The sequence below is a fragment of the Plectropomus leopardus genome, chromosome 8, assembly GCF_026936395.1.
Source record: "Plectropomus leopardus strain MGB_pleo_1.0 chromosome 8, ASM2693639v1, whole genome shotgun sequence".
In the NCBI taxonomy this organism is placed as follows: Eukaryota; Metazoa; Chordata; class Actinopteri; order Perciformes; family Serranidae; genus Plectropomus; species Plectropomus leopardus.
Genome location: NC_142183.1, coordinates 17,643,765 through 17,715,853, shown reverse-complemented (window position 1 = coordinate 17,715,853; position 72,089 = coordinate 17,643,765). Strand labels below are relative to the sequence as shown.

General features: G+C 39.0%; 1 long non-coding RNA gene across 1 annotated transcript; it reads right to left on the bottom strand.

Annotated features, from left to right (window-relative positions):
- Nucleotides 1–33,025: 33,025 nt before the first annotated feature.
- On the bottom strand, nucleotides 33,026–59,033 carry LOC148188886 (uncharacterized). Its single transcript, XR_015777256.1, has 2 exons — nucleotides 58,945–59,033; nucleotides 33,026–33,811 (listed from the first exon to the last, which is right to left on the bottom strand). It is a non-coding gene; the product is annotated as an uncharacterized LOC148188886 (long non-coding RNA).
- Nucleotides 59,034–72,089: the final 13,056 nt, after the last annotated feature.

Below are 72,089 nucleotides of genomic sequence, written 5' to 3'. Positions count from 1 at the left end.
ATGTGTCTGTGTTGGAATAAAAAAAGAATAAATAAATAAACTCCTCATGAGTAATAATCCAGACAGCGGATGGCTCGAATTGAAATATCAAGCAGGAGGAATATCTTTGCGTGGGTTAGGCTATGTAAAGGGAGAAGAAACACCTACGTGCCATGGTCAAAATAAGGAAATCATTAGAGATGATGAGACAGAGCGTGGGCAAGGCAGGGTGCATTTTTTTAAAGGTCTGTAAAATTTACTGTTGTTTGAAAGGTCACTGTCTGGTGCTGGCAAGCAGCTGGGAGTTGTAAACGACCCTTCTTATCAAATGTTAATGCTGGCAGACCTCACGTCATCCATGCCGGCAGCGGGAATATGTCTTTGAGGTCCTGCAGGTTCCATGGAAACAAGTCATTTCATTTACATGCGGAAATGTGACCAGCTAATTGGTTTTCGTGGAACATCAAATAGCAGGATGGCTTTTAGTGGTGGGGGCCAAACGGGGGCTCATGGGAGGGAAGGAAACATAAGACCTCCCTAGGGTCTGTTGATTCAGCCTGTTTTTGTCACCATATGTGTCACTGGTTATGTGGGCAGTAGATTCAAGGCCAGAGAGACAGGGAGGGAGGAAATTTTGTGTCCCTGCGGGATGTTTGTTGTTTAGAAAAAGTGCTCTGTTGGCTGTGGGGCAACACAGGGGTCACTTTAGGTATTAATTTTCACAAGCCAAACTCCTCACCGTTTCCTAACGAGGGTTTATAAATTAATGAAGGAAACATAATGGATATTAAGCCAAGGAATAAACTAGAATTAAAAAAATTAATTAAAATGATAAAACTCATACATTCCAAACTTTTATCCTTTTATGGGTGGATTGGTACTTTTTTGTATTACCTGTCTATAGAAGTTGCATGTATGTAAAACATTTTAGCTCAGATTTACAGATGCACTGTAACGACCTCTTTCCCTATGTGTGTGGTCATATAGAGATGATGCTATTTGCTGTCATCAGATGATCTTTTAATTCTCATCCGGCAGCTCCTAACGGCTGAATTAGGATGTGTGCCCACACTGACTCCTCAATAAATTCATCCAATGTGAATATTGATGTACAGCATGTCTCTGTTGTAAACATTATCGTGTCGAGGGGGCCCATTATAGCGTGTGTTTGAATGCCTCTGGACCATGAGGAAGATGGCACTTACAGTGTGTTTACCATCTCAAGGCTGATAACGTGATGTGACGGAAGCAGAGAAATTGATTTGATCTTCGACTGCGTGGCAATGAATGTTAATTTTCCTCGAAGATGCAATCTTTGCCATGAATGCTTTGTTATAGACATTAGTGTAAACCCTTCTGTCGGAGGAAATATGGCTGTTATCATTTCCCTTTTGTCCCAGCTGAATGGGAGATCAAATGATTTGTGATTACAGTGATATGGTGTTATTTTCAATCCAAAAATGCCGGAACCAGGAAATGTAGACAGCAAATCCCTCAGAATTATTCATAAATCTAATGATGTGCCCACCACTGGCAATTTAAGAGAGAGAAAATAAGACTTGCATATGAATCCCCCTTTGTCCTTGAGAGCTATTAATAAGAGTAAGTTCACATTAATGGGGACAGAGAGAAAAAGAGAAACAAAACAAATATATGGCTAACACACTGAGGGCCCTCGGTTTTTGTATTTACGAGTGCCCCGGAGACACAAAGCATACTAATCACCCAGGCGAGGCCTGAACTTGTGTCTGGAAAAAGTAACAGTGTCAGTGGTAATTACACATGTAGAGTGGGGCTTGTCCAAACACAATTGAGATGTAAAACAAGGGGAGAAACGTAAATCCACCCAGCATCCTGCCCCCCCCCTCCCACTTTAATACACTATTGTGTGTTGTGCAATGCAGTAGCCCCCCCACTCCTCTTCTCTCTCTCTCTCTCTCTCCCCTTCTCTCTATCCCATTTCTCCCCCTTCTTACTTCAGACAAGACTGCAGCAGCCCCATCAGTCTAAGAGGACAAAAAGTCATCAGTGAAAGAGATACCTCATTTAACACTGCCCCCTGTTGTTATGAAACAGGAAGGGCAACTCAGAGAGTGAGAAGGAGAGATTGCAGCCGCGCACTTGCTTCCATCCAAACACCCAACTTATTCATGAAATGAGTCATGAATACATATAATGCATGCTTTTAAAATGCCAGTCGTTCTACATGAAAAACACAATCCCTGTAACTGCGCTGCATGATAAACTGTTAAATCCATTAGTTCACCTGACAAAATTTAAATTGTTGGTCTTGAGCGGTTTATAGATTGATGTTTTAAAAATTATATTCATGTCTTTTCAAATTTTTTGTGTGCATGGGCTTTGAAATGTTGTAAAAATGGGGTTACATTGACCACGGTGCAGCAGACACCGAAAGAACACAAGACGAGTGCACAGATGTGTGAGAGAAAAAGACAGAAAGAAGCAACTGAATCACTAAGGCAGACAAATATAGATTTCCTGTCTTACTTCATTGTAATTGTACAGACTTGGACCATGTCTTTGGTCTATGGGATGTAAATGAGCCCATGTGCAGGATGCGTGTTGAGACTATGTTTGACTGCATCCAGGTTGCCTCCTTAAACAACCTTTACAGGACGACTGATAAAACGTGACGAGGTGAGAGTGGAGGGAGAGCAAGAGTCGGGGAGTCAAAAGAAGGAGAAAAAAACAAGTGAATTTGCTGGCACAACATGTTGAAATTGGTGCTCTCCTCTTACATCCCCACCCACCATCACCCCACCTTACTGCTCTTCTCACCTCCGTCCCAATCCCAGCCCTTCTTCCCCTCCACTCCCTCAATTGGTACTGTCCAGGAAAATAAACGATCTGCAAGTGCAGCCACAGCATGGTGCCAGAGTTAACTTAGCCAGAGTCGGAGAGATGTTTTAAATTGTATTCTCCAAAGGTCACGCTCCCCTTTCTCACAGTCTCTGCCTGTCACCTCGGCTTTGTGTGCGGAATCCTGCGCCTATTGATCCGGCCTCCGACGAGCACGTCCTCGACGGCAAGCTGCTCAAATCACAGCATGCTGGCGTTGGGGAGGCTCCCACACTGAGCCCAGATCACAAAGCGTTTGATAACGGAAGGGAGGGTGAGAGGGCCGAGAGATAGGAGGGCTGGAGAACGGGGGATGAAATGTTATGGGATGACAGAGAGGAAATGGGGAAGTGGGCATTATCTTTAGTATGAACTACAAATTATTTGCAGACGGCGAGAGAAGCCTCCCCCAGATGGGTGAATCTCTTTTTTTAGAGCTTTGAAAATCCAAATGCTCTATCCTCCCCTCCCTCTTCTCCCTTGTTAAACCAAGGCCAAATCACAAGCCCCCATGTGTAATTTCTCAACAATGCTTCTGGCCGTCTGGCTTGATGGCTCAATGTTCCCTGTATGACATGTACTGCCTCAAAGGGAGGTCTGTGCTTTTATTCAGCTCAAACTTGATACCAAAGCTGTTCAAACACCAAGGCTTTTCTTCTAAATACAGAATAAAGAGTGTGTGTGTGTGTGTGTGTCTGTATGTGAGAGAGAGAGACAGAGGTAAAACGGTGGGTGGATTCAGAATACACTGTATACACAGCAACGTTCAGTCTGGTAAAGTTCTCTCTTCTCTTTTCTTTCTTGCTATTATGTATGTCTTTTCCCCTTTTTTTCCCTTGGTGTCTCTCTTGGGGTGTCCCTTACTTTTCACATGCCCCTTACATGACCTTTTGAAGGTGTGCCATTGCTGAGAATGAATTACATTTTCGCTTAGCATGACAAATTAAAAGATCTATTAAAGCAAGCAAATGTCATCTTTATTCGGCAGAACGGATCAATAAAGTTGCCAAGGATCCACATCTCTTTATTCGCAACTCCAGCCCTGCGTATGGGGCACATTAATCACGTTGCCCAGGATTTGTGTGGTCACTGTGGATCTTTACAAACAGCCGCTTGGGATACAAATAGGCTGAGCGCTCGCTGAATTAGTGCCTTTGAGTTGCTGGCCTGACTGAGGACTCCTGTCCACTTGTGTGTGAATTAGCAATTGATTGCCGCCTTATGTCGAACTCGCAGACAGTGTGTGCCAAAGGATTGAATTCCTGAGTGTGCAGGAATGAAAATAAAAATCACAAATGGATGTTTGATTGTTTAAAGAAACAAAGTTTCCTTAAAAAGCCTTGGGGCAGGAGCACATTTTAATTCAGGTCACACGGGGAGCAGCAACACGCTTTTAATGGAACATTTGTTTAATTAGTTAAATTCGTCCGTAACCAGTGGACTGCTTCTTACAAGGCTCTGACACAATATCCTCCCACGCTCATCTCTTCCATGAGTGGCTGCTATCAGACGCAGGATAATGAACTACCTCAACAACAATAGAACTCAACATTTAGACTCATTGTCATGCTGAATCGCTGCTTAGACAGCCCCATATAATGGTCACATCTAGGATTAACTTTTGACCTCTTTCTGTATCAAACATGTTGAGGACTTTCTGCTCATGTATGTACATTTTTTTACTTTAACAAAGAAAGCATGACGAGTAGGCAGTATCATCAAGGTCAGTTCAAGGTTTTCTCTTTATGTCTGGCATTTTTCTGTTGAAATCCAGAGTCAATAAATTATGTAAAATTCTGATGATTTATCTTAAGCTTTTATTCTCGCACATTAAGTTCAAATAAATTAGTGTCTATTTTTACCAGCACAGATCCTTGAAACTAAGTCAAAATTCTCCTTTTGTTTGAACATGACATTAAAATTACATTTCAAAATGGTAATAATTCAATATTAAATGTGTGTAACAGCAGCATTGTGACAAAATCAGTGCTTTTATCATCACACACTTCTAATCTTTTATTCACAATGCTGGTCAGATTAGTTCCTTTTCACACAGCACAACTCCAGCGACTGCAGTCAGTCGCCAACCAGCACAACTGAGCTGACTTCAGTTTGGTTTCCTCGGAGGTGGACATGGCCCTGATGACTGGAGGGATGAAATCATAGACACGAAGCATAAACACTGCTCTCTAGTGCCACCATGTGGCGATATATAATACAACCTCTGCTCACTGCACCGAGGACATGATTGAAAACACCCTTTACTCTAATTCATTCATTTTAATTCCCCACTAAATCTCTCTGAGGATCACAGGCTGTGCAGCCAAGTCCTGCATCAGTTTGGGCACAAGGTTAGACTAAGAGGTCCCGTCTATAACAGGGGGAACAATCACTCACATTCACATTGATGGACGCTATAAAGCCTGACTTGCATGCCTTTCAAATAGGGTTCAAGCCAGTACAAGAACATGCTAAATCTCCTCAGGGGGGTTGTTCACAACCACAATTATTCAATTCCCTTTTTAACCCCTTAAAACAAAAGCAAATTGGCTTGATTTCTTTCAAAAACATTGGAAGAAGGCGATTAGCGAGAAAAGAAGAAATGACCCAAAAATTAGCAAGAAATAAATAAAACGTACATGATAATTATCTGAAAATTAGTATCTAAAAAAGCAATTGAACAAAAAAGAAACTGTCTGGAAAAAGTGCTTATTAAATTATAATAATTGTGTAACATGATTTAAAATATGTAATTACAATAATTACAAATTCTTTTCCCTCTTTTTCTTTTTCCCTTGGCATTTTCCCTATCTTAAAAAAAAAATAATCAAAATTTACAAATTACCTACCATTTGTTAAACATTTGTTTGTTGTTGATCATTGCCCTTTGATTTTTATTTTATTTTTAGATTACACCAATTTACTCAGGGTTCAAAGGTTTAAATACTTGTGAAAGGCAAATCTGAATGCAAATCTAAAACTTTAGGTTTCAAAGGGTTAATATTGATTCATTTGGTCATTTATTTAATCAAAAGACATATGTTATTGCAGATTTAATACAATTCTGACAATTAAATCTAATCTGTGTTTCTCAAGTATTAAACTGCATAGTCTCATGCATGCTAGTACTGTTTTCACAGGTATTCACTGTAACTTCATTATTCCCTGTAACTCACTGTAATCTGATTGCCCCAAAAGTTTGAGTAAAATTGAATAATGGCCTTTGATCCTTCGTCATGCAGGAGTGTAATCTATGTAATCTTTATAAGCCAATCATGTGGAATCATGAGTTAAGTCATGCTCCTTTTCTTATTGTTTATATAGCAAATCCTTTAAGTCATATTGAACCGGCGTGAAGGATGATCACTGAGCTGGCCGGAGAAAGTGACTTGCGTACAAAAGGACACAGCTCTGCAAAGCTCACTCGACCACATATTACAATATCTGACTCATTTAGAGATAACCTCTGCACTGTAGTAAGCAGGAAATCACAGAAATATAGATATTTCAAGCCTTAAGCTGCAAAACAGATAGCTCAACAACCTACACCGTCACCGTCTTCCTCCTAAACCCGCACAGAGTGCAGTGAGATAATCACTCTCGTAATGAGTCCCCAAATTAGGAGGGGAACAGCATGCCAGATTAGAGCAGAGCAGCGAGCCAACAAAGGGCTCTGGGAGAGGGGAAGTAGAGTTGATGGAGGAGCGGCAGTGGAGGGTTGGGAGGGAAAAGTCGGAGGGAGAAAGAAAGAGAGAAAGAAAGTGCTGGCAGATAGTTTTATTCCTTAATTACTCCCCTTGTTAACCCCTCTCAGCAACTCTGTGTCTGGTTCGTGTGCAGGTCAGCACTACAAAGTGTCTGGATGAAGAGGCCAGGGACAGTTTAATCCCACTTCCCTGTGTATCTCTGCCTCTGCGATAGATTCTTTCCACTGTCAGTTTCTCCTCCTGCTGTCTCTTCCCCCAGATGAAAACGTTCCCCGGAACCACACACAGCCCTTCCCTTCTTGAAGATAATGATCGCCAGAGAAAGACTACAGGTTATTTGAATAGCGGTTGCCATCAAAGATTCCCATTCTCCCGTGTGCAGTCGTGGTATTTTGGGCTTTCAAATATTGTAGATATAGTGGAGCACACATTTTTGTTAAGCTAATGCGCAACCTGTATTTATTTTCACCTTCTGATAGCTGAAAATGAAACAAAATATCTGCTGTACATTGTAGCATCATACACATCTTTTATATTTCTAACTTTACATACTTGTTTATACATTGCATTGTAGCATAAGCATAAAACTATACAAATAGTTTTATATTTTCACACACTTTACAGACTAAGTACATTATACATATTTACACTTTTAGATATTCACTTACTTGTGCCAAGTGTCTTATTATTACTGTATTTCTTTTTACTATTTTACATTTTTACACACTTTACATGCTCAGCACATTGTACATAATTGTATATATTTTTTAAAACTATTTTCAAACCACTGCTTATTGTTTTTAGTATTACTGTATTTCTATTATATTATATTATATTATATTATTTTATTATATATTATATATATATTTTTTAAAAATACATTGTGCTGGTACTTATTTCTACTTTCTATAATTCTCTATATTTGTCACAAGAGCAATTGTGAAAAAACGCAATTTCCCCACGTGGATCAATGAAATATTTCTGATTCTGGTTCTGATTATGAAAATGTAGAGCAGCACTAAAATTGTGAATATGTTTATTTGGCAGATTTCCTTTGTTGCCTGTATTGTGTTGTCTACATTTTGTCTGTGTTATACTCTAACCAGGCTGCATGAGCCTGACTCAACAACCTCGTGTTGCCTCTCGGTGTCAATGGGATGAAAAATGTACTTGGTTCCTAACCTCACCATATTGCATTCAGTTTGTATTTCATGTTGAAATCTGAGCGGAAAGCTCAGAAAAAATTTTTTGTTGTTGTCATGGAACAAAAGTACACTGTGTCCGAGTCTTTTTCTGATGGATGATGTGATCAGAGATAAAAGTGTTGTTATCAATAAGATAAGGCCTACACATACACATACACACACTGGCCTTCCCACGTTGAAGGACATGGTTTCCAAACACATCTAGTAGAAGGAAGATAAGGTGTTGTGCAGTATTTATATGGCTGTGAATGAGACTCGGGTCGAAAGGTAACCTTTCAGATGTTGCAGTGCAAAAATATTGTAGTTGCAGTCTTTACATTGAGCTTTCACAGTGGTGGTTTGGTAAATTTCATAATGTTACTTTTTCCTTATGCATATAACGGTAAGCATTACATGCTGGTGCTTGTGGAGACATAAGGATAACCATCCATGTTTAGAAAACAGCATTATTGATCTCATTACCTCAACTAAATAGAAAATGGCATTGTTATTAATGAGGATACATGTTGAGGTACAGCTGTTCAGACAGATACATTTTGTAACTAATAACCATGTATCTACAACTGCCAGATAAACAATGATGTGCAGCTGAGTACTGTCTCCCATCACGTCTCACAAATGTCATACAGAGTGTCAGACTCATACAGTATGTACATACCAAGAGGGGTCCAGAGGTTTACTGGTTGTTGGACTTGACTTTAAAATGAGCAAACTAAATGATCCAAGGAAGCTCAAATATGGTGTAATGGTTGGTGCCAGACATGTCAATAGCCTTTCACCAGGGAATTTGTTTGCATGCATTGTTTTAAGCAATACACATTCAGACCAGGCAGAAACCAATAGCTTTAACAGATGAAACATGTCAATAGCATAACTGTGAGACTTCAGCACAACGGCCTGTGCAGAGAGGTGTCTAAGGTTTAGCAAATATAGTCCCAAGATATATATAAAAAAAATCTTAGGATTTAGTATGTACAGTACACTGTATATGAATTTGGAAGCAGGAAAGTTCTAACTACTTAACAAGTGTATTATTTCAGTGATTCAAATTATACTTGAGATACATTATATTGAAATTATGTTTTCATCTATTTCTACGCACCAAGAGAGAAGCATACGTATGAGACTAGATCTGTTTTCAGATCAGCATCTTATTTATTTCTGCTCACTCCAAACACCAATCATTGTTTTGCAGCTTAACAATATAAAAGTATCCCTCGACAACACTGATCTTCGAGAATACAGGGTTCCGTGTGGTCCATAGAGTCTCCTAAAGTAAAATGAGAGCCAGAGCGCTCAGCCATCAGCCTCCCCTTCTGTGGAACCATCTTCCATTTTCAGTCCAGGAGGCAGACACTGTGTCTTCATTTAACAGACTTAAGACTTCCCTTTTTGATAAAGCTCATAGTTAGGGATGGCTCAGGCCATCCATGACCGGCCCCTAGTCAGGCTGATATAGGCCTAGTCTGACAGAAGACTTCGTATGATACAATAATCTCCTCTCCATCTCCATGTCTCTTCTCTCCATCTCCTCATTTTAACTTATTTATGTTCGATTAATACATGAGTAACAGTTTAAACTCAGATGCAGAGAAAAGCACCAACCTCCAAGGGCAGGTGTTACTTCAGCAAATCTTTACTGAAGGAAGCAGGGCTCATACATCTGTAGGCTGTCAAGGAAGACAGAAAAATCCATTCAGGGAAATCACAAAAGTACCAACGTCCATAAAGCATGAGCAGTGTCAAAAACCAGGTAAGCAAACATGAGGAAAAGGCTGAAAAGCATGAACACACAGGGGCAACATTGACAATCTGGCAACTTAATGGAGGAAAAGCTGGGCTTCAAATACACAAGGGCTGATTACCAACTACACACAGGTGAGTGAAACAAGACACATGTGAAAGGCATTCAAAAAAGGTAGGAAAACTCAGGAAGTAGAAGTAACACTAAACACAATGAAAACACATTTCAAAATAATACAGAAAGTGGACACAAACACGAGCTGAAACAGAATATCACAACGTATCACAAACTGATATGTACGACTACTATTCTTGTTTTTTTATTCTATTCTATTCAATTGTTTTTTATTCTGTTGTTTTTTGTGCACCTTTCTCTCTCTTTTGCTCTCTGTCTCTATCATTTTGTCACACAGATTGTCTGTAATTTTATTATGTTAATCTGTTTGGTACACACATCTATTGCACTTCTGTCCTCCTTGGAAGCAGGATACCTCCTCAGTTGTTCTTTGTGAGGTTTCTTCCTTTTTTTTATCCCCATCAAAGGGTCTTTTTGGGGGGCAGGGGTTTTTCATTATCTGCTGCAAGGGTCCAAGGACAGAGGGATATTTTATGTTATTAAGCCCTTTGAGGCAAATTCTGATTTGTGATAATGGGTTGTATAAATAAAACTGAATTGAATGTTTTGGAAAAGATTCCAACAGTTTCAGGGTGCATTTGGTAATAGAAGAGTTGACTGTTGTGATACCATTTCTCTACCCATCATGGCCACCTTCACTATATATAACGACCAGTAGGAGGAAGCACACACTTTGCCTACAGACTTCCTGACCTAGTTTCAACTCTGAGCGTCTAGGACATTTTGTTCTAGTCTCATCCATCGTTCCCCATTTTCTCACATGAGGTCAATCGTTTTAAGTAGCTCAAAGAGTGATAACTCAGGCAACCGAGGCCAAAGGAAAAAAGAACATATTAACATGCATCCCACCAAGGTTTTGAAAGGAATGTCCTCTTCCATGTAAACATTGGATCTGTGTCAACTGTTACAGAGCAAAAAGCTGAACAATTGTTGAAGCTGAGAGAAAAAGTCTGTCCAGCAAGCAAATCCATGAGTTGAGCAGTGTTGCTGCTGTTAATGTTTGAGACACATTTTAAATGTAAAGATTCCATCATTTTCTATACCTAAAGGATCTCATGCTTATCTAGAAAAAGTAGGTTCAATCTAAATGTGTATATACAGGATTTGCATGTATATGGGTGTAGATGTGCATGGGTGTGTATGGTGTGTCTGAGAGAAACGGACTCATGACAACACTTATCTGTGGACTACGTGATGTCAAAGAGAAATAAACACTGTTTTGTGCAGACACACACAGCACTATTTGTTGTGCACACATTTGTTAAGGAAGCACATGTAGCCTATGTTTCGCCATGGGATAGGAAGCCGACACACTTGCATTGTATTGTGGTGCTTCAGCTCAGTGCAGTGAAAGTAAACGGAGTGAAAGTTTGCAAAAGTTCAGTGCTAAGAGGATTAGGTTATGTAAAAGCTTTTTGTTGTGTGTGTGCGCATAGGTATCTTTATCAGTGTTGCTGATCAAACAGCGATAACGTAGGAGTGGGATCATGTGGGCGTCTACGTGAAGAGGAGCTGGTGCGATGCGTACGTGATTTAAAAACTGTCACTCAGCAAGAGATTTAGATGTGCCTTGCTGCCCTGTACTCGGCTTGCAAGCGAAGCATCGCAAAGCTCCGTCTGAAGTGACGTATCATATGGTGCTGCATATCAAAATATTTCATGCTGGGTGTGTATCTGTGTGCGCATCTGTGTGTTGTGTATTGACAAATATACAGTACCTATGTAGGGGCATCATAATGGGACTGATTATCTGGGTCCCAATGGGACCCAGCCGGCATTTGTATGTAGGGCTCATGTTTGTGGTAAATGGGCTGGAAAATGGACCTTATATGGGACTGTCCATGAGTTCCATATTGGCCACATGCCATTTGCCCACATGGGTTATGCTAAGTCTCACTGGATACCAACTGGGTATGGGCCCAAAATGGGCATCTTATTTGGCGCCCTCTTGGGCAACTCACCTATGTGGGCAATGAGCAATATAGGACCTGTGGATAGTCCCATATAGGGCCCATTTTTTAAGCCCGTTTGTTACAGATGGGACCCACATACAAATGTTGTATGGGGAGGGGCATGAAAAATTTGGTTTTGTTTGCAGTTATTTATTTCTAATAATTCATGACATAATTAAATTAAATTTGGCAGGATGGATAGGTATAAAGTCCCCTCTCACTCCTAAAAGGTGCAAAATAGTTAAATCTACCCCTACACTAGGATTCATCTTTAAAAACCTCTAGAGGGGAATGAGTGAATTCTCTTGCTGCTGGAACACCAGCCAGAGACACTGTCATGTCTTTCCCTAAGAAAGAGAAAAAAGGTGTGTGAGAGAGACATTGATCAAGAGAGGAAGGCCAGGGAGCCTACAGAGACTACTTTAGCCCAGAATTTGGTGCTACAGCCCTGTACCTATGCACCTATGGAAGAAACTAAAATGATAGAAGATTGCCCTCAGGAAACTTTTGATCTCAAAGCACTTCTATTAGACATCTTATTCAATGATTTATAATTGCTATTTTTATTCATGCTCTAGTTTTTCTTCTCTTTCTCAGTTACTACTACTACTGCAACTAAATGGTTTAGAAACCAAACTTCCAGGTTGCTACCTGGAACTTACTTCTTTTTCAAAGAGCAAAAAATATCAGGGAAGAGTCCTTGATGTAGCTGATAGCAAGGAACAATAATGGCCAGCATTGTCCAGGGAATGTTCTTTTTTCAATATCAAGCAATCGCAGGTCATGTTTAATTCAGTAACAGTAAATGGTGATGAAGGAGAAGCTTTCAGCAGATGGCCATTTGGCAAAATTCCTCTCCAGGGAAGATATTTAGGCTTAGCAAATCTCCAGCAGTATGTCTGTGTGGCACTAAGAGAGTCTCGATGATACCTTGCAATAAGGCAGCCAAAGCTGTCGGTAGACATATCCCACAGCTGAACAAAAAGTACAGAGCAGCCACCACTAAACCCATGAAAGGCCTTGCCAGTCAGCCAAAACAGCAGCCTTTGTTCAGTGTTTTGCTAATCTTCCACAAACCGTTAGGATGAAGCACATTGTGCTTACCACCCTTGTGGTGACAATGCAGATTAGAAACATACAGGGAAATGAGCAGTAGAATGAAATACTGTGAAATTAACTAGTCTACATTTACAAAGCCAAATGACAAACCACATTTAGACAGCAAAGTCTATGTCTTTTTTTTGTCAACACTCCCCCCCCCGGTACGTGTGTACACGTGTTTCTCTGCTGATGTTTTCATTCTGCACACATCTCGCAGGACCACAAACCAATACAATTACGTAAAAAACAGCAGCTGCAGTAAATGGAGGGCACTGCACAGTGTTGTTTTAGATCACCTTGAGGCTCATTATTGAACATGCGCGCCTCTGTTTCACTCACAGAAAACATGTTTCTTGCACACTCGTCATCGACCTTTCTGTGGTAGCTCTGCAAAGTGAAAGCAGTCATTCTCAGAACATGCTGTCCTTGGTTGGTTTTTACAAAGGAAGTGGCTGAAAACCACCCACAGACACACACACTAACAATTGTATTTTGTGTATCTTTTGACAATAAATGCAATCTAATCTGAACATATTTTTTTTAAAAAAGATTTCTACAGTTCACTTAATACATGCCATGAGCCATAAAATATTTAATAAGTTTTGAAAAAAGGCAAAGTAGATCTTTATTCTTGAGACTAGTCAGTACACTGAAATACTGCAAGGATTTTTCATTTAGAAAGTTGACTCAAGGATATTGTGAGTGGTGTTTCGTTATTGGACTTTTGTGCTAGTCATGGATTGTCCATAACGAACACCATGTGGGGATGAGAGTCAGCACCTGCAAATCTGAGGCCATGGTTCTTTGCTGGAAAACAGTGGATTGTACCCTCTGGGTGGGGTGAAAGTTTCTGCCCCAAGCAACATAGTTGTATGTATCCCGTGCTCTTGTTCACGAGTGAGGGTAGAATGGAGTGTGAAATGGACAGGCGGTTTGGCGCTGCATCTGCAGTGATGTGAGCGCTCCACTGATCGTTGTGATGAAGAAGAAGCAGAGCGGCTAGACTCAGCCTTCGCGAAAGGATGAGGAGCTCGGACATCTGTGAGGAGCTCGGAGTAGAACCACTGTTCCTTCATGTTGAAAGAGGCCAGTTGGGGTGGTTCGAACATCTGATCAGGATGCCTCCTTTTCTGAGCCCTGTGGTCAACCCACAACACGCTGGAGAGATTACATATCTTGTCTGGCCTGGGAACACCTTGGGGTCCCCCAGGAAGAGCTGGAAAGCGTTGCTGGGGAGAGGGATGTCTGGAATGCTCTGCTCCGCCTGTTGCACCCTCGACCTGGCCCTGGATAAGCGGAAGAAATTGTATGGATGGATGGACTCAAGGATATGTCATGTCAATTTTATTTACATAACCTTAGCAAAATTTATCTGAGGACATAAGAGTTGTGGTTGATTGTGCTCTGGGCACGTGTTTGGTTTGATATGTTTGACTAAAGACTCAAGGTTGTTGATATTGTGTTTCTCACACTAGGGTTGCAGTGTTGCCAACTTGACCTTAAATCACCTTACCCCAATGGAAGAAAAGAATGCTGTGCCAATTGCACCGTCATCACACAACCACAGCTCTTTGAAAAGCTTCAGGACAAAAAAATATCAGTTTTGAACTGCAGGGGCTACTTCAGTCCACAGCACAAACAAGTACAATAAAATAAACCTGGTTACCTCAGGGTGAAAATGGCCACTTCTTTTTTAACTGTCCACCTGAATGGAACCTTTCAAGTCGAGGAGGTTGTGAAAATCTGGTTCAAGAGCTGCTACTGTATTCTTTGTTGAGAGCTCACCTTCACCACCTTTCTCAGGTTACAGAGAAGAATCCAGTCAACTTCCAAAATCACACAATTGATGTCTTTCTGTGCAAGTATTTGCAGCATATAGCTCAATAGACAATAGGCTGTCAGTTGAAAAGATGAGCAGAATTACCAAACTATTCCCACCATACATAAGCAGGTGACTACTGGGTTTCATAAGCTATGCTTCATGGCATATTGGCATATTGATTTGCCAATAATTTGCTTGTCTAATAGGCAGGTAGCATGACTTTAGATGTGTTTGGTCCCCCTCCAGCTCAAACAGGTTTACAGACGACGTTAGCTAATTAATATGGGGGCAGGTTTGATACAATGACAACTTGCAGAGCCTTAATGCTTAACACAAAATGCAAGATAACATCATTTTTGGCTTGTGCACCCTCGCAGCAGGGGCATTACTCGAAGCATACAAACCGAGCTCAGGAAAGTGGAGTGCTGTTGAGGCATTTTGAAAAACAACCAAGATAGCTGTAGTTGATGTAAAACCTTCTGTACTATTTTCAAAGTCTGATGGCAAAAATGCAACACTTGTTTACACACATATTGATGCTACACCATCACAGCTCGTCTCTGTACGCTGTAGTTGTGGCGTAGTCTGTCTGATGGTCAGTGTTAAATCAAATGTTTAGTTGCTCTGACTAGTCAGATGTCCATGCAATTGTGTCCAGAGGTATTTTGGAGTTGATAATGATCTTGGGAAATCAAAAATGAACTGAGAGGCACTACCAGGCAATTATTCATAAATCAAATAACTATATCAAAAATATCTATAAAATTTAAATATGACAGATAGTTCAGTTGTAGTATATTGTGAGCTGGTGTGAATGGACACAATACAGTGTAGCCTATGCTTTTAGCAGTGTACTAAAACGAAAAAGCAAAAGATTTATTGGTGATGTATGCATGTAGCAGGTGACTATGTTCTCTTTATTTAACTTAGAAACTAAGAGAAAGCCACATTTTTATAATTCTAATTCAGTCTTTTTAATTTTAGGTTTTGAAGACTGACACTTCAGTACACATCATTTTAAGGATGCAATATTTTTTAACACATCTGCTGATTCACAGGCTGTCAGGACAAATAGCACAGAATTTCATATTTCAAGATGGATTCACATGACGTGTCCTCCGTTGCTCTCTGTAAAAATTGATCAATCAATTGAGGACATTACCTTGTTGGTTTAAAGTTTTTCCAGGATTGTCTGGCTCTGACGTCATGTTTTACTGCCCTGAGATTTGCCTTGGCTTCAAAAAAGAAAAAAAGAGGTCATACAGGGACGACGAGAGATAGTGGAGAATAGGGGCGATGGTGTAACTTCAGTATATCAAATAATTGAGTGTCGTACCCAAATAACTGCAAGTAGTCAGATAATGAACACTAGAGGTTGTGTCCTCAACACAGTTCTCTTACTGCCTCTGATGCTTTGGTATATAATGAGGAAATTAAAAAAAGACATTAGGTCCAACCAAATTATATATCTAAAAAAAAAAAAGAAAAAAAATTCTCAATTGAGTCCTTACACTGTTGGACAGACACACACGTATCATTTGAATTGGAACTTGTTTTTTAAATAGAGCATCCATCAAATGTTTCAACAAATTTTTACCAGGGGGGTTATTAAGGTCATTGCAATAACAAGGCATCTAAATTACTTGCCTTGCACATCGTGCACTTTCTTGCACTAAGCAGTTAGTTACACTGTGTCACCTTTAGCTTTAAAGAAAGGTAAGAAAATTTCCTATAAGTTCAGATGTAATTATGTGTTCTGTGAAAAGCTGACATGGGCTGATGACTAAAACCTCCTGCAGGGACATTAACAAGTCCTATACTGCCAACTTCTTCATGCATCCACTGGCACTGTACACTCAGCACTTTACATAAAGCGCCTCGACATGTATTTGCCCTGATGATGAATGGGAGAGTTTTTGCAGGTGTTCAGGCCGTAATCCCAGGTGGACTCTCGCATAATAAAATAAATGAATTTGTCATGAAAGCCCCATGTCCCAAGTGTGTGGCAAAATGGCCAGCCTGTCTCCCCAAAAGCGTTTCGATTTTATTCTTTGCTCTTGTATTCTGGATATCCACCCTGTTGTCGAGATACAGTTTTCCTGTGTACTCCTCTTCTTACTGTACTGTTAATGTAAGGTTGCATGCGTGTGTAAGGTCACACACACACACACACATATACACTCATTCTGAGTTTAAGTTGCTATACTCACTGGTTGGTAGTAACCCCCCCATTTTATTGTTTATTGCTCTTGGGAGAATCATACAGAAATAGTTCCACTGAGAAGTAGCTGAGGTAGAGAGTACAGGCAGCACACTCAGCCAAGAACACACACACATACACACACACACACATACTCACACACACACACACACACACACACACTCACAAAATGACTGGTGAATCATCCCAGTTTTCTCTAGAGCCCAGATGCAAATCTACCCAAACAGTGGTGGCACGCAAGCAGCAGCCGTCTGGGCATTGTGCCAATCCACGAAAGGGAGACACAGTGTGCTAGGGACAGGCGAGGTCAGGCTGTTTTCCTACTCAGCAGGTTTAATAGGCCGGAGTAAGAAAAAAAAAACAAGAGGGTGCATGTGATTTGTGAAAAAATGGAAACAATAGCAAGACAGAGATATATTCCCATGGCATGTAGTCAGGAGTTTTAGTTCCGTGAAACTCTTTATACTGTGGCACAGAAAATGGAGGAAGCATTTTAAGTGTGTTGCTTGCTCTGATGGAAAAGTAATTATAGCTCTACCCACTTATATCCATTAATTTTAGCAGTTTGTTTCATTCAGCACAAAAAAAATCAGTAATTGCTGCAAAAAACTGATCAATTTGCAAAAAATGTATCATGTTAAATGCAAATCTGTGGACAACAAAAAGGTATTGCGGTATAACATGGTTACTACTACAGTGTAATAAGACAGCTGATACACTTAAACTTGACGTGCAGCGCACACTTATGTACTTAGATGCTTATTCTCAAAGGAATGTATTTAATGTGTCTGACTTTTTGTTCTAGGTGCCACATTTGAAAGCTCAGGCATATTGGTTGTATCCTTAGGTAACACATACACCCTCTGGGCATGAGCCAGGGTGCATTTCAAATATTTACCTCTAGGGGGCTCACCGGTCCAAGATTCCTCATTCATTCCTCTGCAGAAGAGGACAACAGAGCATCCATAAAGTGACTCTAATGATTATTTGACAAGTTTAACTGGCAATTAAGAACATAGTTTAGACAGCCATGAGACATTATTTTTTTTTTTTGAACATATATTTATTGTTTTTGCAATACAGCAACACTCAACAACATCCACAACCATAACACCCAATCAAATGGCAGTAAAAAAATAAATAAATAAATAAATAAATTAAATAAATTAAATAAAAATAAATTTGCACACATTGTACAAACAAACAATCAATTAGTTCAGAAGAGGCAAAAAATGAAGAAAAAAAAACAAAAAAACAAACAAAACAAAACAAAACAAAAAAAAAAAAAAAAACTAAGCAGACCACATAAATATTAATAAGGGTACTGTCTGATGTAGATGCACCAAGGAAATATTAAAAATACATTTATGTAGAAAGGCATAATGTTCCACATTTAATAATAATAAAGGAAAGGAAAAAACAAAAACAAAACAAAACACCTTTTCAAATGTCTGTGACATCATGCACTCCTGAGAACCAATGAGGTATTATTCCATTGTCCTATTCTTCCACTGTCTCCTCCATGTCTCCAGCTCTCAAAAGTTCCAAAAACATTTTCCAAATTTCATAAAATTCAGAAGCCTTCTTTCTGATAATATAGGTCAGTTTCTCAAGAGCAAGGGCTGAAGTTAAGTTGTTTAGCCAGTGAGTAAAAGAGGGGCAACCAACATTTTTCCAGTATAGTGCAATACAACGTTTGGCCTGTAGCAAACATAGGTCAACCATTTTTCTTTCTTTACAAGATAGAACACAGTTATCTGGATAGATGCCTAAAATGCATAGCTTAGGACATAGAGATACAGGGGATGTCGTAATTTGAGAGATATACTTTAAAACGGAGTTCCAGAATTTTTGAATCTCTTCACAATTCCACAAACAGTGATATAGAGTACCTTGATGTTTGTTACACTTATAACATAAATCAGGTATGTTAGGGTCAAATTTATTTAACTGTACAGGAGAGATGTATGTACGCATTATCCAGTTAAATTGTATCATTCTTAATCGAGTGTTGATAGTTTGAGTGTGTATTTTTAAACATATTTTAGTCCATTCACTGCTTGTTATATCTTTTTGTAAGTCTCGTATCCACTCCTGTCTCTTACTGTCAGAGTTTTCTTTATGATTTTCCACTATCATATTATAGAACCTAGAAATCAGTCTTTTGCCAAAACAGTTTTTTGTAACATGGGTTTCTAGAATGGAAAGTGGAGGTTGTTGAACTGAATTGTTTAAGTTTGCCAGAATAAAACTTCTAAGTTGTAAATACTTAAAAAAATGTTTTTGCGGAATATCATACTTTACCTTTAAGTCATTAAATGACATTAGAGTATAATCCTTGTATACATCTTGAAGTTTCACTATACCTTTATTCAACCATGCTTTAAAACCCATATCATTTTTTGCTGGAGCAAAGCGATCATTACCCCAAATGGGGGAAAAACAGGATAGCCCTGGAGAGTCACCTAACAGTTTCTGAACTGCATTCCAAACAACAATAGTGTTTTTGATGAAAGGATTAGTGGTGCTCTTATTTAAAGTTTTAAAGGAAGCGGAAAATAGATAGTTATCCAGTGCTAATCCTTTTGAGCTAAGCTTTTCAACCTCTAGCCAGGGCAAGTGAACATCTTCAGAAAACCAAAACATTGTGGCCCTAAGTTGCGCAGCCCAGTAGTACCATTCTAGGTTTGGTAGTTGCAGCCCTCCCCTATCGTAAGGCAAATATAATAGTGACAGTCTAAGTCTTGGCTTTCTATTATTCCATATGAAATTAGAGAAAAGCCTTCTGGTCCTCAGAAAGAATGAGGGAGGAGGGGCCAGTGGAATAGACTGGAACTTATATAGAAATTTTGGTAGTAAAGTCATCTTTATAATGTTTATCCTTCCTAGGATAGAAAAAGGCAGTGTTATCCACCTAGTAATTTCCTCTGACACCTCCGCTAACAAGGGATCATAGTTGGCTGAGCTAATATTGTTTATTTTTGGGGTAATTTGGATGCCCAAGTATTTGAATCCTTCAGTGGCATTCACAAATGGGTGCGCTACAGGGGGGTTCTTCCTCTCCTTAGCATTCAAGAACATGATAGATGATTTTTCTCTGTTCACTTTGAATCCAGAGAAGGAACCAAATTCACCAAAAAGCTCTAATAGAGAAGGAATCGATTTTGTAAGATGTGACAGAAACACAATAGTATCATCAGCGTACATTGCTGTATTATGTTCTATGCTTCCAGTCATAATACCATGAATTGAGGAGTGTGATCTAATGGCTATAGCTAATGGTTCCATGGCTATTACAAAAAGAAGAGGTGAAATTGGTGATCCCTGTCTAGTGCCGCGAAATAGTTCAAAAGGTTGGGAGATGAGATTATTAGTAGACACCATTGCAGAAGAACCAACAAGTAAGATTTCAATCCATTTACAAAAGCTATCACCAAATCCAAATCGCTTAAGTACCCCGAGGAGATAAGGCCATTCGACACGATCGAACGCCTGCCATGAGACATTATTGTGCGCAATGCATGCTGTTGTAATTAACTTGCACTGTGATATGAACAAAATGATAGCAGTGGATCTCAATTGAGGTTGTGGCGGTTCAAAGCTCTGCTGGTTTGGTTAATCAGGGGAAACTGAAGGTGAATGCAGTCAACTTAGGACAGGAAAGCAGCAGTGCCTTGGCTTCAGGACTAAAGGATTAAAGCAGGAGAAGCTGGGCCTTGAACAAAATCTGTAACTGCTCTTTTGGTGGTGCTCAGTTTTCAGCTAAAGGTGCAACTCCTGGCTGCTGTGATGGTGTGCACAGGAGCCTCAGGCCTCTAGAGGGCTCACTAATACTACCTGCACTACCCTGTCTTTGTGCTGGTGTTGCATCAGCAGTTCAGAGGTGGACTGCTTGCCTACCATGTGGGGGGTTTACATGAAATCACTGGCTTATACAATGTTTCTGCACAGTATATTAAGTCTTTGAAACCTAGATCGGCATTAGTTTTCTTGTGCTGCGTTCAGGATGCCTTTCACATACTCCAGTATTCAAACCTTTGATCCATGAGCAAATTGGTTTGTTTTGTTTTGAAAACATGGTAAAAAGGCAATTAGCAACTTGACATTTGAATTTCAAGAAATAACTAGATTTAGGAAATTATCTTAAAAAAGGTAGGATGAGAAATATCCAGAAAATGTATTACATATTTTATCGTTGTTATTACTATTTATTTATTCAGATAATTTTCTAATACTTTTTTTTTTTTTTTTTTTTTTTACTAATTTCTTGCTATTGTTTGGTTTGTTTTCTTAAATTGCTCATTACCTTATTCCCATGTTTTTTGTTTTTTTTTTAAAAAGTGATCAAGCAAGCTCAGGTTTCAGGGGGTTATAGCAGGACACTGTACCTATATCTGTCTACTTACACAGAGCTCAATTTCTTGGGGAAGAAATGAAAAACTGCAGTGCCCTAACCCTAACCTAAACCTTACTTCAGTGTCAGCGACAAGTACATTTCACACCTGTGGCCAACCGCAGAAAACTGGTCATAAAAGTCCCAGGTGTGAATGTGTGGAACCGAATGAATGTGAAGCAAAGTGTTGCTGGCAAAAACATGCATCCTGAATTGACTTTTTCCTGGATGTACAAAGGTTGGAAAAGCAACTGTAGGCCTTTTGATGACATGAATGTGGTGTTAGAAAGCTGTGACATTTTAGTTACTTATGTCTTTGGCGGAGCAGCCAAAGTGACTTGTGCCAGCATGCAATCACCACAGCCTCCTTCCAACATCCTGACAAGTGTAGTGGGAGCCAAATTACTGCATCTGCTGTGTGTCTCTGAGAGTCCTTTCAGGGTCAAGCTGACCATTAAACATTCGGGTTGTCCATCCTCTGAAGGACAGTGGCACAGAGTTCTCAGTGCATGGAGGCAGACGATGCAGACTATATAGAAAACGAATATGCATGCTTTGTCTGTTTGCATTTTGTCAGTGCATGTGTGTGGGTTGTTACACGCTCCCTGTTTCCAGATTGATCAATAATGTTTCAGCTCATGTAGCAGCTTGGCCGGTATCTTCACAACAACTTCCCACCAGCTGCCAGGAGCTCTTTAACTTGCACACAAACAAATACTGCCTGGCCGTGATTTTACAGCTCCCACATAAAGCTGCTTTTTTGGGACGGTAATCTTGCCCAATCTCTTTTAATTTGTTTGGCTTTTAGTGTTCCCATAAGAGACTCCTCTCCTTGGCAGACAAATAAGCCCCTGCTTGGAGTTTGACGGTGCCAAACTGCTTGAAGGAAACAATTTTAGTTAAAGCTGAACGGAGCACTATGAGGCTAAACCTTTTCCCTGAAACAAGTGTACACCAAAGACCAGAGGTGTGTGTTGTAAATTGCTGGTGGAAAACCCCATGGATTCAGTTTCACTTTAGCAGTCTGCTGATGGTGTCATGTGACTAGTACCACACTGGCTTGCATGACACACACTTCCAGTTACAGTAAATGGATGTGATTTATGATTATAAGATTTAGGGGGAAAGAGGAGTGTATGACTTGTTTGAACAGGATAGACCACAAAGCTGTTTACAGAGATCTTTTTCATGTGCAGTGAATCCAAAGCAAGCACCCTGTACCAAATGTACTCTAAAACGCATACATATACATAACGCCACACCTGCATGACTATTTTGTATTATTATCTATTCATTTCAATTTCCAACTCAGTTTACAACAACTGTGGTAATTGTGTAAAAGACTGGGGGCTTGCCAGGCTTTGTCACTGTTGTCTGTCAAATGCATGCTGGGGTAGGCATTTCCTCTTGTGTTTGAACAACACTGAAAAACAATTAAGGGGTTAAAACAAAACACAGGACATCATATACAATTTGTATGTATTTAAATAAACACATTGTTTTATTATCAGAGACTTGGTCCCGCAACTCATTTCAAAAGAATATTTTTTTCCGAACATGGCGACAGCAAAAGGTGATAGACTAACCAGAAAACAGGTTAGTAATCAGTAAAAAGCAGCATGGAGGCCAGTGAAAATGCTTTGGCGGTTACTCTGTTTGAATATCTCTTACCTATTCAGTCTCTCTTTCAAACTCTGTGCCCATTATGTAAATTGAAACAATGTTTAAGGGCTGCTTGGACAGAGATGGACAGTATTTTGTGGTGCCGTCGGTCATTGTATCCTACTGGCAAAGGCAGAGGTCCCTGAGCAACAATATGGCTTAATGGATAAGGCCAGCTCAGCCATCACTTTCTCATCCCAAGTCGTCACAAACTGGCGCTTTGGACTTTTACATCTACATATCACGCTCTAGGTATATTCCTGCTTCTGTTGTTGACATTCCTGGATGCCGCAACCAACATCGGGATGTCAAAAAAAGCACATGGTTATGGTTAAGCAACAAAGGGATGGGTGGTTAGGATCAGGCAACAAAAACATGTGGTTTGGTTTAAAAAAACATCATGATTTGACTCTGAATTCATATAGGAAGTGAACACTGAGTGAAAGTCTGGGTGTTTTTGGATAGACCCTCCATAGAGACCTTCCTGCTTGTTATAATATGTCATTACCGGCAGCATTTTAACCCAACGTCATACAGCGTGGTATCATACTGCTGTGCCGCGTGCAGTTCCGGCTGACCGGTAACATATCATAACACTGCAAAAGGCTCAATGGTACAAACTGATGCAACCTGGCACAGTGAAAAGTGGCTTTTGGCGTCAGTATCTTACACCAAAATCCACTGACAAAGCGGCAGTAATTGATGATTTTGGGCTGGCTCAGCATAGCATAGCAGTTGCTCTATTTTTCCCCAATTATTATTATTATTGGGTGAGTCTGGTTCTGACAACATATCATTTCATATTCCAAGTGACATAATCATCATTTCTTCAAGAAATCAAATTTCATAATTTCACCCTGTCTGAATTCCTCATTCATCAGTATCATACAATCACATAGGGTTGTCATCACAGGAGATATTGCATCTCCACACACACTAACTTGTATAAATACTTATCACACACACACAGATAAGCACACAAACACACTCACACATACAAACAAATGAAAAACAGTTCCCAAAAACAGTTCCTCAGGGTTTATGTGTGTGACTTTGCGAGTGTCAGAAACTGAGCTCTGTATCTTGTCAAAAATCATCTTTGTTGTTTTTTACAACATTGGCCTTTCAGTCCTCAAGAACTATTTCATACAAGTACAGTGAAGTGTAGGTCTTTCCTTATTTTTCCAGTTTAGCAATATGAGTTTCTTATAAACCAAGGAAAAAATAATAATTTGCCATCCTGTTGGGTATTCTGGTAATGAAAGAGCTAATTCAATTGCAACTTCTTGAAATCATCATTCACTATTCACACAAATCTTTTAAACTTTCTCACAATGTATAGTTGTTGCTCAAGGTTGCCTCCATATGATCTTTCTCAATGTATTTCACCACTTAGCTTAAATTGGGCCACTCGTGCATGTCCTGACAGATGTGTGAACTTTCGCTGGGGGTATTTTCATCACAGGAAGCAGAGCCACCCTAAGGATGGGCCCTTGGCCTGGGGTCGTTTTGCCACTGTTCTTGATTGCTGTCACAGATAGAGGAAGTTTGTGGTCACAGAAGTTACCTCAGTGTATCAGCGCTGTACATAACATCAGCAGGGCGTGATGGAAAGACGTAGAAATGCCGCCTCACTGTCACATGATCCACTTCTGCATATTGCTGAGGTATAAAAGTCAGAGGAGTTATTCTTGTGCTCGCAGCGCGCCTGTGCTGCCTCTGAACAACAGGTTGTGTATGTGTGGTTCACCTCGAGTCTTGCCAAGTAAACAGTTTGTTATCATGTTGTAGTTTTAACTAATCTAGAAGGATTTTTTTTCATTTATCGCTACGAAGTATATGTGTGCTCTCACAACTGCTTTTGGAAGTTATATGTTTTATGAAAAACACTATAAAATTATAGATTTATAGTAAAAGTCAAATGTCAAAGCGTGTCCTGTTTGTCTCAGGACAGATTTTGTAAGAGAAGGCAGCGGCATGAGATGAAAATCACATATTGGTGTGTATATGTTTGCATGGGTGGAAGCGTGTGGGCGTGAATGCCCACTTCTATACCTATTATTATGTTAATGTATCTGTGTGCGTCTCTGTGGTTGCTGTATGTGATGTCTGTTTGCCTCTATCATAGTTCCACAAAACAGCAGGACGTCTTCAAAATTGCGGGTACACACAGGCATTAACCTCTTGACTCAAACCAAAGACACAAGCCCCAAAGCAAACTCCTCAGATCAAAACTTCCCTCCTTTGATTTGTCTTCTCCCTGCAGATCTCAGTCAGTATGAGATCTCTCTCATTTACTATCACCTCACAGTGCAGAATCCCCAAGAGCCCAATTTAGACGTCTGCATAAAGAAACCTTAGTATCCTGCTGTTGTATAACTTTGTTTAATCCTCCCGCTTTTGCGCCAGAACAACCTTTGGGAAAGTGGAAAGAGTGTAATTTGTCAGGCAGTTGGCTTCCAGTTCAAAAAGCACACTTCATGTTCTATATAACAGTACTATAAAACAGCACAGACCATACATGAAAAGGTTTCATTATTATATTAAGCACTATGAGCAGTGAGGTAGCTCTTTCATTTTGTTGCATGAGTACTGGCATCTTAACCTATTTGGCTGACATGTTGTACTACTTTAATGAAAAAATAAAGTATATGAAAAAGTATTCCAAATGTTTCATAACATGCTAGTGAAATGAATTTACCAGGCGACACGTCTCTTCTTTTCTCTTTGGTTTGTGTTAAAGGTGACCACAATCCTCCAAAGCATGCATGCACACTGCCCACAGAGGGCAGATAAGCGCTTGCTGAATTGTTTGCTAACAGCACGGGCATTATGCTACAGCAGAGTTAGTGTTTTTAAAAATCTGCAAGGCCACAGGGCCATGGCGCACACCGCCACATACACTCACAGACAGTAAAGCATTCAAACAGGTCATATGGCTTGGATGGGATAGGATGGGATCTGCAGGTGTTCTATCTAATATTACATAACCTCATCTCAGGTCAGACCTATGCAGAAGCTGTTGCCATACCTGTGAGGCCAGACTGTCATCACCTCAGGATTACCTCTTCCTGAGCTGGGCGTAGGCCCCGCTCTGCTGTGAAGCACGCCACACAAAAACACACGCAGACACACAGTGTCACATATGCTCATACAAAAGGCTATATACAGACACAAGCACGCAAATAAGAACATTAAAACCTTTACTCCTACTCTAGTGATTAAGAATTTAAAATCTATCAGATGAATAAGGGTATATTAGTTCCATTATTTCAGCATTTTATATATTTTATATATTACTGTGAGTTAAAGCTACAGTTCAACCCTGTTTTATCGCTTACCTGCAGTGCTATTTATCAGTTTAGATTGTTTTGGTGTGAGTGGCTGAGTATTTGAGACATCTGCCCAAGAGATGTTCGTCTGCACTTCTGGGCTGTGATATGGTTGTCAGGTGTAGTTTGATAGAGAGAAAATAGTTCCTACATGAACTGCTCACAACAATGTCCGTGGATTATCTTGAATAACAGGGTAATGATTTTTGGAATGCTTTTCAAAGCTTTACAAATGTATTTTTTGGCACTTTTAGGCACCACAAGCCGTGTGCCATTTAGTTCTCTTATATTAGGGAGAAGGCAGATTTTTCTATGACATGATATCTCCAACAACAAAACAATCTAGATGGATAAAAAGCATTACAGGTAGGAAAAAAATACATTTTCTAGATATATTTTTTTTTTTAAATTTGGGGTTAAGTGTCCCTTTGAGCAATGTTTTTAATGGGACTAAAAAATTAGGGGGAAGGTTAGAATTTGATCAAAAAGATGTAACCAAACATGTCAAGGCACACTGCTTTGCAAAGATTAAAATCCCTTTAATAAATGCGTTTAGTACCTAAACATTTCAGCTCACAGTCTAAATCAGAGTAAAAGTGTCAGCTCACTGATATACCAAGGCTGGCGTCAGGTGGCAGCAAATCAGAGCAGCACTAGATAATTGTCAGAGGTGCAATCAATGAAGGGGGTGTGCACACAATCAGGTCAACTCCAACAAAGCATCACTGTGCTCAAGACCAGACAATTCATCATAAAAAAATCAATACTTTCAGATTTTTACATAATTTTAAAGATATACGCCAAGAAGAATATGATATAATACAATATAATACAATATAATATAATATAATATAATATAATATAATACAATACAATACAATACAATACAATATAATATAATATAATATAATATAATATAATATAATATAATACAATACAATACAATACAATACAATACAATATAATATATAATTAAATATTTATAAATAATACTGTTTTGTCTTGACAAAAGCTTGACATGCTGTGTGTAAATGATCAGAAATTGAAATAGTTTATCCATTTCAATAGTTTTAAGTTTAAATATATTACCCAAAAGCTTGAAAAAGGAGGCAAGATGGACTTCACTCTTAGCTTTACTTAAATTTCTCTGAAAATTCCTATAAATTATGCTTTTTTTGATCAGATTTTTGGAGATTGCTATTGAAAGTCTAAAAATCTGAAAATGTTATGTTATGTCTTGTGAGCCCAGGCAGGTTTCGAGTGTGTACATCCAAACACGTATGGAATCTGCACCTCTGAAATGTAAGCTTAAACACAGACATCACATCACCTGCAGCTGCACCAGTCCTGACTAGCTGGAACTGTCATCGCAGCGGCAGGCTGACGCTCTCCAGGGAGACACTATTAATTGGCCATTTGTTTTTTCAACTGTCTGGGGACGTTATGTAACTTTCACAAACTGGCAACAAGGTCAAAACATCTCACACGGGTGCAAACATTAGTCCCTAATCTACCTGCTGTTAGCAAGACAGGGCTGCTGAAGAGGTTATGAAACAGTGTCTGCGGTTGATTTATAGAGGTATAATTATTGTATTGGAGTGCCACCATTACAACATTGTAAAACCAGATAAGTGTACGCGTGTTGTTTTGTGTGAAGAGTATGCATTCATTTCAAGTTTGCTTTACTTGTAGGATAAACTGTGCAACATATTGTTTACAAAGTCAATAGTAAATGCAAACAATGTGAATATACTGCACTTGCCCCATAGCTTCTTTGCAAAACACTCAAAACATTGTGTTTATAACTCTGCATACCTTCAGTGGTTACTCTCACAATTGATCAGATTAATATATAGCTTACAGGACTGTTGGTTGGTCTGTAAAGAGGGTCGTATTCCCTAATCACACGAGACTCTAGGCCAGGGGTACAGTATATCCCTCTGCTGCTATGCATTAGACTCTTGCTTTCGTAAGGAGCTGTGGCTCAGGGTTTGTGCTCTAGTTGGCATACAGTCAGTGGGAAAGTGAATTTCTGTCAAATGTGTAGTTCACTGGGTTTGCCTAATGCACTGTGCTGTGGTTCCCAATTATATGTGAAATATCTGTAATAGGTCATGTCTGCCTTTGAGAAGTAGCTGCAAGTGAGTCTGACCTACTTACTAGAGAACTACATCACTGTCCTCAGATTAAACTTATTTGGCCTCTATGATGTTCTGTTTATTTATACATTTCACCCAATTCAGGTTGAAAAGGAATAAGACTTACTCAAGGCAATCACTCTGCAACTGGGGACTGGAATTTCAGTATGCAGTTGTGCAAGGTAGTCTCTCAAGCATTTTCCCACACCCTTAAATCTGTTGCAAAACAGTTTCCAACAGGAACGTGACAATGCAACATTACATACGGTGTGTCACAATAGAGTCATAAGCCAGATAAAATGATTAAATATTATAGGAAAAGAAAAATGTCACTTGTTTCTTGGTATGTCTATCGATTAAACTCATATCATTATTTTATTCCTGTTATTGATCCCTATTGTCTGCACCAAAAGGTCGCATTTCAAGCACAGTGAAATCTTGGGCAATATTTCTAATCCATGCTCCCAAGAGTGTTTTGTGTGTGTGAGTGTGTGTGTGTGTGTGTGTGTGTGTGTTTGAAATGTCCTGTCCTTACACCCAGAAAGAAGTTAGTACACTGACTCTGCAGGAGTGTCTGCTCTAAGTGTGCTGCCCATGCCTCTGTGCACGTGGAAAACCCAGCACATAACGCTTCAATGCCTCTTGCCCCGTCTGCCCTCTCTGGTCTGAAACTTCATCTGAGTTGGACCGATATCAGTTAGCTAATAGCAGCCATTTCTTCAGCAGTCACCCATATGTTTTATATAACTTAACTGGAAATGTAGCAGTATATATCAGAGTTTTCTCCATAACTCAATAGATGTTGGGGGGGGGGGGGTTGTCTTAAAGGGGAAACTATGCCCCTTTGTTGAGAATTATTATATGTTATTTCTGTTGTCTAAGAAAGTGCCAAAAAATTCTGTGTGTCAACAAAATCATTCATAAGCTGGAATATCGTGTTGTTCTGCCACCTTGCCGTTCTTGTATAAAATGTACGATTGCAGATTGGGAGGACAGAGTTGTCTCGCCTTTAAGCTGCCACGGGAGGTAGTAATAGTGTTGAAACGGTGTCTGTAGGACAGTCAGCAAGAAGACCCTGTGAAATGGCCATGCTTTTTTTCTGTCGCCAAAATTTAGCCTATCTTTGGAGTGTTATTTAGTCCCCTTCCTGAGAAACACGCATGACATGGTTGGTACCACTGGATTACTTAGGTCTCCTAGTGTTAGTATCATTACTCTAGCCATAAAACAGTACAGCCTCTTAAAGATGAAAATGTCAGCTGGGAGTATCTGCGACTAAAGCAAAAGAAAAACAAAACAAAACAAAACAAAACAAAACAAAACAAAACAAAACAAAACAAAACAAAACAAAACAAAACAAAACAAAACAAAACATGCATGTATGGACCTTAATCACATCGCATTTACGCTGACAGCCCTACTTTATGATTTCACAAGTTTGATACTTACTTTTTTGTTTCTAGCTTTGAGAGAGAGAGGCTCATGTTTAACTCTCCAGGGCAATGGAACTACTACATAGTTGGAATTCTTAATTTAGGTGGTGTTTTCCTTTAAAAGCTAACCTTTAAAATAAGTTCATCATTCTGGCTACACAGCAAGTGACATCTGCTTTCAAAAGCCTGCATCAGTCAAAATGTCCATGTTATCCCCTTCTGCTTCCCCATCTTCCAGTAATCTCTGAAATACACCCCCAATTACCCTCTTCTGTCCCCTTCAACTAAGCACTTGTTTTGCAAATGTCCCTCTGCGGGAGGTGGTGGAGGGAGGCTGTGAGTTGTAGCCAGTCATAAAGCATTGTGAATGGATGAGCAGCTTGTACCAGACACATACAGGGTTGTTAGCTGTCTGGATCGCAGGACTTAATCCGTGTGCTGGTAGGAGTTAATAAGGGTTTAGAGGCGGGAGACTGTCTTTTTAGGCAGAGCTTGAATGCCCTGGTAGGGCTGGTGTGGCGTTCAGGAAAGTTCATGTGCAGGCAAACACGTGTGTATAACTGCATGGGTACGCACATGTTCCTGAGGGCCACACAGCAACCTGAAACGTGAACGACCACAGTGATGCTCCTATTGTAATTATAGCCACAATACATATGACTCATGCTATGGTATCATTCACACTCCCATCAAATTCACCTTAAATGAACTTCTGTTTTGGTAGTGTAATTTGATTTCCTGATATAGATATTAACAACAGTATTAATAATAAGCTTAGTGATGGAAATTTCTTCACATCCTCCTCTTTCATTTCTTTTTTTGTAACCTCATCACACATCATCACTTCTACAGTATATTGCAGCCCCAGCCCATCCTGAGTGAGCACCTCGCAGCATGGTGAGAGAAGGTGGGTGTAGGTTTCCATGCCTGCCAGTAAACTTCTGGAGGGTGTGACCATCCTGCCCCTGAGCATCCGATCACCCATCCCTGAGGACAGGAAGTCAGGTGTCGTTTGTGCCAGTATGCCAGCATCAGCAGGAAAAGGCTTGGGCACTGCATTGGAAACAACTCCTTCCTGTGTCACAGGGTATGACGTGCACGGCTGTAAGCACACACACACAAAATCAAACTGTATACACCCACACACACGCCCACACACACACATTTATGCACACAGCAGCATGGTGCTACTAATCTGATCAGCAGGAATATTGCTCACTGTAGCTGCTCAGCTGCCTGGGGCCTTGATGGGAAATGCAGTGCGTCACACACACAGTTAGAAAACCTTTGCATTTTTCTCCACTGATGGTCGATCTGCTGTAATCATTGATGAAACAGCACAAATTATATATTGTGCTACCTTGTGGAAAAATGTATATCCTATGTCTGAATATAAAAGATTTGCTTTTGTTACATTTTGATCCAAAACAAAATTATATTTCAGGAACAGTTGGAGTGCCACATAGTTTAAAACATTTTAACATTAAACATCCATTTAATATACAAGATTTTTTATGTAACAATACACACAAAAACTAATTTTACATTTTATATGATATCAAATTAACAATATATATATTATATATTGTTATATAATATTATATATTATACAGTTCCACAGTTATTATGTGTTAATAACATGCAGTTCTAATTATAATTGTACTAATTTGTTAACTGACAATATCTTGACATTTATTTAAAAAAAAATCAAATGTTTTATGAGTGGTATATTGTTTTATGACAGTGAATATTGATTAAATATATAAGTATATTTACATAAAATGACACAATGAAACCCAAGTCAAAATAGTTTTTTCTGTAATTGTTAAGCTGATTTTGTATCACAGCAGTTTTCAACCATATTTATAAGTAATGCACTGTGGGGTTTTTTTCAGGTTTTTATATCTTTCATTAAACATTAAAAAGCCAAATAAACACAGAAAATTTCATCTTTCATTTTCTGTTATTTTACAGTGGGTTTTTTTAACAGTGTACAGTACAGAATATAGTGGAAAATTAATCAGAAGGTTCAAAATCTCAAATATTTGCTTTTTGTGATAGTTTGTTTATATATTTCAGGAGCAGTTTGGGTTTCATGTTGTTTCAACACACCATTTTAAAAATAGAACGGCTTTTATCGTTTTTGTGTAACACCAGCAAATATTGTGATTTTTTGGCTTTGTGTTGTGATGATGGATGAATATGGTGATGTAAACTATGTAGTTGCCTCACATTTTATCATTTTGTTTGAGTGTTGGTGATGCATGATTTTAAGCCTTTTCTTTTTTTTTTTACGTTTGCTATTGTTCTAGTTTAGAGAAAGAATGAATGCCAAGTCATGTTCTGTATTTTATGCTGTAACTGTACTTGTGCCAGTCATGCCCCTAAGTAATCTGGTATCTATACAGTAGCTGTCTGATATTTATAATGCTATCAATTGGCCGAGACTGTTCCAGGAAGTGAGAGGGCAGGGCTCATATATTGTTTCCTGCTATAGCGAAAATGTGTTTGTTGGTTTGTTTTTCTGTGCAGAGCCGCGTTATTATTATTATTACAAAACTGAATTTCTTGTGATGGCAAAAATATTATAATTTTCTATAAAATCACCATGTTTGGACTTGTGTGTTGGCGGGACGATGTGGAACTTGTCCTTAAATGTCCTGCAGTTCTCTCACACTGAGATCTATATTGTGCAGTAAGTTCAGAGAGAGACACTGAGGGAGATTTTTACAAAGTGCATGGGTTTCACAACCATAATCATAAGTCATGGTTGTCATCTACACTGGTGTATCACAGTAAGATGAGCGATGATCTCATTCCTAATTAAAAAGAAGACTTGGCATTCTCTCAGAGTGTTGTTGCCCTCTGGATGTAAATTTCTCAGAAAATTAAGCATGTAGTAGATGAACTCTGGCTGACAGTAATATCTGAGGTTTTCACCGTCATTACACACACCACATCACATAATAACTTCAAAGTGGTCCTCGGTAACTGTGCACTACCTGCTTAATGTTTCGTAAGAAAATCAACCAATGCACTGACATGAAGCACACAAACACACATTTCTTTTTAACATTATTACCCTTTGTTGCTCATGTAGCGACATGATCAGGTCAAATGACGTTAAGGTGGAAAGAACAACTCATCACCTGATTTGTGGTTTGGAGGGCATACGTCTGATCACAGGTGAGAATATAATTAATTGCGATTGTATTCTCTTATTCATAGTTTTAGCAATACTGGTAATAATTCCCCAGAAAGTAGGGATTTCATTCTGGCTTGATTGCTCTGGAGGTAATGGAAAAGATATGTTGCATTGAAGAACTGCACAGGAAGCAGATGTACATGCAAAGAAAGAATGGTTTTATTGACCAAAAATCACAATGCAGAGGAGAAGAACAAAAGTCCCAATAAACAACAAGCAAAAAGGATGAAAAGTAACTGAAACAGCATAGCCCTCACCGTTGAACCAGCCCACTATATGGGGGATACCTAACAGGGCTAAACCACTACAAGAAGGTGATAAACTGGGAAGGGAAATTACACTTAAGCCTGATTCTGACAAGAAAATATCAAACGCCAAAAAATAAGCATAAAATCCTGGCTAATGAAACCCTGTTTCGTGTGTTAAAAAGGTTATGAGTAAAAAAAAAAAAAAAAAAAAAAAAAAGGTAGGCGACCAGATGCTGGACTGTAAGCAGCACACGCTCAAGTGACACAATGCCGAAAAAACAAAACAAAATAAAATGAAACAAGAAAACACATAGACCATATTTATTTTAATTTTATACACTTTTAATTCTAATGAAATCATCTGGTAAACATTCTGTTCCTGTAAACTCTGAATTAATCTGATGTAACCTCAGCAGAAGGAAAGATAACACATTCACCTCCCTCCTGTTTTGGCTGAGTATAATTAACAGGCACAGCCTTGTTTCCAAGGAAGACAGCTATTCATCACACCAAAAATGATTGCTACAGGAAACAGGCCTCACCCCACTGGTACAGCTCTCATATCATCTCTCTTTTTGGCTGAATATGGTCTCATTAGTCTTGATCTGCTGATTGCCACACCCCCAAAAGCTGGCATGGGCACACTCATCACGTGTCACACCCCACAAAAGCGACCTGCCATATAGCCAAAGAAGAACAAAACAGAACACTGTATCAGTGGTGACCTAGAGACGTCAGACGAGTTCAAACAATAACTGGAGCGACACTGGCACAGTCACGTTCATACTTTCAGAACAAGTCGGTCCTTACAAGGAAATCTTTCAACTTTTGTGTGTGTATTTGTGTGTGTGCCTGTGTGTGTGTGTGTTTCTTCCTGTCTGACCCATCAGTATAAGGTTCCAGATGGTTGCTGCACATTACCGTCACCTGCAGTCGCTATGTAGGGACACGTGCATGGGGGAACACACACACACACACACACACACACACACACACACACACACACACACACACACACACACACACACACACACACACACATATACACAATGGCAAGCCAAGGACGCTGGCACATGCACCTGAGCCAAACACAATGACATTAATATAGAATACATTCAAACCATGTTCTATATAAATGCACACACTCGTCTACACACGTCTGGCTCTGCAGCACCTTTACTTAATGTTGACACCCAGACCTTGGCCTAGATAATTTGGCACAGGACCAAAAGTGCAGGAGAGGATCCAGCGACTAATTTATGGTCCGTGTACTCAGCAGTGGGCAACATTAACTTTAGATATTGCATGTTTATGGCCTTGGGATCAGGCCAAACTACAAAAATGTATTATAAGAGTCAGAAATGCATGCATTAAAATATCTTATTTTTTCTAGTGCTTTGGGGACAAGGATGCCAAGTGCCCTCCATACTGCAGCTCACCATCGCCTAACTGAATTACCCAAAGTACATTTACTTAAATATGACAGCTGAGGGCTGCATAACTCAAAGCTTCCCACTCTGATTAACCTCACTTAAGCCCTCTACATGCAATGTGTGTGTATGTGTGTGTGTGTGTGTGTGTGTGTGTGTGTGTATAGTCTAATTTTATTTAGTGGTGGACTCCATGTTACTCAACTTTTGTTGCAGTATTTAATGCATTTTCTAAGGCATTTTAAGCTTGTATGTGGAAAAGTTTCTCGAAACTATTACTGCAGAACTCGACATTTAGTATAAACTCTTGTGTGTGCTGATTAAACATTAACAATGTCAATCCTCCTATTGAATGCATAAGATACCTTTCTTATACAACGTAAGTTAGATACTGTGATAGTTCTGCCTCAAAAGTTATGTGACACGCAACTTGAGTCTGAGACTTTTGTTTGTTCCAAAGACATTCTGTTGCTTTTTGCTTCCCTCTGTAAGTGAAGTGGCTGTGTGGGTGTTTTTCGCAGCCCTGTGGCTGGTTCCCTGCCAATGACCGTACTTTGAACCAGCAGCAGCTGGGGCGTGAGCACAGCCAAAGATAGATGGCTGAAGCTGAGAAGCAAAGACCAGCCTCTCTCTATTGCTCTCTCTATCTGTCTCTCTCTCTCTCTCTGTTTGTTTCTGTCTGTCTCACTCCCCTCACCCTTCCCTCCCTGCCTTCCTCTTTTCCTCTTCCCACGTCACTGAGCTCCCTCTATTAAAACTCTATCAAAAAAAAAGACCACGCCTTTCTCCTTTGCGCTTTCAGACACGAAGACCTGAGATATCACCCTGCCCAACACATTTTCTCCTGACCTAATTTCTTAATATTAAATCCATATCTGCGTCAGACACTAATCAGCAGAGGTGACAGATCCTTTTCTTAGGTAAAAGTATTAATACTACACTGTGAAAATACTTTGACTTAAAGTCACTTTGATTAAAAGCATCAAAAGCAATAGTTTTTATTATGTCAGTGTTTCACTATTAAATAATATTTTTGTAACATGCTGCATTAATCTTTATTTTGCATTTTACTGCTGTTGATGCTTGAACTTGAGATAATTTTAATCTTTATATATTGTTGGGTAGTTTAATCTACAGCAGTGTCGCATGGGAAGATATTGTTATTCCCAACTTGTCAAATACAGATGCTTCATCAGTGGCCCTACGTGTCAGTTTATGAAGCTCTAGATACTTCTCCAGGGTCACTTTAGGACACTCATGGATGGCGTGTCAATTTACGTTCACTACATGCATTTCTTCTTTTTAAAAATAAACAGTTTCCGCTGAATAAATGCAGAAAGTCTCTTTTCAAACATGGACTGCTGTTAAAAAAAAACAACCCAAGAAACAAATAACAACAATTTATTTGTTAAGTTTACTTCTTTGGGCAAGAAAAGACAAGGTGTGGTTTAGAAATTAACATAAGGATTTGGCTTAAAATAAGTATGTTTGTAACTGATGTCATATTACATGACAAATGCAAGTTACACATACTAGCACACTAGTATGTTAAATTAAAATAATAAGTCACTTGACTTTTGGTTTCACATGAGACAGAAACAGTGGTCTCCATAGTTTGTTTGACACGTCCCCTTTCACATGTCCTATGCAGACTTTTGCTGTCAGTACTATAACAGTTGTATGGAGCGCGAAAAAACGCTGCTGCCCTGTGCGACTAATACTGACACTAAAGGTTGCGTCTGTGTGTTGGTATTTGACACTCAGACCTAGTGTTAGTGTTTGACGAGTTTGGAGTGAGATCAGGTTGTCTATGATTGCTTGATTGTCCTGCGAGAACCATTAAACAGTCAACCAACTGTTCATGAGAAAAACTTCCTTGTTTTCATTTTTGTGACATGCATTTTTTTAGCTAATGCAAAAAGTTTTTTTTTTAAATTGGTTATTTAGCTAAAATAAAAAAAGAAAAAGTATGAGAATTCTCTTCATCTATAAAAAGAGCACTTAATCCTTCAGTTTATTTGTATAAAAGAGTATAATTCAAAAAGTCTTATCTAAAGCAGTTAGACAAATTTAGTGGAGTAAAAAGTACAATAATCAAGATGTAGTGGAGTAGAATAGAATGTTGCATGAATTGAAAGTAAAGTAAATGTTCTTAATTTCTTTCCACCTATTAAGTCTCAATCATCGAAACCTGTCAGTTACACATTTCAAAATTTCCTTTGAACTTCTCTCTACAAGATTTACGATCTGTTTTCCCTTTGCAGGAATGACTCACTGTTTCCCCAGACACTCAGCGTATGGACACACTCTCATATTTCCGAAGAGATGTTCTCTTTGGCCGACAGGGTGGCCTCTGTATATAATGTTGATGTTGGAAATGTTTAGATATTCTCTGTCCCACTTTTTTTTCTTCTTCCCTCTGCCTGCTCTTTTTGTTTTTCTCCTTTCGCAGTTCAGTGCTGCTTTATTGAACTCCTGTGTCTAAACCATTTTTTATGGGTGCAAACAGAAAACTTTAAAGTACAAACAGAAACAATATAAAGCAGAAAATAACTACCAACAATAGAACGGAAGCATTCAAACTATTATTAGAAGGGGTTATGTAATCGTTTCCCTGTTTTTGCTTTCTAAAACATGCAGTTGTTGTTGTGTTGTTGTTTCTCCCTTGGAGACTTATTCTAATAATAGTTTTTGCTGTTACCCTACATAAAATGGTCACTAATGCACCACAGATTTCCTCTTTCTCACTCCCTCTTGCTCACTGCCTGTTTTGTGTGTTAAATCATGCTGAATCAAACACAGGGCGGGGTTGAGCTATATGCAGCTGCATTTGCCATTTATTTTTAGGAGAAGTAGAATACGCATTCTTACCAATGATGGTTAATCTGAGATGTTATATGAGCCTGCTGTTGAACTAATTATAGACAGGCTAGGCAGAAAGAATAGACGTCCCGCCTGCTGATCAAAGCCCTTTTGATCCTGGTGATAAAGGATGGAAGTGGATGATTGCTTTGATATTCAGTTTTTCTTTCAGTTCTCTGTTATGAATCTTTGAGGCTCCCCTTCAGGGAGCCCACCGATTGTTAATTCTTCTCATGAAAACGTTGTCTCATTGAGGACTTGGATCAGTTTACTTCACTCAAACAGACAAGAGATAGAAAACATAATCAACATACTACTAAAATCACATCTTTGAACCATCCTACTCAAGCTGAATTGAGTTGTTTTGGCTGGTACACAATATAATAGATTGTCACTATGTTGGAAAAGAGCTTTAGAAGACAAACGTGATGTGATGAAGTTTATGATATTGTAACCCAGGCTGTATTATTTTAGATACGTTCTGATCAGCGAATTACGCAAAGGCATGCGATTAGGAGTATTACCAAAAGAACCCAGGAGAGAGTGGAGACTGTGTGAGAAAGAACAGAGTTTGAATTACTCACACTGAGTTACGTTAAAGTCATAAAGAGAACTTAAAACAAGAATCCAAAAATTGAGAAAAACATGATGAACTGAAGTCCAACGTGTTCTCACTCCGAACTCATGACACAGTGCCACTCTGTCAGGACCTTCCATGTCTAACTACAACATTTTAGGTATACTTCCCGCGTCAGCTGTTTATGCTCCGAGATGCCGTTACGGTATTTTCAACAAATGCACATGGGGGGGATGATGTCATGGTAGGGTGACACTGCCCATTACCATGATAATAAATCAATAAATACACATGTGGCAGAATGAAGCAGCACGGTGCCGGTTTTTACACAATAGCGCCAACTGTCACAATGGTTTGGATTAGACAACAAAGTCATGGATGGCACATCCACATGGGAAGCAAACTCCGCAAGAAAGTCATTTGTGCGGCGCTATTTGACAAGTTCGGAGAGAAAACAACGTTTCATAACTCAATATCGTGCCAGACTCTACTGTACATGCTACAGGCCTCAAGCTAAACTCATGGTACAAATTGTTGTCAATGATGATAATGGGCAACAATCTGTTACCCAAACAATGTTAATTAAGTCATTGTCATCAATCTGCAATTCAATCCATTCTTTGTAACATGCCATTTTGGGTAAATAGTTGTATGTGTGTGTAATTGTAGCCATAAAAGCATGCAACATCATTTCTGCAAACACTATTCAGTATGTGGGTTATTAGATAACTATATGCATGTTACAAACTGCATATTTCACTGATGCAGTCAAACTGTCTGCATGTTAGACACCAGTGACTGGCACTGATCCCAGGGAATCCATTTAGTGCATTTAGTGCTCTCTGCAGCATGGAATTAAATTTGACAGCTAATTCAAAGCTAAAAGGAAGGGCACTGTGCCGACTTCTTTATAGAAGTAAAGTAGTGTTTAAGTAAGGCTTTAATTAAGTTGAATTAAATCTCATTTGCCAGTTGATCAGCTGATTGACTGTACACATTGCTGGACAATCAGCTAATTTAATTTAGCCCTTTCTTTTTGTAGTTTTACCTGACTTACATATACTTTGAATGAGTTTAGTCCATCCTATTAAAAAGATATGCTTTGAAGTGAGCTTTGGCCTATATATATACAAAATTAGAACAACACAGACTTATGTGGCTAACTTCAACATACAGTTGGCGAGAAGTCAAGTAATTTAAACCATATGGCTTCAGACCAGTACATATGGTGTTCTTCCTGAGTGAGCCTATTTCAGCACTCTGCGCTCTGTTTTTGCTCCTGGCACTAACGTGATGTATAACTTTGTGATTTTCCTGGAGCAGAAAAATATACGTATAGCTTTCAGGGTGTGGGTGTGTCCCATCATGAGTGCATGCACCCCCTCCTCCTTTAAAAATAAGGGAGTCACCTCAAGCAAAGGATGTGAGTTAATGTGTGTTCATGATCTGAAACGTCCCCACCTGTGCTGGAAAAAAAACACACAGCACTATTTATACAGTGAAGCATCCATTCATGACTTTGTTAATAGGATTGGGACTGGTCCAGTTCTTGTTTTGGCTGCCAGCAACCATCTGTCAAGGGCCGGACATGTCACCTGCCAGGTTGTCATGTCAAGCTCAGGAACTCTGGAACCCTGGACCGGCTTCATAGATAGAGACACTGGTCATCTTGTTGAATGAAACCAAAAGGGAGAAATAGGAACATTTGGAAAGTAAATCACTTTGTCATGTCTCACTGCCTGACTGGACAGGAATCAATAAGTCAGCCAGCTACAGGGGGGAATAAATTGCACTTTTATATTTTCTTTTTTTGTAATGTCAGTGACATACAAGCGTTAGTTCGCTGAGTGTCGCTATGCGTGTTTCATTCAACATTCACTTATACTTGCATACTCAATGATAATTATGCTTTACTACACTGTAAAATGTGAAAAGTTGATTTTACTTTTAAAAAAATCTAGGGAAACTGATTGCCTGTAAATATAAGCATTAGACTTAATTTATGTTTATTAAGTTAACTTAAAATTTAGTTATATATATACTTGATTTTCTAATGTTGTTGAAACTTAAAAATGACAAGTTTAATTAAATGAATATTTCTAAGTTTCATCAGCTTCAGTAAACATAATTTACTGTGCTGTATATCTGTATTTTATTGGTTGCAAACTAGTCAATTATGTAATAATTTTTGCAATAATTTGTATATTCTATAAACAAAATACACGTGGAAGAGCTCCTAACTTCATCATTGTCATGAAGGTAAATCAGAATAATTTGGTTTACTGAAATTGTTTACATTTAAAAAGAATAAGGTATATCCATTCCAGTCAGTTGCAACAATTTCACAAAATAAAGTAAATACAGCGACATTCATGTATAATAGTATATAATATATATTCATATAATATATAAATTACACATAAATTGAGATTAATTGTTAAATTTACTTCCCTTCCTTCCTTTTTAAGTAAGACAAACCTGTCAGATTTTACAGTGTGGTGACAAATTTGTGTGTGTGTGTCTTTTCACGGTGGCTTTAATGAATCCTTTCATTCCAGTTCAGAAACCTGGATTTACAGGGTGTCAGGTGTGACCCACATTTCTAGTCATGGCTCGTCTCTTAAACACCCTGGCAGCTATAGCAGGTGACTTGAGTCCAAGCTGCCGACCTGTGTCACTTGTGTGTCAGTTGCAGTTAATCCTGGTGCTATGGCATCAGACCTATTTAAGCTGCCCTTGCCCAACAAGAGTACCAAAACCACTGTGCTTCACATTTAGTCGTTTTCCTTTTCCCTACTAAAAAAGCCCAATTATATACAGTTTGTCTGCCCACCGGTGGAACGATGGAAATTAGATCCCTAAAATAGAAGCACATGAATCTGAGAACTGGCTGACTCAGATAGTGGGGAAAAGTTGAGGTTGGGGCCAGGAAAGGGCCGTTTTGTGGAGGTGAGGTCATAGCTGGAAAAAGAAATTATGGGGCCCCCAACCCTCTTGGTACACTAATAATGAGTGCCTCTTCCCCTCCTTAAAGGAAAACAAACATTAACAGGGCTGTAGATGAGAATCATTGTAATGAGAAAGAGAAAACACTTTTTGTGCTCATATCTTTGGTCTACAATGGCAGTGGTCATTCTTTCTTTAATATTTTCCATTATTAATGTTTTTAAAGTTTTAGTTTTATTAAAGCTACAGCTGGTAAATTTTAGTCAATTTTAGTCATTTTAATCAGTGCCAAGGAGTCTCTTACGTAGCTCATGTCAGTCATATCAATTACTATAAACCTTTATTTAATCAGTAAAGTCCCGTTGAGATTGAGATCTCATTTTCAAGGGAGACCTGATTACACAATAAAAACATAAAACAAACAACTAAAATACATAATATCAGTAAATAAAATAATATAAAACCATTTTAAAAAGTCATACATTATAAAAGAGTAATATAATGCAACGACGTGTCAGTTAAAACAAGTTTATATAATTTAAGATTCTGTAACTGGCCTTACATGCTTTTAAAAATATTTTCAGTGTACTGTTCAGCTGTAAAATGACTCGGCTGCCAATTCTGGAATTTTAATTTTACAGCTAAACAGTACACTAAAAAATGTTTCTAAAACCTTTTTTTAGGCAAGAAACATAATTAAGTATACGGTTTAGCTGTAAAATAAAAAAGTTGGTCTGGCCAGTGCATGGTGCTTGGTCCTCCTGAAAACTGTTTCCAACATGGCTGCACAAACTTTTTCATTTGACAGCTAAACAGTACACTAAATATGTGTCTGAAAACATTTGTGGCAAGAAATAAGCAATGCAGGGACAGAGTCTTCATATTCATATTTGATCAGTGCTGTCTATTTTGACAGTTTGACTGCAGTTCACGATCAGTGATTGACATGAATGACACCTACGTTAAAGACTCTGATTGGCCATAAGAGCACTACATGGCAATAGAGTTGGCAGAGGAACATAATTTTTGTCAGAGATTAGATCATTGAGTGCTGTGTGTATATGGTGACAGCGTCAGCAAATATGATTTTTTAAATTCCTTTTATAAAGGTTACAAACTGTGGCTTCAGTATAAATGTGTTCTGGCTGAAGGAGCCTTTTGTGACATAACATGGCACATTACTGTTTAAAAGTAAACTCACATACCATAAAATAACATTATGTGGTTTTCTTGCTATAGCTGAGAAAACTAATTTGTTTAGAGTCTCAAGCCAAACATGAATCCCTCCGAGGGCCAGAGCAGAGAAGCTGAAGCAACAGTTTATTCACCAACATCACTCAGCAGGTTTCTACCTCGCCTTGAACCTCTAGTGACGATGAAATGGGTCATTTGGGTCATGCAGGGTGGAGCAGGAGGGCGAGTAGATGAATGAAACTCTTGTACCACCACCTCTGCATCAAGAGCATCATTGACAGCCAGTAGTGTTTATATTAACTCCAAATATAGAAGTGGTAAACGACGTAATGTACCCGCTTTAGAAACTCTTGTGTGAGCATGTCACTGTGACGGTGGAGTGGTATGACATCTTTGACGGCCAATCATTTTGCACGAATTCTTTTTTTTCTTTACCCAATATAGCCAATTGTTGGAGGAGGGGGAGGCCTGTGAGAGAGATGATATCACTGTGCTTCTGTGTTTCAGCACTTTTCACCAACACAGTCAATGGTAAAAGAAGGAACTCTGTCGCCTTGGTAACCCGCTACACTTCCTGCACAGTAAGTTGAAAAACATCAGTTGATTGTGGCTACCACAAAGTCACACCATGTTCCTCAAGTACTTCCTCTTTTCACATCATTGTTTACAGCATTAACCATCGCCATAGAAACCATGTAATAACAATGATAGGAGCAGTAGACTAACAAAGATAAAACACTGATGCAATAGGAGGAAGGTTCTCAGACCCCTGTTCACACAGAGACTGAAACAACTCCTTACAAACTCAAAAGATGCAATTAATATTCAGAATAGCTTCTTACTCTGTTGTTTATTCAAGAAACCACCTGACGTTTTATAGACCAGACAGCCCTCACAGTTTTAAGAGTAGAGGGGAGGGGGGCTGAGGAGGATTTTAGGTGGAAAGGCTGTCTGAGTCTGGCTCTCTTCCTGATGGTGACTCAGATGAAAGGAGGGGGTTTCCCCAGTCTACCATCCATGTTGGTGTTTTTCCCCCTTTATGTTAATGTTACTTTTGTCCTGTCATTCTTTAACCATTTCATCACAAGCCGTTCTGTTTCTATTTTTTCCACTCCAACCCTGTGCTGCGTGTCTGCCCTCTGCTTTCCCTCAGAGGTGGGAGCCAACAGGGGTCTGTCCTTATAAGGCCCGGTAAGGGGGTCTGGTGACAATAGGTCCTGCTGTTGACATTCGCCTCTCCCAGGGAGCTAAGCGGTAGGTGTTTCCTAACGCTCCCGCTGACAGACACAGACACAGAAGAAAGTAAACAGGAAGCAGATAAAAAAGCGGCTGAGCTCTCAGGGTTGACATCATCATCTGCTTTCCCACTCTGAAGCTAAAGGGTTTGGATATGTTTGGTCTGTTATAGTCTGCGGGAAGAAGGAGACTTGTTAAACAAAGAAAGTTGTCTGGCTTAGCAGAATAGGCATGTGATTTTCAAAACACAATTATCTTATCCTTGTTTATCTTTCTTTCTCTTTGTTTCTTTTTCTGTGTTTCTCTTTATAGTCCACTGGTTGCTGGTTCACATTACAACTACCAGAATATGTTTATACATGATGTTACAGACGAGATAGTGCAGAATCCTCTGCTTAAATTACTTCCCATAATTCCAGACATTTCCAGGTTTCTCACTCTGGTGGTGGATGTTACCATTTTTGTCCAGTCTTGCTTTGCAATGTAACATTCCTGGGATCGTCATTAGTTGCTGACAGGAGGAACTGCCTTATAAATTCTTCCCAAATATCAACTCAAGGGCTTGAAGCAACATGTATATTAGGAGTCTGTCTCTCTCTGTGTCTGCTGTAACTCTTTTACTTTCAGTTTACCTTGTTTGAGAAGTGGTAATGGAGCCAAAACATTGGAAATGAAAGAGATACTGAAAATATGAAGTATTTTTCACATAAAGTCCTCTTTAGATTGTGAGTGTTTTTAATCATCAACACATTCACTTTTCTGGGATTTGCTGACTTTTGTCAAGTGTTTAATAAAGCAAATGATTGACTTTTTATTAAAGGGGATCTTTGCAAAATTCAGAGCATATGAGCAACACTCCCCAATCGGTCAAAAATCAGCACTTGATCAGTAGACATGCATGTCAAACTTTGATACTCTGTTACTCTTCCAGCATCACTTTTGGACATGAAGGGATGGCTTGTCAATATGCTTGTTGTGTCTTTTCAAAATAAACGTACGTTTTTCTGGGAAATGTACAGTTTCTGTTTGTTGAATGCACTCTCTCTTTTTAAAATAAACTTAGAAGATAGGTAATTTTTAAAAACAAAATCTTTGTTTTTAGCTTCAGTATTTAAAGTATTGGGAGTTAGATCAGGTTGGTATGAGTGGACATAGTTCTTAACATGGAGGTGGCTAAGCTTGCGGCCAGCAGCTGATGGTGCTAAATCTATAAACAGTGCTTAACAACAGCAAAAACTTCTGACCGAGCTAATGGTGTTTTGATCGGCTAAAGGTTGGGCCCTGTACTTCCATAGCAACACCATTCTGATATCAGCTGTAAAGGCATATAAGTGCAGTGCAGAGTGATGAGCTACACACATGCACTAACATGCACTCATGGCTGGACCGGCTTACCAAAACAAAGCACAGAGAAGCTCACATTACAACACATAGAGGTAGCATGACTTCAGTCTCTGCTCAGGATGTCACAACTCCACTATATCTATACATAGCAAAAACTGGTAAGCTGCTATGTTAATGTTCTGCTTTAACTTTTTTAGTTTAAATTTTTCCCAGTCCCAGTTAGGTCAGAAACCTCTATTAGAAGAGGGACCGAGCCAGGATGACAAGATAAAAAGTTTCAGATCAGACCACATCATACACCCAAATTAAAACAACACTAACCACCAGGTTACAATGATATAAAAACTAAAACAAACCTGACAGACAAATAAAAGCTACTAGACAATAACAAGGTTTCAGGTATAACAAGGCATACAACCTCCCAAAGGATGTTTCTCAGTCAAGTCCCCATGGTCAATGCCATCTCTGTTGAGCCGGACACACGTGCCTACCATGTAATGAATATTGTAGGCATCCCAGATATGTAAGTGTACAACAACCCCTGGGAAATCCCTTAATTCCCCTTAATTATCTTTCATCCATTCCCTCAAGTTAGCATGGTGTCCTAAGGAAAAGAAGAAAGGAGGACCTAATCTGTAATAATAAACAGAAAAGCCACACAAGGGATTTGACCTTCTCACATTGGGGGAAATGATGACAGCTGATGGCGGTAACCTTCAGTTTAAAGCATCCTACAGTAGGGTGCCTCTAGGCATTCAAAAACATACTAGAAAGGCAAACAGAGCAAATGGGGGGAAAGGAGAGGGGGGGTATAGGGTTGAAGAGGGGTGGAGTTTGGGGAGTGAGATAAGTGTTAGAATGAGAGCCCTGAGAATTTCGTCTCAGGATGTAGAGCAGATATGATAAGAGGATGCTCCAGTCACGTCTCACAGTAACAGATTTCTTAAGGTTGTATGTGTCCTATTCTTTCGCAGTAACAATAGTACCTCCTCACATTTGCAATGTAAACTTACACCACCCTGGGCACACACAGTTACTATGGTGCAGGATAGTGCTGTTTTTGTTGGTATTGGTAACCAGGCATAGGGGGAGAGTATAACACAGGCTGCGTGACTCATACAGAGAGTATCACGCCTATTTGTCCTTGCTTACACACTGTTGATAGAGAGTAGAGATGCTGAAATGATGCACCAGTCTTTGTGTTAGCGTCCATATTACATGTATTTTGCCGTTAAATTTAGATAAAGTTACCATAGTGACAAGCAACCTTGTGGTTGTATGGAAATTCTGGGGTTTCTTTGAAGTATGACGTACTTACTGTAGGGTTGAGTAACTGAGGCAAAAAAATTGAGAAGGCCCACTTATGCAATTCAGATGTATTTATTAACCATTAGTCCTGTGCAGCAATATGTACAGTGCAGGCCTGGCAACCAAACAAACAACTGAAATAAAACCTGTAAACCTGTATACCTGTAATTTAGATGAAATAACAAATTGCAAAAACTGGGTGCAAAGGAAAACCACCAGGCAACGCCTCCTTAACTCATCGGCTCCGAGCAGTCGGCGATTCTCTGATTCATGGTGTGACCTCAACTGTACTCTAGTAACTCCAGCCTCTTCCTTTCTGTTCACTGGTTCCTACTATGAGACACTGGTTTTTAGTTGATAAGTCAGTTATTTCACAGGGGATTAATATCTGATTTAACATGTCCTAACATTTACAATTACAAAACATTTTAAAATGTCTTATGAGCAGCTAAAATAGCATTGCCCCAACACCCCTCCAACTCTACCATACTTGGCACTTTTGCCCAGACACCCCTTTACATAACCCTGGTTTAGTAATTCTGGTTCTGTAAAGAGAAGTGCAAATACAGCAGAGAAACAGATGTCAAACAATTTGTTTCCCTCATTAACATTTTTAACAATAAAAATAAAAAGGTTTAGTACAAACTGTAATCTGTGTATTTTTTACAATACATTTTTTTTGTTTTGTTTCACCATGACCGTCAACAGACATATGGTAACGCTTCACAAACACAAGTGTTGATGTGAAACATGTTGGCTAACACTACAGCACAGACAACTCCAAGTTAGCTTGATTTCATTATTTATGCAAGTAACAATGCAACGTGTGTGTGTGCGTGTGTGCATGTGTGTGTGTGTGTGCATTGAACATATAGGGCACTGGCTATCCCCATGACACTGAATCGAATTTAAATGTGAAAAAACTACTGACAAAATAATACAACAGGTTTGACAATACACAGTACATCTGGGCAGTAATAAGTAAAAGTCGTCGACATACCCTCATACAACATTTTATGTGGTATCTTTTTACATATATGTAATAAATTACTGTAAAGTTAACGTGAAGTTACTTTGATTCCGCTTAGGATAGAAACATCATAACCATGTACCTAAGAATAACTCAAAGATTACTTGAGACACAAACACTGGTCTCCTGGGGGAAAGTCCTGTCTTTATTTGACCCATCCACCACCTCAACCTGTCTCCATATGAAGATTTTTGGTCTTTATACTTCTTCCATCTTTACTTTCACCAGTGCATGGGTGACATGATGGCAACCTTTTCAAGTACTTGGATTATACATGAATTATACTGGCTCATTATTACATGGGTTACATAACATTAGTATTTGTAGGTACAAACAGTGCATGAGAAAAGCCTGAAGTTGTTTAAGAAACCCTAACAACTTTGTATGATCTATGTATTTCAAATGTTTAAAACATAAAAAACATAAAAAATAACATTATAAAACAAAAATAAATATTTACATGTCCGAAAAAGGAGTAGGAAGTTTGCACTTATTTGTGCTACCCATTCTCCATAACTCAGTTTACTTAATATTTAACATATATACAGCTCACAATGCATTAGGTCCCCTAACATCCACCCAGTGTCAATCAGGTGTGACTTATCACAGTCACACAGGAATAGACCCTTATGAAAGATCAACAAACACACTAAATGTCAGCTACCAAAGCTGAACAGAGTAAACAGTACCAGATGGCACTGACAACACGCTAGCAGCATGGGCAGAGCCAGGCACTGAGAACACTTAAAGCAAAATTAGACATGACCAGGAAACAGGCTCTTAAACACACAGGTCAACTTGTCACAGTGTGTTACCACTGCTGCAAAGCTGCATCCGCAAGACTTAAACACATGCTGCTTAGCTGTGCTGGGATGTGTCTACTTTTCCTTCAAGAGTTTGTTGTGACTGTGTGTACTGAGGAGGAGCTGGAGTGCCACGATGCATCACTTAGAGGTGGAGGCCATATGCTACACGCTGCACGGTCACACCTATGGCACCGGTGCAGTCACAGCCTCAAAGTGTCCTACAGTGTGTACACGTTATCTGTTCCACTGTTCTGCTTCAAGGATGTCTTTCAAGTGTTTGTAGGCTGCAGTCTGCACGGGTTGGCCACAATGTAGGACAATGTGCTAGCTTACATAAGCTAGGAAAAAAAAGAGCTCACGTTGTGTAGTGGCCAAACCACGACTGGAAAGAAATTGTTCATTTTGTCGTGCAGGCTGCAAAAGAAAACATTCTCTGTGATTTCCCTTCAGTATTTACTTGCTAGGGCAGTTACACAACATTGCATGTGCTGCATGTACTGTTTGCATTTTAATATCATATTTCTTTACAATATTGTAACTGTCTGTCTACCTGATTGGAGTATACTGCATAGTGCATGTCTGTCATACACACAGTAAATGAACCCTTTGAAACCTGGAACATCTCAAAACATCGGTATTCTTGTGTTGCATTCAGATGACTCTCACATGCATTCCCATTGGTTAAATTTCTTCTAAAAACATTGCTAAAAAGGCAATGAGCAACTTAGCAATGGGTGCCCCCCCAAATTGCAAAAAGAAAATGATCTGAAAACTAGAAAGAAAGAGAGAGAGAAAAAATATCTAAAGATAATAATAAAATTAATAATAAAATAAAATGTTATTATTATTATTATTCTAAGATTTATTCACTGATTTTTGCTAAATTTCCAAGAATTTTCTTTAAACTCATAATCTGTAACTTCTTACCATGTTTCTGAAAGAAATCAAGCCAGAGTTAAACATGTCAGTCCTTACACCAGACCTTCACTGTCACCCTACTGCTTGTACTGTTTGTATGAATCAAAGAAAACTGTAGGTTTTATAAGGCCTACTAAAAGGTCAGTGGAAGTAAAGTTAGCCATTACACAAATGATTACAAAATAGAAAAAGGAGGGAAAGTTTTCTGATGACTGTGCAAGCCGACATGCATGTCATCTGCCTGAGTGGCTGCAGACTGCTTCTCTGCTTGTGTGGTTGCCATTACCTAATTACCCATCCATTCCTCCAAAACTAAAGGGACTGAAACTGCATCCTCTTTCACAAACCCTGTATTTTTCTCAAGCCATCCACAGTAATCCTTTTGTGTGTTTTGTGCTACACGTTACCCTTGTGTGTTTACATTCCCATCTGTTTGCAGTCAGACACGCCACACACAGGCAGAGACCTGCTCAAGGCCATGCACTCTGACAAGTGTGTCTGTTGCATAACTAATGGTATGCCAAGCAGCAGTCACACATATTCATGCTCATCTTACTAGAACAGGTGTATTTAGTTTGGAAAAAGCCTCTCTGCATCATTTAAAGTAGGCTGTCTGGTCACATTCTGCTAATGTAAGGTAATGTGACAACTTATATAATGCTATACAAGAGGGGAGAAAACAGCAGACAGTCATGCATAATCGCTGGCTAATTCTTATCATGAGCATACACACTCACTGACAGCATGAAGGTTAGCTGATAACAGGAGAGATAAATGCTTAATTATTCCTGATGTGATTAGACTTTGGTCCATATTGAAGGGAAGTGTTACATAAAATGCATATTTCTTAAAAAACTGCCCTTTGTTCCGCCCTTTGTTCTTTCCACTCCAGGTAAATACATGCATACAGTTTGAACACACACTCGGAAATGTGGGTGTATTGGGTGAGTATCTTTGGAGCCACTGTATGCTGTAAACTGATATCTGAAGCTTCGTGTTACTAATCACTTTAGCATGTGGGTCAATCCCATACATTGTTTAGGTCCTGACAGTTACTATGCAATCAGAATAAACAGTGGAATGGACCGTGTCAGGAGATAAATATCTGAAATTCAGTCATGATTCCAGTTATTAATCATTTACTTTATCACTGCCCTACTTTGATTGCTGATGGACCCACTTTGCATGTAGATTATGTTACTGGAGCATGAATAAGTGAGTGAACTGAATAGCAATGCTTGGTAATTATGTGGCGGTTTGTAAATTCAACTAGCGTATCGATGCAAGCCATTACACTGAATGCTTGTTGCATCAGCAGCTGTGGCTTTGCTGGCTGGGAGCCAGTCTGCTACTGTGTGTGTCTGTGCAAACAAATTCACATGCATTTGCCTTTAAAGGTGTGTAGATTTCTTCTTGAGGTTTGCATTCAAACATTTGTGTGTGTGTGAGGTACAAATCGCATTCTTTAAGCATGATGCCCCCAGACACTTTTCATAGGGATGGCAAGATGGGGCCACCGATAATCTTGGTGCAGCAAGCAAAAAATGAAAACTGAATTTTAGGAATTTGATTACGCTCTAGGAGTATACAAGAAAGCTGAAAACGATGACAGTATGAGACTGAAAGAATCTCTTTCTGATATATTTTGGGTTCTTCTTAATGTTACTAATTATCTGATGGTCATGAACTAATACCAGTACAGTTAACGTTTTAAGTTCCTCAATAATCATTCTAGGTTTGTTATCAACACATATCATGTCCTCCTTTGACCTGCCCTTGGGGGTGTCAAAGGAGGGTCAAAGCCCATGTGACTGTGGTCATGTTAGATTTCATTGCATGTTTCTGAGAAACATCAGTCACAACATGTACTCCAATAAACTCTGACTAGAAGCAAAAACGTGACTCTTTATAGATTTGGATTAAATTCATTGTGTGCGTACAGATAATATTTGAAAGCAGACGATCTTCTTTGATACAACTGCATGCTTCATGTTCATAAAATGGGTCTGTGCTTGACACCAATAAGTTTCCTGCCTGACTACTTACATAATATCATTTAGAGCGCATGTCTATACAGGGTTTCTGTATGAGTATACTGTAAAAGGATATATGCGGTATTTTGAGTGGGTGCCCCTCCAACACTAGATATGACACACGCTCTTGGTTCACATTTAGAGATGAGCTCACTCTGCACTTTCTGTTTGGTAATAGGCATCCTCTTATCTCTAGAGCAGATCATCCCAGGAGAACACTTGAATCTGTGGTTTACTCCACTCTGTGCATCTGTCTGCACTGACAAGGAGAGTGGGTGAAGCAAAATAGAGCCTGTGTGTTGGTGAAACACACCCAGGGAAAAGAGACATTCCCCAGGGATGAACACATATAAAATGTTTGGGTTCCTGTCCTTAATCCACACCCTAGTTTCAGTCTGCAACGATGAAACTAGCTCCTTGGATGGGCTATTTTAAGACTAATGACTCTACCAGGGATGCACCCTCGTTTCCTTTCATTTCTCACATCTTTCTGTCACCAACTGTGTTTATGTGTCTAAGTTTGCTTTTAACTCCATGGCAACGGCAGTGGAGGGAAACCCATAATCAACAGAAAAAATCTGACTAAGAAATTCCTCCTCAGCTCACGACTGCAAACCAGCAGTATCCCAGAATAGAAGTTACTGAGCCCTTAGGCTCTGTTTGTTGTGGAGGTGTTAAGCTCTTGAATTTAACAGTGATATGATTCAATCAAGCACTTTTTCCCAGGCCTTGAACCAAGGGAGAAATAAAAAAGAAAGGGAAGTGGGTCACACCCTGGTCAACTGTGGAAATCCAAGTCAGCACAGATGTGTGTCACCAGGAGTCCTGGCACAGCTTCTTTCAGTAGAAAAGCTGGACAAAGTTGATACACACTCAGTGCCTGGTGGCTATTGTCCAAAGTGTGTTGGTAAGGCCTGTGCTTAGGCTCATTGAAACAAACAGATGGATTATCTCCATTACTTCAAGCAACGTATGATAAATAAAAACTGCCTCAAACTGCGCCCACGATCAGGTGTATGTTATGCAATAAGATATGCAAATGCAGTGGATTTATTTAATCTGTGATAACCCTGGTGTATAGCTAAGACCAGGCTGATTTGTGCAGCTGTCTAAATAGCCGGTGAGGCCTTGAAGCAGTCAGGGAGAGCAATTTCCCTGTGTGTGCCACTGCAGGGGAATCTACAAAGCGGCATGTGAGCATGGGAAAAAGAGACGTAACAGTAAATGTAGCTCTATTTTTGCTTGTGGAAGATTACATGGAATCTCCTGTGGAGTGATCATAAAATCCACAAATAACAATTTAAAGACAATGAGACTTATTTTGGTATTAACAATGTTTCACCACCTGATTTAAGATACTGAAATAAAAAAAAAAACATGCAATGGGTGCATTAGTGAGCCTGACTTTTGTTTATTACAAACTTCTTTTCTTAAGACATATTACTGTTAACTGCTACAAAAAACAGTAATTAAGATGCAGACTTGCCATATTTGTATAAACAAAGCTGTTGTGTCAGGTGTGGAGGGGAGTGCGAAATTAAAACTTGAGAACTGAGCGAAGCTGGATCGTGCAGCGGTACATCACCGAGGTGCACATCACAAAAAGATGAAAGACTGGCAGGTTGTTAAACATGACTGTGCAGTGTGCAATTTACCATACTTGTGTCACAGTACATGATTTTGGGGTTTTAAAGGCCTTAAATTTCAAACAATTTCCCTGTCACTCTTGTTTTGGGCCACCAACATGCAAAACACCAGTGAGGTTTAAAATTAACCTATAACATTTTCTAAATTACAGATCGTTGCCTTTCTTAATAGAACACTTATTCCAGCTAGATCAACACGCCAAAGCCCTGGAGGAAGCATCGGGCAATCTCCTCCACGGAGAATTATGGGATTTCCCTCAGCGCCACCAGATGTTAAGAGTGGCAGACATGTGCCAACTGAAGCCTTTGCGGTGGGGAGCGAAGGCACACAGCACATTAAATGTTTTTTTCAAAAAGATTTGTTTGGAAAAATATGAACCAAAAATAACATGCTGTCCTGCTGCTGCGTATGTACGAAAAGATCAGCAGAGACACCGAGACAAGGAGTCCTCTTTCTTTCTTTATAGTTGTTAATGCTCAACCCGCTTCGACTTGTGAAACCCCCTGAAGGGAAAAGAAGAGAGAGCGCAGCACGACCTCTGAATTTCACATTGTGTTTATTTGGGTTGTAGTGGTTTTAGTTTAAGAGTACCTCTGAAGTTTGCAACCCTACACATGATGGGAACTTGAAGCTAGGTGTTACCTGAGGTCATTTGAAAGCTGCAAAGGGTACAGCCTGAGACTGTGTACAGCAAGAGAGTTTAGTTATATTCTTGCATTTTTACATATATTTCCATTCTTTTGTATGCTCTCAGTTCAATGTTTTAGTTTGAAATCTTGCTTTGAGACAAATAAAGCACAATGGAATAAATGTGTGAGCACAATAGCAATGCAATGCCTCAATGCTCTACTCAGATCTATCCGGCTCTGGCAGACATCTTCGTGCCAAGCAGGTTAACCTTATCCACAGCAGCTAGTGATGCAAGTCGCTCCTTCAAAAGCCGCAGACCAAAGAGTGAACACTAAAACCCCAACACCACCAGCCTCTGACAAACACCCCACTAGTATTGAACCCAATTCAAAGACTTGTTCTTTTGAGTAATCCTTACAGCTTCAGGGGTAGAAATAGAAGCGATTATATAATCGAACGAGTTTATACTCTGCACTGAGCCACATTTCAAATAAAGTCACTTTAGCTTTTCTGCAGAAAAACCCATTAAAAACGGGCGATAGACTGCTTCCCATAGGCCTTTCTCACAGCAACATTTTGACTTGTCATAGTAGGAGAATCACAGGTGTCGCTAATAACACCAACAAGAGCCTTGTTCTAATCAAGTGCTCCAGTGAGAGTGACAGTGAGTCAGCATGCAGGACACACAGGATCCTGTAATCAAAACTGCTAAATGGAATCATATCATATCAAGTTCAGACCAAGCAGAGTTCTCCGAAAGACATTTAGCATGTGCTCAAATATGCATGACAGCACACCTTCCTCATCAATAAAAAAATTATTCCAACATTTCTTCATCACTGCTCTTAAAGAACTCATATGATTATCGTAAACTTTCAGGCAAGGGCCAAGGTGCATTGTCACAAACTGGCTCAGTGAATGTGACAAGGAGGGATTCCACACAAGAGATGAAGTAAAAACAATTATAATTTATTAAACTAAGACACACAAAAACAAACAAACCATATCAACCAAACCAAAACCAACAATGTAGGGTGGATGTCTGCTGGAGGAAGGGAGAGTCAACACCTGGGTCAGTTTTTATAGCTGGGAAGGCCCAGGTGAGAGTAATTGTACTAGTGACTCCCCATATTGGCATGCCACCTGATGAGGCTGGCCACGACAGCCTCCAAGACAGTGGGAGTGGTGTAACAGTATTTAAGAAAAGTGTTTACAAATATCATTATCCCTACATCGAAGAACCGAAAGCTCTTGTTGGAAAATGCAGCTGACCGAATGAAAAGTAACAGCTCACTCACTAATGGTATAAACTAACACAAAGATGACAATAACCAGCATAAATCACTATGTTCTGAACAACAAAAAGTGTGTTTGTGCGAATGAACATCAAACAGCAAAAGTGCAAACTAAAAACTACTCAGTCCAGCATGAGGCGTGATGGGAAATACAAGCCAAGTGATAAGGGCTGCAGTGAAAAATTTTTTTTAAAAAAAGGCTAAATGGCATCAAGAAGCTGAATATTTGGTTAGATAATAGCATGTTGTGAATTTTGGAAATGAATGCTTGCTACTTCAATGATTTTGACTTTTGGACTTTACCTTGCTCTTGAGCTATTGGAATTTTTGGCATCGTCTGCCATCCTCCATCAGCTGTGCTGTGAAACGGATGTAATAGCTCAATCTGTATATGTAAAAATAACTATTTTTGTCAGCAGATATCTTAGTTGTAACAAGGCTGAGCAAGCTAAGCATTTCTGTGTTTATATCTGCTGTATGTATTTAGTTTGGGATACCCCACGATCTCTAGAAAGCATAAGCACAAATTCGCCAGGTGACTCAACAAGGACTAGATAAATATGTCCGTTGCTTGGTCGTTACTAAGGTTCAATCTGCTTGCTGGAGTAGTTAATTAGGTTTCATTATATAGGGGATTCTACCGACATGACAAATTGTTTTCTAGAAATTAATCATACTCTGTGTATTTCCATGGAAACGGAGATAACAGTCAAAGAAAGCTTTTTATTTTGAGAGCTAATTGCCCTAAAACATGAAAACATTTTGATTAAACATGTTTTTTTTTGTCGGTTATAGTTGTATAATCACAATACTATACTCGAGGGGTAGCTTTTAAAGTCATTTGTGCATTTAAGTGATGTTTGCTGACCTTGGTGCAAGCACCTCGGGTCTGATGCTGCATTCCATTCAAAGTGGAAGGTCAGAATTTCCCAGGTGAAATTTCTGACCTCCAACTTTCAAGCACTCCAGGTGCACACCAACAAAAGTAAAGTAAAAACATGACAGACAGTGACAAACTGGTGTGTCCATGGACAATTGCACCGGCAGCGCAATAATAACATTGGCGATATATTTTGACATCAATTTACATGCAGAACAGGTTTTACAATATGATATGTATTATTTTAATTAAATTCATGCAAATATACTTTACGTTACCTTTTAGCTGATTTCTTACCATAAACAATGTGCACCTCTATGGCCTCCATGGATGCTGCCATTGTTATGTGATGTCAGATCACTTAAGTCGGGGTGAATGGATTTTCCCCGAGTTCACAAGTAGGACCTCCGACTTTGAGTGGCGCTCCATTATACTTTGTGTAGTAGGAGGTCAGAATATTGTCTGGAATGCAGCATAACCGCGTCACTGTCGTGCTCAAATACTTTTTTCTTGTGTTTCACTTTGGTCGTAACTGACGCACCGGAAAACAGATAAGTAAACAGTAGAAAACAGCACAGAGGTCGGTGAAAATGTTTCAGTGGTTATTTCACTTTTATATCTCTAACGGTATTGACTAAAAGTTTTAAGTACGTCTAAACGCTTTTTAGACGTAGACATATGGTATGTTGTGGCAATCATAACATCAAACCGGCAAAGGGGCGAAAATTAACGCGTCCACACGGTCGTCATATTTCAATGATAATATGTCAGTTGTATATGAGAGTGTATTCTCAAGATTTACGTAATTTCTGTGCCATCTGATTAATGTGCTTACAGTGAAAATTTAATACAGAGATCCTGATTGGCAATTATAAAGGAAAAAAATATGACTAAGTCGAGCGTGCAGTTTGAACAGTACATACCGTATGCCACTGATCAGTAGCAAGAAATAAGATTTAAAAATGCTGTACGGCTGAATTTATGTCACGGTCACCACCAACATCGATGTATAAATGTATGTTAATGTGGCACCACAATCCTTTTATCTCGCATCAGCTGTGTCAGCAACAGGCCATATTTGTTTATCTCTCACTTTCTGTGACCTATTAAGATGACCACAGCATTCCAGAAACAAAATCTCATTTGTTGATAATGTGTCCAAAGCAAACACTTTATTTGTTCTATTTGTTGCCTCTTTGTTTGTTTGTTTATTTGTTTGCCACGACAAAGCTACATTCACTCATAGTCAGCCAGTGACTCACCCTGACTGACGCAATGGGACTCTTTAGCGAACATTTGACATTATGAGAGAACTATCAGTGCCTCCCGATGATGCAGTGGGAGCCACTAAGAACAAGAGCCTCCTGTGTTGTATTCTAAAGGCACTTGTACATGGGTAGAGGCCATTCTCAACAAGGATGACATTCTCTGTCTGTGCACACACATTAGGACTGTAGCGTGACAACTTTGCATCAAATCACATCTTCGATGTAGGTCATGGGAGAGGGGTTTTTATAAGGATTTTTGTTTTACCACAGCACCCTGCATGTGTGGATTCTGCATCTCAATTCAAATTTGGCAATTAGTTATACTGCGAATGGTAAAAGAGCTGTAAAGCTGAAGAGAAATTACACTTCACCACTCCTCAGACTTACACACAAACCTTTTACTATGCACGTGTAGTATCCAAGATGCATTAAAAATGCTTTCTGCCCGTTCAGCAGCTGTTTTCATTGACTAGCTTTATAGGTATATAAATGGGATGCATGTCAGTGTGTTCAGGACTTTGAAACTTTGAGGTTGTTTGAGTTTAATCCAAAAGGCATGGCGTCATCTTTTAATGTCTGTTTTTTGTTTCTCTCCGAAGCAAAATCATTTAAATGGAGGCATAAAACTCCCCATGCATTTTATGTCAAATTAAAGCCGAATGTTTCCCCCTTTCATAGTGGCATTCGTTATGCTTATAAACAGAGTCAATTAAGTGAAGAAGCCTTCAGGACATGCTTTTAGATGTGAAATATTTACAACCATCAGGGCGTTTTTAAAGTTGATGATCCTTCTTCAAGTAAAACCAACAGAATACAGATGAATGTCAAGTCACAAAATCATCAGTATTCACCTGTGTACACATTTATGCTGCATATATACATGTGTGTATATATGTGAGGGTTGGAATTACAGAGAAAATTAAGTGCTGCACAGGTCTGGCTCTTAAGCACCCTGGGAAAGTGTCACAGTTATTTACAAATGAACTTATTTGCAGTAATAAGCACATTTGAGCGCCTTACACTGGGTCTTAGAAAGAGGTAAACTTTGCTCTGATCCTCTTTCAAGTTTGGGATCAGATTAGGCACAGAATATTGGGGAATGAACTCCAATGTGCCAGCCTTTAGTTACTGGCCCCCAACAGCTGGGAGGCTCAAATCCGTATCAGCTGCTTAACATCCGATGAAATAGTCAAAATGTTTGTTTCACTGAAAAGAACTTGATTAGTTTTGGAGAAAAAATGTTGTCTGGAAGTCTGATCTGGATTATGGAAAGCCACCATACAGTATAATTTGTCAATAATTTGTTGTGGCAATGTATAGAATCACATGTGTATGCATGTTATTACAGAAAGAAAGGTATGTCTGAGCTATCGAACCCAGGTGTTTCTTACCAACCGGTTCCCTGCTTTTCCAATGTGCCACCAAACCTGGGTGTTTTAAGCCAAACCACAAACTTTTTCAAACCATAACCAAGTGTTTTTTTCTGTGCCTAAACCCAACCACACAATTATTAAAGTTTTGATGACAAATGTAAAGTATCCATGGTTCACAGAAACGTACAATGGCGTCATTTTTTATGGCGATTGGGTTGTCTAACTGCAGGGAGTGCATATTTTTGGTAAAATGGGACTTTGGGTGTTGTTGTGGAGACAATGGGCTTTTGGAAAAAAATGGGCTCTTGGCCCAATGGGAAATTTTTTTTAAATGACTGGAGTTTTTTTTAGGCAGTCGTAACAATGGCATGGCACCCTACTCTACAGCCACCATGTTTCGTGTTATTTAAACACATAAATATATGATATGGCTACTGTATATTGCTACAACAAATTATCTATAAATTGAACTAAATGTTCACTTTCCAGATGACCCTGATGACGTCCACAAGCTGAAACTTGTTGGTCTTGCAATAAAGTTGTTCAAAAATACTTAACGTGTAACTTAAGCTTTGACTACTTTTGATTTATTTCCCTTTTCTGTGCACCTTGAAGATAAGTGAAGTTGTGCAACAACTATCGCCCTGAATAACGGGGCCTTATAGTTTCTGGCAGGCAGAATGATGGCCCGTGAAGGCTGTGAAGTATGGATTGCCTCGTAAATTTGATGACACATGGTTAAGCTTTCTGTAATCAGTTATGAGTCACGAATGAATAAGCTGTCCAGACACACTAATGTTTTCACATTTAAAGTGTGGCGGAACACGAGAGAGACTGACGCTTGCTCTAGTAAATGGATTATTATAGTCTGGGGGCCAATACTGAGCAAGCACCGAAAAGTACTGAAAATGTTTGACCAGAGCAGTGGGGTAATAAACTATTGCAGGAGGAAGACAAAAAAAGGGAAAGTTATGAAACAGTGACCTTAATTTGTCTATTGTATTTGTGCTACACAGAATAAATATACTCACCAAGTCCACCCGGCATCAGCGCCCTTCAAACATGTCTAACCTAATGATGGTCAGCAGGAATGTTCTCTCATCTGTGATCCACATGACCTAAAAACAAACCAACGGAGCCAGAGATTAGTGTGAGGTTAGAATGCAACATGTGAATGAATGTAGGTCAGTTTGTTCAACACTACAGAATGTCACATGCCATCCAACTTTAAGTGGAAGGGTAAAAGTTTATCCTTGGATCTTCTTTAGATTCACACTTCATAGGATTAATACATTAAGAGCTGCAAGTGCATAGCTCACAAGTATAAAATTCAAAGTGTTTCAAACTCAAGAGAGACACTCAAACTACATGTAATCAGAACTAGGTCATACGAACACATTCTCATCCCAAGTCATCTGTTGTTTACACTCCAGGATGCTGCTACCATGATATCTATAAATGCACATGGTGCGATGACGTGACATGTGGTTGTGCTTAGGCAACAAAAGCATATTTTAACCAACGCCAGAACATCAGCAAACACACATGTGGATGGTAAGGATTAGGCAACAAAGTTGCGGATAGTTAGGTTTAGAGCAAGGTGGCATGGTAAGCTGTAGAAAAACAATATCACACGTTAATAACAGGTTTCTACTGGCCGTTCTCAAGTGATGCCACCCATGTGCGTACTATGTGAACACACCAGGTGCTGTCAAACTGTCCCCCAGTGAATGATAAAGCCCTGACTGGTTTTGTTTCACTGTTTTCTTTCATGCACACGCAAAAGGTGCCATTTTGGTATTGTGCACTTGTGCCAAAAGCATTGACAAAGTGGCACTATTTTACAAGTTCAGAATGAGAACGGGCTGGTATGAAACGTACAAATTTGACATATCCATGTTTTGCTGAAATGAAATGCCAACATTTTATTCTCGCAACTGGGCTGGGCAAAACCCAGAGTCGCATTTTGCATATTCTTCTTAACTTCCTAATACTTATTCTGAAACAATATGTTTCAAACCGTATTTGAACCTGGCCATGAATGTACTACAGCTTGGATATGACACAAGAATACCAGTAGCTTCCGAGGCGAGATAGTATCAAGCTCAGAGACAGAGGCTCCGTCTTCAGCTGATACAGGAAACCGCCGGGCCCTGAGCTAGCACAGCTCTACCTCCACATTATGAGGGCGTTAACCCACTCTTCAGTGGCCGACTGGCGCTTTGACAGCTGAAAGGAAATGATTCTGAAGTAGGCCGGTGATCTTTCCTGTCCAACTAACAGGCCCACAAGTCCCTGTGGCCACAGAAGAAAGAGAGTGAGAGAGCGTGTTTGTCTTGTCAGTAAGCCAGAATAGCTTTCCCTCAGGAAACTCCTCGCAAATGCACAGTCAGACCTGAATAGTGCTTTGCGAGTCCTACACCACAGCTGAGGCAGCACCAGGAAAAGCCAGGAGGATTTCAAATCTTTCCTCAGTTTATTTTCATCTCAGTGACACTGTGAGAACCCATTGTTAATGGATAGCTTAGATAGCAGGAAATGACAACGATATCAAGCAACTGAAACATTATCATCTGGTACCGAAGTAAAATATATTTTATCAGGCTGTGGTCGTGCATATTAGCATATATACCTAGGAAAAATAATGCAACAAAATGTTTATATGACCCATGTGATCATGAGGCAGTTATTTGTATATAACCAGTGTGTGACAATACGCTGAGGAGTATGGAAGTATAAAGAGTGAAACTGCAGAAAGATGCAGGTTGGGTTGGTGGACAGGTCAAACAACAGGACTGTCCTCCGAGAGACCACTGTTCAAAATCACGTGAAAGTGAATGTTAAGGTGCATCAAAACCATAATTCTCACCTAAACTTAACTTACATAACGTGATGAAGCCCTAATCATGCGTCTTTTACCAAACACAATCTGCGTAACTTTATGTAACTTTACATTAAATAGGCATGTGATGATGCCCCACCATGATTCTTTTCCGAAAACTGACCGACGTGACTTTTTGTTAAGTATATAACTTGTGTATAACTTGTCATGTACAAAAATGACAATGCCCACTCATGTTTCTACTCGTAAAATGAACCTACAAAACTTGTCTAAACTGACAAAACAATGATTTAAGTACATTTACTTTCGGTAAGTAATGTGACGACGCCCAACCATGATTTTTTCTAAACCTAACATACATAACTTTACGTTGAGCATGTAACTTTATGTTAAGTATGTAATGTGATGATGTCCAACCATGATTATTTTCCTATAGCTAAGTATGTAACTTTATGTTAAGTATGTCAGGGACAACAACCAGCATGTTTTCCTAAACTTAACCTATAACTTTATGTTTAGCATGTAACTGTTTCTTGTGTTTCTTTTTCTAAATCTATCTTTAGCAGCTTTACTTGCATAAACCTAACATACAGAACTTTGATTTAAGTACGTAGTTGCATGTTAGTTACGTAGCTCAGTGTTTTATAATATGATGATGTCATTCACTGGCTGCTAATTCATAAAATATACAAACTGCTACAAGTGCATTTCATAAGATATCAAACAAACTGTTGATATTTTGATTTTATGTACCTTAAAAGTGTCTGACACTATAAAAGGCTTGTCGATTTCAGGCATAGTTTCTGATTTTGCTGAGGAACATACATCCATACAATTAATTATTAACTACAATCACATAAATGTGCATAAATATATAGTTCATGTAAATAGTCAAAAAGTTGTGCAAAAATATTTCTCCAGACGTGTGTGGGCCACCGAGACAATGAGGTGGAACCATTAACAATTCCTTGACCTTGTTTGACTCAGGAACAGACAAGACTTGCTCCTGCGGGAATATAACCAGCCATTGTATTTTTCCATATGCTGTTTTTACTGCGCAGTCAATCATTTCCTGTGTTTTTAGTGCCAAACAAACATTACAAACTGGACTTTCTTTGTTCTATTTTTGTGTAGCTGCACTGGATCTCCAGTAAATGATACAAAACCATCCCAAAAAATAAATCACTGCAAGAAAATGTCCTCATTTCTCACTAAATTGCTAATTAAAGTCAATTAAATTCAATTAAAAATCTTGTTTACAGCATATTTGTGTGTAATAAGGGTTGTCCTTAAATCAGTCTGCAAAGGCACTAATTTGTTTTAATTGTCAGTAAGAACCTCCTTCACCACGAGATTCCATCCACCTGACATGTGTTGCACATCAAGATGCTAAACTACATTATTTTTATTCAGTTATTGATTTCTTTTTAATAATTTTCCTCTATTCTATATTTGCTTTTTGATTTTTGCAATACTTCCTTTTATACCATTTTCAACTATGTTTATATTATGCAATACACCAAAGCAAAATACTTTAATATTAATACTTAAATAATAACAATAATAAATATATAATAAATAATAAAAACAATAAACAAGATTTGTATTCTGACTGTGATTCTGCACCGAACAGAAATTTAGGTGCAACATTTGTTTTTGCTCCCATCTTTCACAGGTTGAAGTAAAAGGTCTGTGATGCATTCAAAAGCCTTATTTCTCTAAAACTTTGATTGCTAATTTGTCTAAATCCATGTTCGTGAGCACTTCTCCTTTGCCAAGATAATCTATCCGCAGGACAGGTGTTGCTTATCAATGTGCTGATTAAACAGCATGATTACTCCCAGGTGTGTGTGCCTTGGGCTGATCACACTAAAAGGCCTCTTCAAAATGTGCATTTCTATCACACAACTCAATGCCACAGACGTATAAGTTTTAGGGACACATTATTCTAGATTTACAGAAATTTGTGCCCAAAACTTGGAAAAACATAAGCCTTGTGTATGCAAGTCTTACCTTGTATTCCACATCATTAAAAAAAGTACAAGCACAAACAAAAGTTTATATTTTTGTTCAGTATATAAGGTTTATTTGTTGCATTTTTTCTCCTTTCTACATTTTACATCATTTTATTTAGTTACCGTGTAGGGCAATCACACCCAGCTGTCAGAATGTTGTGAATATAATCAGTCCTTCTGAAAAATACCTGCCAGACTAAAATAATAGCCATTGTAAAGGTGGTTTCTTATTTCCTCTCTTGTCCTTTGAATTTTAGGGATTCAAATGCTCACTTTATCTCTAGCACTTAAAATCCTTCCTGCAAAATTTTATGGGAAAAACATGTTATTATAACTCACAGGATGGTAGCACATTATATAGATTGCTGCCAACAAAAGAGAATAATCTAAATAACATTAAGTTGGAGCCACATATACTTTCCATACCATATTGTTTAGGTCATGCACTGACCTAAATAATGGTATCATAAAGGACTAACCGCAGGTATACACTGTGGTGCAGCTTGGTCAGGGAATCAAAGCAAACAAAGCAAAGTAAGCAAGACGCACACACTCTGGCGCACACACACACACATACACACAAACCCTCTACTTGTTGCGTGTGAAGCTTGTTGAGTCTGCAAAGCTAGACAGTCTCTGCTCTGAGCTCTGTCTGCCTCAGAGGTTATGCAACACAGGCCTGTACACCACACGCTAGCTTCTCATTGGCTTCATGGAAGTCACTGATTTGAATGCCCTTCCCCCCGAAATGGTTTCTGTCTGGAGTCCAACTGACTGAGAGTAGGGCTGTTTTGAATGAATGACTGTACTTCGTTTAAGAACATTGGTAGCTCTTAAAAAACATTTTTCCTGAGGGCTGCTTCTTTTTCGTCAAAAAAAAAAAAAAATCAACTGGACACAAAAGCAAAGGAAATACTTTTTAACTGTGCTGGGAGGAAGTGAACTTAGTGAACTGAAAGAAGGAAAAAAGGAGAAACACTGAAGCTGAAGCAACAAATCTAACCTCCGTTTGGCTCTGGCTTCAGCAGTGTATTTAAAATTGGGAGGGCACTTCCAAAGCGTGACAAGTCAAAAATGATAAACTGTCTTACATAAGAATCTGAATTCCACTTATGCCATGCTACGAGATGCATGGGAAAGATATTCTCCTTCTGTCCGACGCCCTCATCAAGACCAAATATAGAGTAACCGAAGCTCAGCCTGTAGCCTCAGCAAAGTCCTCAGCTATGAACAAAACATAATCTCATTCTGGGTACAGCTTACAAACAATGTGGACCACCAGAGATGAAATGATCTACTATTTCACGCTGCATTTCCCTTGACAAGGCCGCAGGGCAAGACTAACACAGTTGGAAAATATTGCTTTGAGATGCAGACGTGGTGTCTGTCAGGATCTGTGCAAAAGGCATGTAATATTCTTTACAAAGTACTGCTGTCTTCCGTATGATGTAACATTTCATCTTCACCTGTAATTCTGTTTTGTTTCACATAGTAGAACATCGTTGCATGCATCAGGGAGGGGAAAAAGCCACACCCTTCTCGTCATTGAAAAACAACAGGGTTTTGATCCAAAATTCATGGACTCTGACACATGTTGCACTAACTTGATATTTGTTATGCACTGTGAGTTGTGAGGAAGTCTCCTATGCCTGCTTGTACTTTGACACTTGAGCACGAACATGCTGTGTCATGTAATCGTTGTTTTTCTCCTACTTAATTATCAAAAACCACAGCTGTTGCATAAGCAGCCACTGTGTCAGAAGATCACCTCGAGATATGTTTTATCATTTCCACAAGAAAACACACATCAGTTCTGCTGACAGGCCTGAAAAGCAGAAACAGATGTGACCTACAAGCTCATCTCCCTCCATCTGGTCTGACCCTCTGTCCAGCTGATAGTCATCATGTCAGTATCAGTCCGTGGCATTAAACTGCCTGGCCTTGGCCGGCATCGTCACTTTCCCTATCTCTTTGAAACAGAGGTGAATCACAGTCTAAAACAAATCTTATTCATGCCCACTGATAATCTCTAAGGGCAGGACCTCTTGTACAGGTTGCCTGTTCTAGTGAGGCTGTATTCTTAGAAATGTTTAAAAGTTGCATCACATATCGATTTTTGTTTAAGAGTTATGGGGTCATCCAATGACTTTTACTCTGTTTGTCTGGATTTCTTTATCGTCTGTTATTGTCATAGTCTGACAAAAATTAATCATAATCATCTTTCTTATAATAAATTCTAAGTCACATGTTTTTTTTTTGTTCAAGGCTCTTTAGCTGCATATTTGTGGTATTAATATTGGCAATATAATCGTTTTTAATAATATTGTGTGTCCTCCTAATTAACCAATCAAACTTTGCCCCGATCTCTATCAGGTAGGCATGTTGCTATTATCAAACTTTAAATCTGTTCTCTTCTGTGCTGCTGTCAGTTGTTATTCTGGGCTGAATCGTCCTCCTGCACCCCTCTGTACCCCCATTAACCCCTCTGTATTCAGAGCCCTGGACAAGCTCATCAAAAGGTTTTCCCTCTTCACATCCAGATCCTCAGCACCCTGTTCAACCACCTCTACCACCACCAGTGTCTCTACCCTGAGGGGTTCCCTATTCCACTACAGCTTCACCAAACTCCGAAAATATATGTCATCACGATGGGGTCTAATCACCAATGACTCTTCACATTTTTCTCACACTTGTATATAAATATTCTTTTCACCCAGAAAAAGTCTCTCTTGATTGAAGTAAAGTAAATAAAAAGTCCAACAGAAATAATGTGTTCAAAGGCACCGATGCAAGAACAATGAACTATTTCGCACAATTTTTTTGTTTACTTTTCAATTTCAATCAATTATATACATTTTCTCTAAAAAAAGAAGCCTTTCATTTTGACATTAGCTAACAGAGTTTTTCATTTTGACAATAATTTGCATCCTTTCCATTTTAAAATAAGTGACACGTTTTCAGACCTAAAGTTGTGAAATCAGAGTTCTTGGCCAAAGGCTAAGCAATTATTTAAAAAAAAGGAAACATGCAGTCTGACTGCTACCTCACACATCGAGGCATCTATATCCAACTTGTTCAGTAAGTACAGCGAGTGTTGGAACACTCAGCCAGTATATACTATATCATATATCATGGATCATATTCTCTTGTTCAGCTGTCAGTTTTATGCCCCAGGCTAAAATGATCCCATTCATTAATCAGCCCCAAGGTTATCTTGTTGAAGTAAAAAGACAAATCATAATGTTTCATATTGTGTTATTAAACACTGTATAAGGTGTGCAGTGAGTTATTAGTGGCCCAGGAAGACAGACGGCAAGCCGATAAAAGGGCCAGGAGTGTGTGTCAGTGCCTGTGTGTGTGTGCAGATTTTTTTAACTTGAATGTCCTCACTCTGCGTGCAGCTCTGGTTCACCAGCTGGTTTGTGTACATGACTGGCTGTCTGTGTGTTTACATTATGCATATTGTTTGCTCTGTACAGCCTGTTTATTTTCCTTGAAAACATACAGCCCAATTATATATAGAGTGATGTCTGACCTGCCAACGTCCACACAGAAATAGCAACCTCAGCAAGAATTAAGGTCAGCCGTAAGTAAGTCAACCGGTGCTTGGTCATGATTGCAGTACCTGTATGTGCAAAATATCAAGATAATTCACTATTGCATTTTATGAATAAGGAAAACAAATTCTTGAGTCCTTTTTTTTTTTAAAAAAAAAAAATCCTTTTTAATTTCTAGAAATAACAGCCATAACAATATTTGGCCTAAATATGAACCTAAATGCACCTTTAAAATCTTCGTGTAAGTACAACCATTGCATCCGCATCAGGGTATTATTTATAGAGATTATAAATACTATCATAAATAATCAATACATCATTTGTAATAAATTTGGAATAAATTTGGTTTTTAAAGAATAATTCCAGTGTGATTTGAGTTGTATGCTTTTACAAACAACTGAAATTTTGTGTATTTTTTTTTTTTCTTGAATCTGTGATTAAAGGATAGATGATGTTTTTATAGCTTTTGGGGCAATATTGCTTTACAAAAGAGAGGTCCCAGAATGAACTTCTTATCTAATCAGTGAAAGCGACCCATATACAGTAAACAAAACTGTAAAGCCCCCCCATACACACTCTTTTTTTTTTTTTTTTTTTACAGTTTTAAGTTAAAGATTTACAACGTTTTATTCATTCAGAAGATGTATATCTCTTGAATTTTGGTTCAAGTTCAAATGTCAGTTTTAAGGCAGGATGAGGACCCAAAATGTAGAACAAACAAAAAGGGAGCCAGAAGCACCAATTAAAAGTGAGCTTTAATGCTGAAAATGAACAAAAACTATACTGAAACAAACTAGGTAGATGACATAACAGGAACTAAGTGGCAGGGACAAGAACACAGCGAGGAAAACAGACAAACTGACCAAAGGCAAAGGGAAACACAGGTATATATACAGAAAAGAACTAATTAAGACAATGACACACAGCTGGGTAGGTGGACGCAGGAGCAGGAGGGAAACGCAGGCATTAGTTAACTAAAGAAGGTGTGATTGGACACAAGAAACGAGACTTGAACAGAAACAGTTGTGCAGGGGAGACTGACGGGGAAGGACAGATAACACCGGTGAAAGAAATCAGGGAAACAGAGACAGAGGAACAAAGAATCAGGGAAAAACATTGACAGGAAAAAAGACAGAGAGAGACAGATAAAAAAAAAAAGGGTGACACACGAAGAATAAAAGTGCAAAATAAAACAGGAAACAGAACATAAGTAACCAGCAAGAAGGAAAAGATAGAAATCAAAACCCCGAAACAAAGTCCACAGTATATCAAACCCCCAAACCATAACGGAAAATTTATTAAAAATCAGCGTGTGTGAGCACTTTTCCTTTTCCAAGATAATCAATCCACCCAACAGGTGTGGCACATCAAGCTGCATCATTTCTACAGGTATGCCTAAGACCACTTCAAAAATAGGTCTTGGAACTTAAAATTCAACCTTTCAAAAACAGGAGTAATATTAGATAACAACATATATCAATATTTTTGTCCAGTGTAGTTTGAAGCATGAGAAAATGCAAAGGTACAAACCAAAATAACAGCAGCCCACAAATGTAAACTGATATTAATTAGATTTCAACAAAATTAAAACAATGAATGGAGATAAAATGAAAAACGATTGTGATAAATGTCACAACAAGACAAAGACATTGGCAAAAAATGAGTAAACACACAATCACGCTGAAACTGTCCTTTGACATGGTACTTGGAAAACGAGGATTAAGAGAAACACAAAACCGTTATGTCAGACTAAATCTCATACCACCACTTGAAAGCAAAATTATAACAGGTTGTAATTTTGAAGAGCCTGTTGACGCAAATGGTGACTCTGACTGAAGGCTTGTGTTCACTGTGCGTAATAGTGAGCCAGATAGAGACGATTGAAATGGGGGTGCTACCAGGAGGTAGCTTAGAGTTGCTATGTGTACCGGTACAATAATGCTACCTTTTGTGTTGATAAACTCATACCTATGCATTGTAGTTTATGCCACTAATTAGCTAGTGCTGTGAAAAATTCCCAGCGCCACCCATGATCCCATAGCACTTGAAACAGGTTATTTTGAAAGACATACATGACTGCGGGTAACGTAAAGGTGTAATTGGCCTTGTCAAGCTAAGGAACATCTTTATATGATCGTAAGGCGTGAAGATTTGCTGCAGGGGACATTCTTATACATTTATGTAACTCTTGCATAATTCTTAAACAAACAGACCTGGTTTTTTGTCAGACACTCTACTTACAGTTTAGCAGGTGGAATCATGCCAGTAGTACTTCTTCCCAGACGGGATATAGATGACCATCAAGAGCGCCACTCGAAGTTCAGCGGGAAGTCTGGCATTAAGACCTGCATCCTGCACCTCTCAGATTTGGCTAAAAAGTTCTCTGTGCAGCTGAAGTGCTCACTGATGCATTTCCTTTTTTTCAAAAAGCTAATTTTCACAAAAAGACAGATCAACCTTTGCAATTTCTAATCTCCTCTGTCCAGGGGAATGTGTTTGGTGTTTGGATGCGTTCCCACGATCAAAATTAACGGTCAGAGGTGGAGGTCAGCTGTTGATACTACAGAAAATGAACTGCATGTTTGTGACCTTTCTGAATAAATAACCATTGCATAAGCCTCAGCGTGAGTGCACAAGAGAATGTTCACCAGCAGAGTTTGTTTGTTTGTGTGTTTGGTCGTGTTTGCTTGCTTGCATGTGTTGATGTTTGGTTTGCATGTGGTGGGACATGTGTGTTTGAGTTGCATGTGTAGAGAGCCCTTGCGGTTTATTTTTAATGTGTGCATGTGTGTGTGAGAGTGTATCCCCCCTTCTTCCATACCATAGCGAGGGTGCCACCTCTGTCGCAGCAGGACGGCACTCCTTAAATCCAGGCCAAGTTATGTTTATACTTTTAACCTTATCATCTGCAACCGCAGCTCCACTGATGCTAAGAATTGGAACACAATGTTCAGCACCTCTCTAAATGCAGTCTGGGAGGGGGTAAGGGATGACCACAAAACCACCTAAATAGGCAGTGATACTAAATGAGGTGAAGTGAAAGACGTTATCAGATAATACAAACTCACATTATTGCTAAAACAGTAGCTGATTCCTCACATTCCTCCGACAAAACACACATTCCTCATGCTGCATTCTTTCTGCAAAGAACGTTTTGTCCTACAAATGACGCAAATGCATGCCAGCTTTTAGCGATAGGTCATTGCACATGGATTTTATCCTCTTTAGGTCGTCAGGTTCAACTCACCTTTGACCCAGTGGCAGGTTTTCATTTTACAACGCAGGGCTGTGTATTTTAATATATGGAGTATGTACAATATGCTTCTTGCGTGAGGGTGAACGTGCTTTCTAGAAACCTCGTCAAATCCTTAATACCAACGCTTCTCCTCTCCGGTAACGGTTTGTTATCTGTCTGGCTGTTTTTCTTTCAGGCTGTCAGTCATATGAACCCGAGCAGCTGGGAATGCTGTTTGCTGATGCGCCTCGTCTGCAAATCGACACCTCTTAGTCTCAAAGCTCACCGCCAGTACTTGATAGCAAATAATTTACAGATCAAAGAGGCTGTAGACATGCACATGTTTAAAAGTGATAAACTACACAGGCAGCATAATCCAGATTTCTAATAAAGCTCCAAAGCAATTTTATAAATTATTTTTGAATTCTTTTCAGAAACACCAAGACACATATACAGTACATAGTCTCTTCCATTCTTCATGAACATCTGTGTTGATTTATTACTGTATTTTTTGTGCTACATTTTAAACATAAGCATGATTAAAATATGCAAACTTGTGTATCTTTGATGTCATTACATTCTTTACTGTTGTCACCTTATCAACTGATTTTAATTATGTCATTTTAAATATGCCCGTGAGCAGTTGACAGGTGTTGTGTTTGGCATTAAAATATGGGTGTAAGTGCTTTGAAGTATTTTGTGCAGCACAGGGTGTAATGTGTGTTTACATGTTATTACACACATTGGGGCTGAGGCTCAGAATGTGTGTTAATTTGTTTGGCCGGCAACAAAACATGTTACGTAATAACCGTTAAGTGTGAACTGCTCAAACACGTTCACTTCACTTCAGCCCAATGAGTTCACCGTGTTCATCATTTTTTTATATATCAAGATAAAACTTGAAAGAAAAAAAAAAACTAGAAAGATGTAGAATTGTAGAAGGATGTGTGCTCATATCACTGAGAAGTCATAAATCATAAAGTTAAATAACCCAGGAGGGACCGGAATCTGAAGTTATTAATTTCCCACTGACACATTCCTCCCAAAATGCACATTATCGATAATGAATTCCTTTTTATATGCAGATGCAACTACTAACACACAGCCACCATTCATTCATCTCATAACGTATCAATGACAGAAGTTCAGCTCAGTCATTGTCACTTTTCTCCCCTTAGATAGGAAATGCACTCATGGGACTGAATGTTGAAAACTGCATTCAGCAGTGAATAGTACAGTATAGTGTCTTTGTTCAGGGTGACAAAAGTAGCTCAAAGGCACAATGATGCAGTTAGCACCTCTTATTCATCCTCAGCGGAGCCATAGACAGCTGTCAAAATGTTCTCTTTCCTTGATTGATTATCAGCTGTATTTTAGTGTTTAACAAGTAAATACCAAGGCTAAAAAATAATAGAACAGTCCAAGACATTAATTATAACATTATGCAAGTGCAACTTTTGTTGGTTTGTTTTGTTTGTTTGTTTTTTGGGGAGTGACGCAGGGGACACACCCCCTTCAATATTTAGAACATATGCATATGTCCTCCCCAAAATGTAAACATAAAAGTAGTACTTGTGTTTTTAAAAACATTTACACTACAAACTGATGCAGAAAATGCACAAACTGGTGCATAAAAATTCACCAGAAAGTAGGAAATTTAGTGTTTGACACTTAATTTTTCCTTTTGGAGGACCCTCAAACCCCCTGTTTCATGTGTAATCCCCAATCTTGAAACAAAACACTTGGATCAGACCTATTCTGTTTTGTTTAGTTGTTTTGTTTATCTCGCCTATTTTGAATTTCACAGCTGAAATTGCTTAAAAATTAGATTAAATTTAGATTTGATTTGCAGTTATGTACGAAGAGGAAAAATGAACACTTGCTTTTTGTAATTTGTTTTTCTAAGATGTCAATTGTACATTGCAAAATAAAGTGAAGGGTCATGACACGCCTATGCCTGAAAGTCAAGAAAACTTTTTAATTAGGATTGTTTGTTACAACGTTACACAAAGGCATCTGTGGTGAATAACCGTTGGAATGCAACAGCATTTAAAGCATGCTAAAAAAACAGGGTGGCCTGACTTGTAGCCTAATTTAAAAAAACATTATCGTTTGGTTGCCAATATGGGAACATAAAGAACTAGCCCACTAGCCAAACAATCCTTTCTGATCCATAATAGCTCCACACAGCTGGGGACAGGTTAAACTGCTGTAAAGCAGCTCTCATAAAGTTCACAACCCCAGAAAACCGCAGGAAGGCAATAAAGCATCAGAGAACACGCTGTTCTGCCATCCAAAAAGGCGCTTAAAGGAGGCGGCCACCCAATGTAGTCATTTCAGTCTGCCATTATATCATTTAATTATACATGTTCACTTATGGAATTCTATTATGTGTGCCCAATTTTATGGTTAAAAGCTAACTGTGTGGCAGGCTGTAAACAAAAAATCAAAATCAAAATTTTCTATATATATATAGCACCTTCCTCTCACCAAATGTTTATACATTGCACCTTACTGTTAGCTAGGT